Source organism: Lathamus discolor, chromosome 6 (genome assembly GCF_037157495.1).
Source record: "Lathamus discolor isolate bLatDis1 chromosome 6, bLatDis1.hap1, whole genome shotgun sequence".
Taxonomy (NCBI): Eukaryota; Metazoa; Chordata; class Aves; order Psittaciformes; family Psittacidae; genus Lathamus; species Lathamus discolor.
In genome coordinates, this window is record NC_088889.1 from 40966773 (window position 1) to 41038456 (window position 71684).

Sequence of the window (71684 nt, forward strand, 5' to 3'; positions counted from 1 at the left end):
ACTGATTCTTCAGATAAGCCTTAAGGGATTAATGAGATTCAGAATCGTATCTTATTAATTATAACCACACTTTAATGTGAAGTGTGTATCTAAATCGAATGAAGTCCTTTGACAATCTGTATCTCACCGCATATGAATTTATCTGATCGCTTGGCTCTCGACAGAGTTCTCAGGGCGTAACTTTGAAGGACCCCACCTGCGCTCGGTGTTGTGTGCTGGGGGAGATACGCTGCAGAGCCTGAGCAGAACAGACGTGGGATACGTGACCCGCTCCTGCGTGTGTCCGGGTCCGCAGTTCGCAGCTCAAGCAGCATCAGCAACACGGGCTGCGTGCAATCCCGGCGGGTGCGTGGCTGGACGGGGAGAACGCTCAGCGTGGATTCTGGACGGGGTGAAGAGTGCTGGGTTCCAGCTGAGACGCGTGTAACTCCCGCGCCGTGACCGGCCGCTGTGCCGGGACGGGCCGGGCGCTCCCCCCCGCCTGCGACACGGCTCCTACGGGCACGTCCCCCCATGGACAGGCGTGCCCTGTCCCGCTGGGTTTCCAGCCCTGCTCGCCCGCCGACGCCGTCTCTCCGTAACGTGGCTTTGCTGTAGTTTTGGTCTCTGTGGAGACTTGGTTGGTTGGTTGGTTGGTCTGCTTGCTTAGCAAACCCCGGGCGTGTCGGGTGCTGTGAGAGGAGCTGGGCAGTTCTTTAACTTTTCGTGAAGCATTTTGAGCCGAGTGCACGCCGCTCAGTGCGGGGCGGACTGAACAGCGGCAGCGGGATCGTATTCCGTGGTCGGCCGGTGCAGGGACGGTGTTACCGAAAGCCGGTAACGCCGGGCAAAGACGCGTTTTCGCCTGGGAGCGCGGAGTGAAGTTTGTCACTGCATGAAGTCACCGACAGCCCCGGAGGTGCCAGCAGTGGGGAAATAACTCAGGGAACCGTGACTTTATTACACACACGTCTCGAACAGCGCGCTGCTGGCACAGGAGACCTGTACCTGCCGCCTAACGAAACGCCAGGCGCTCAAACCGCCACCGCGGAGCGAGAGGGCGGCGGGAGAGCTCCGGGGCGCGCCGGCAGACCGCGCCTGGCGCGGCCCGGGACCCGGAGGGGGGCGCGGGTGCCCGGCGGGCTGCCGGGCCGACATGCGAGCGGGCAACTCCTCAATGGCGCTGGCCACGCCCACCCCCGGGAGGCGGGGCTCGCGGGACCCCAGGCCCGGCCCCCCGCTCGCACGTGCGTGAAGCCCCGCCGCTCGTTCCCTCCCGCGGGATAGCCACGCCCCCAGGAGCAGCCGATTGGCTGTCCCGGCCGGCCGCGGGCGGGGAGTGGGCGGGGCGTGCCGCGCGGCGCGGTGCCGCGGCGTGCCGTGCGGGCGGGCTCCACCCACGTGCGGCGGCGCGAGCACACATCCCGCACGTAGCCGGCGTATTAATCGGCGCGGGGCCATCTGCCGGCCCGGCCGTGCCGCGGGCGGGGGTCGTCGGGGCCGCTTCCCGAGCGCTGTTCGGGCTCCGGCAGCACCGCCGGGACGGGCGCAGCGCAGCCCAGCCCAGCCCCCGCCGAGGAGAAACTTTCCTCTCGCCTTACTTCGCGTGGCCCCGCACCGCGGCGGAGCTCCCGTCCGGCTCGGGCTGGAGTCCGCGGCGGCCCGGACGGCATCGCCTCCCGACGCGGGCGCCGTCAGGGCAGCGGCGCGCCCGTCCGTCCCCGCCGCGCCATGCCGTTGGGGCACATCATGAGGCTCGACCTGGAGAGAATCGCCCTGGAGTACGTCGTGCCCTGCTTGCACGACATCGGCTTCTGCTACCTGGACAACTTCCTGGGGGAGGTGGTGGGGGACTGTGTGCTGGAGCGGGTGAAGCGGATGCATCGCGACGGGGAGCTCGCTGACGGGCAGCTGGCCGGCCCCAGCCGCGGCGTGGCCAAGCGGCACCTCCGCGGCGACCAGATCAAGTGGATCGGCGGCACGGAGGAGGGTTGCGAGGCCATCAACTTCCTCCTCACGCTGATAGACCGGCTGGTGATGTACTGCGGGAGCCGGCTCGGCAAGTACTACGTGAAGGAGCGATCCAAGGTAAGGGGCCGCGGGGCGCCCGCCCGCAGGCACCGGCACCCGGCCGGATCGACCCGCCTCGCAGGGGGGGAGGCCTGACAGAAAGTTTCCACGGGCGCCCGCCAGTGTGGTGTCCTGGCTGGCCGCGGGTGTCGGCTCAGGCAGCCCGGCTGGGCTGTCCCCGCAGCCCCGCTCCGGATGGCGGAGGCGCTGGCGCTGACCAGCGCGGGACGCCCGCGACGGGTAGCCGAACGCCAGCCGTTGCCGGCGCGTCCGGGTGCGGAGGTCGAGCCGGGGCTGCCCGCGCTGCTCCGGTGCAGCTCGCCGCCCTGCTAGGGCTTGAGTCTGCGCCGGGCTGTTTGGCCGACAGACCCCGGCCGGGCCCTTGACTGTGACACCGGGATCGCTTCTCACCGTCCCGGTGGCTGCAGGCGGACTCCCATTTCCCGGCGGTGGGGCCGGAGCCCTCCTGGCCCCCTCGCTGTCTGCCGCTCTCTCCATCTGCGGAGAGAGGGGACAGGCAACGCGGGGAGCACCCCTCCGGAAAAGTCTAGCCTTGATCATGCCTTTACTCTGGAGCGTTGTTTCAGGTGGACGGAAAAGCACCCGAAGCACCTGCCCGCTCCCTGAGCCTCAGATCCTATTATTTAAGTGGTTGTGCCCATGAGATGCCCAAAGCAGTTTCGATGGTCCAACTCATGCCAGCGTCTTACAGTTCAAGAGGTTATCGTTGCCGCATTGGGTATGTGGTACAAAACAGGGGATGCTCAGTCTGAGCAGAGCGAACTTTTTCTTTTTTTTTTTTTTTTTTCTTTTTCTCATCAGAAACTGAGAGGACACTTGTACTACAGGTTTCCTTCCAGTGAAGTTTATTTGCACTTACATTGTCTTAACTTCAGTTTGGGATAACTTGGCTTTTCTGTGATTCTGTGAAAACAGACAAGGAAAGAATCATAGAATGATTTGGGTTGAAAGTGATCTTGAATACCGTCTAGTTCCAACTCCTGCCATGGGCAGAGCCACCTTCCACTAGACCAGGTTGCTCGAAGCCCCTATCCAGCTTGGCTTTGAACACTTCCTGGGATGGGGCATCCACAGCTTCTCTGGGCAACCTGTTCCAGTGCCTCACCACCCTCACAGTAAATAACTTCTCCCTAATGTCTAGTGTAACTCTACCCTCTCTCAGCTCGAAGCCATTCCTTCTTGTCCTGTCACCACTTGCCCTTGTGAAAAGCCCCTCTTCAGGTTTCTTGTAGGCCCTCTTTAGGTACTGAAAGGCTGCTCTAAAGTCTCCCTGGAGTCTTCTCCAGGCTGAACAAGCCCAGCTCTGTCAGCCTGTCTCCATAGGAGAGGTGCTCCAGCCCTCTGGTCATCTTTCGGGCTCCAGCAGCTCCACAGCCACCTTATATTGGGGGATCCAGAGCTGAATGCAGGACTCCAGCTGGGGTCTCATAAGAGGGGAGTGCATGGGGGAGAAGACACCCCCTTGACCTGCTGGTCAAACTTCTTTGGATGCAGCCCAGGATACTGTTGGCTTTCTGGATATTGCTGGGTCACGCTGAGCTTCTCATCCACCAACACCCCTACTGTTGCTCCTCAGGACTCCTCTCAGTTCTGCTGAGGCGAAAGTGTACTGGCTTGTAGCTAAGTTTGCTTCATTGTCCCAAATGCTGACAATGTCCCTGTTTCTTTGTTTCTCACTTGAACTCTAGAATTTATTGTACATTTTCAAAACACCTGTTTCTTTTAGTGTTATGCCAGAAAGAGAAATGATGAAACTTTTAATACAGAAGTGAAGTCATGATTTCTTTTGGTCATCATTTGCACTGAATAGGGGGATGTGTGAATGCTACTGAGATTCTTTTTTTGTTTTCTTTACAGAAAACAAAGAAAGCAGTATGGTGATGTTTACCAGTGCTTGGGAACACCTTAAAACCTTTGTGCTTGCCCTTGCACACTTGCACAGGGTGGTGGGAATAATAAAAGGTTGAAACATTGCTCCTGTGCTTAGCATCAGTTCAGTTAAAGCTTGTGTAGATTTGGTGTAAAATGTGAGTAGAGTGGATTTCACTTACTCCTGGTGCAAGCCTGGTGTTACTGAGGTATAAATAACCATTCGGCTCTGGCATGCCTTTAAGGTCATCCTAGTTCTTTTTCTCTGAGTGACTTTTTATTTGATTACTGCTGGAAGTGCATTGCTGCATTACACTGCTGATTATATGGGTGTAGGGGAACCAGGGACTTACATTAAAGTTGGACTGGAATGAAAGGAGGTTGTCCAGCATTTTCACAAGGTATTTGGAAAAAAAGTCAACTGGATGCATGAAGGCTGTTGGCACTGGGTGGCGGGGAAAGGTCTTTTGGGGTTGTAGAGATGATTTTAAACCTGAGTTGCAGTGTTCTTGCTGTATTTTTGTTCGGATAGCAGTAACAGACAGGACAGAATGTTTTATGAATAGCTACTTTCTGTAAAGAGAGACTTTTGGCCCTTGTGCTTTAGCGTGGAAGATGTCTTCTCTTCCAGTGTATGGAAGTGCTACACAACAGTCCAGCTTTGAGAGGGGCTCAGTATAACTTGTAAAACTATGAGGAGGAATTTCTGTCAGAAATCAATAGTAACCAATCCCCTGATTATAATAATAAGTAGCATGAATATGTGTGGCCCTGGAATAGCAGCTGCCATCTGTAACTGAGATGTGGGACGCCTTCAGCCAGAAGATTATTCCTGTGACTAACCAACTGACTACTACAGTGCATGCAGATTCCCACGTCACCTACAGACATTTCCCTCCTACCTTTCAGTCTACCCATTCTGCTTGTCTTCTGGTTTTGTGAAGGCATACACAAAAATCCTACATTGAGTGTATTTTTATCTACTAGCTTATACACATAAATGGATGCTCACCAAACTTCCACAGCTTAACATTTGGAAGGTTGTGGGGTGTTTCTGAGCAACTGGACCAGAACTTCTTAGCTGGACAAGTGCTATTATAAATTACTCTTTTGAGGTACAGGTATTAGATGAAGCTAAGAGTCCAGAGCAGTTAAACTGAAATTTAAGCCTTTGGCTACATTTTAACTCCTCTTGTCTTGAAAATGAATCTATGCATCAGTCTTATTATTTAGAGGTTTATGCTTTTAAACCAATAGTATGACCTTAATCTTCAGCCTAAGTGCTAGAAGAGGGGGAGAAGTTTGCTTAGTAAATGAACTTCCATCAGCTTACTGTCTGCCTAGTGTGAAGTGCTTTATATTGTTTTTGTAGCTACACAAACATAAGAAGACAAGAAGGACTTTTGTCCAATAAAGTAAACTTTCCTTGTAGATACATGGGAGAAATGAGTCAGTTAGGATTTTGCTGTTCCCAAATTAATTTCAACAGCATTACAAGAAAGTTAAAATTGCATCAAAGAGAATGGACAGAACTAAAACTTTACAAGGGTACCGGATACTCTTTAAGAGCTGCTGGTTGACATTTGAGGGCTGATAATGAAATGTAACCTTTCATCTGTGCAGACCAGTGATCCAAATCTGTCTTTGGAGTAAGTCGTATTTTGAAATATTAGCTGACATGGTTAAATGATCAAAATAACCAGACAACATTCTTCTAAACCACTCTTTTGCTGACAGACCCAATGTACTGCTTGCTGGCTTTTGCATTCTCCTCGGCTAGAGTTTCTCTTTTATAGTAAAATAAGGCAGTGGTTCCCATTTTCTAATAGGTAAATGGTTAAGGATATCACTGACCTGGGCTCAGGCTTTTCTTCAGAGTGAGAAGATTCATGTGACAGAGGTTGTTCTAGTTTTGAGGACCTGTCTCCATTCTGCTAGAGCTTTGATGCTTGGTAGAGCTTTGGAGCTGGTGGGTAGTGGGGGCCTGGAAGCAAAGCTGCAGCCTGGTCTGTGAGGCCAATCACCTGGAGCACCCCTGCGTTAGGTGATGCTCTGGAAACCGCAGGGGAAAGGGTGATGTGCTGCAGCTTCTTGCTCCTCAGGTGCCAGTGCCCATTTTTGGGGTTAATTGGCATGTGTGGGGGCTTGAGGTGGTGCCCTGTAGAAAAATCCCTGCATTATAAAAATATAATTAAAAGCAACAACATTAAAAAAAAAAAAAGTAAAATATTCCAGAAGAAGCCATCTGAGAAATGTCTCCTTTGAGACCATAGTTTTTTTCCATTTTTTTTTTTTTTTTTTTTCCTAGGAACTGAGTCAGCTGGCTGGTGTGTGGAAATGTTTGTGGCAGGATGGATGGGTATCTCATTGCTGCTGAGAGGCTGTGGCTATTCCCCCTTTCACACTCTGCCTCTGTGGGAGAAGGGGAGCTCTCCCCATGGTCAGGCATTGTCCCAGAGCGATGCTGGCCTTCCTGGCCACCTTGGCTGAGTCGACGCTTGATGTGCTGCCAGCGGGCTGCATTGGTCCTCGTGGGCGAGGGGTGGAAGGTACTTTGAACTGGCGTGGCTGCACCTTGCGTGGACTCTGCACCCTGGTCCTGACGGCAGCATGTCCTGCTGTGAGTCACTGGTACCCTCTCGGGTGCCATTGTGGGTTGAAATCTATGTCAGGGCTGCCCTTGGGGACCTTGAGCTTGTCTTGTCACTTGCTTGACACTAGTGAGTCCTGCTGGTTAGAAAATAAGGCAGAAAGTCATAATACTGAGAGCTGACCTGTATTGAAGGAAGCCCATGACTGATGATTTTATTTCATAACCCAACTGCTTGCATTCAGTGCAAGTATATGGGCCTGAAGAAAAAGAAACACCAATGCATTTTCAATGTGAGATTAGTTGATTTAGCCCCTGTGGGATGTGAACCCTATTGAGCACTTGCTTCAGAGTCTCTGCATGGGCCTTTCACTTTTTGTATGGGATGATTTCTGCATCCTCCACTTAAAGCTGTGACACCTCCCTGCTCACCCTGGTGGCCTCTCTCTGGCTGCCACAGGAGAAGCAGGTCTTTTGTGGTGGCAATTCATGGCCAGTGAGGGCTGAAAACCAGAGCCTTGGGTAGGGTTTTCTGGTAGGGTCCTTCTGCCTGCCACACACGATGGGGTATTCTTAGGTAGTTTGTGAAACGTGGTCTGTTAAGCAGGTTGTTACCAAGATTTCTGTTCCTGAGGGCTGAAGAAATGCATGACATGTCATGGGCTTGGATTGAGTGGTTTTACCAAGTCCCTCGTAACTCGAGTAATGATGTGAGATATTCTTGCATGTATGTATGATGAAAGAGAAGTTCTGTTCTATAGCATTCAAATTGTATCCTTTGCAACTAAAACGGAGTGAAATGCTGAATTTTCTTATTTGAAGTACAGATGTAAAGAGCAGGAAAACAAAACTGGCAATAGAGCTGAAGAGCAATACTGCCTATAGAAATATACTGGTTTATTATACATTACAAAGTATTTTTTGATACTTGTGTAAGCAGCGTGCCTTGCAATTAGTTTACAATGGGAGGTCTGATGAATACCATTATCCAGAAGAAATATGCATAATTTCTCTTTCTTCTAATCAAATGCACATGTTCTGGCATAAAGGGTAAGTTCAAATCTGTTCTTCTGGCTGGCTGCCGGCAGAGTCCAGAGCCACTGGAACTGTAAATACAACAGACAAGTCATTTTATGATATCAGACTGAGGAATTCAGCGTTGGCACAGATCCTAGAGTGGTTGCTTTGGCTCAGTGTCAAAGCTGATGTTTATATCTGTGTTTGTCAAGCAAGATTAGTTAGCCTGGTTAATTATACACAGGAATGTATAATTTTTACTTGACAATTGGAATGTTAGATGAGTATAAACCTGGGCTTATTAGCTATTGTTTTTGTTCCTCATCAAATTATTCTCAATGACTTTTTGAAACTTTCAGGAGATACTTCTCTGAAAGTGGCACCCAAAGAATCTTTCAGATTGGTTCTTCACTCAGCAGGGACGGGGTATTGGGGAAATGGGTCAATATTTTACAGACAGTGATGCGTATACCTGGTTCAGAAACATGGGTAGCCTCAATGGAATGGTGTTTGAGCTCAGAGTCGGGTGTTGAAGTTACAATCAACTTGAGTTTGGTACCTGCTATGTATGATTACTCTTAAGAGCCTGACTGTAGTGCACTGGTAGACTTATCCCATGGCAGGCAGGGGAAAAAAGTGCTGTCTTCGGTGTGTGTGCACTGGAGCCATTGGCAGCAGATGGCTGCTGTTGAACCTACTTTCCCTCTGTTGTGGAGAAATCTGTAACCACTCAGCTGCTTTCCTTGCACTGCATTAGGAGCCTGTCCATGTGCTTTACAGATGTAGCAGTCACAGAGAAAGGCAGAAGGTGGCTAATCCTGCAAGAGAAACAAAATAAGTTGGAGCTCTCAGGTGTCATTAATTGCAGAGTGGTCTGTTTATCCTGAGTTTGTCCATCTGTTTGTGGCATCAGGGCAGTTTACCTGACTTTTCTTATATATTGTGTGTAATTTTGCAGTCAGGCAGTGCTTAATGAGTCTTAGGAGTTAACATGATGATGGAAAAGCAGTGAAATTTGTCTATTCTGGTAGTGTATTTTCCTCAGTACCTTCTTATCCATTGTTGTGACTGTGCTTTTTCAGCACCAGGTCAGCTCTTAAAATCAGAGACTTGCAGTGGTAGCCCTATTGTTGTGTCTGCCAATATGCCCTAAGTAAATATGTGCCTCTCAGTTTGGCTTTGTATGAGGGCTCATTGCTTATTAAATGTCAGTGTAAAGCTCCCACAGCCGTGTGGGGAGGGACACGGTAATACAGGTGGCATAGTGCCTCTGGGTACAGGGATTGTTTGTCCTTTGGACTGGCAGGGGTGTGCACAGCATTACAAGGCACAGTATCCTTGGGAGAGCCACCAGGGAAAAGGCAAGATTCAGAGGTCAGTGCCCTCCTGCTGAGCTTGCATTTTGGAAGGGAGGGGAGCTGGTCCTGGCTATTAATATTTGTATGCAGCCTTTTCCCAGGGTAATTATTAATGAATAATTCAGTTCATTACAGCTCACTGCTAACAACAGTATATGTTTAAATGGAGGAGGATTTGTGCTCATAACACTGATGCAGGGCAGCCTGTACACGGTAAAAGTGAACTTTTTTCTTTGCATTAAGGATTCCAGCTGCCTGTGTTAATACCAGTGTCTTTTTGATTTCACAGTGAACTCTTCTTTCTTTGAGTGAGTTGCAGACTTATCTGGATGGTGTTTCTGTAATGCAGCCTTACCTTGCATGCTGCTTCCTGAGCAAGTGCCTTGACTTGTGTGTGGAAGTGTCTCCCCCTTTTTCTGCTGTGCTAGACAGACTTCTTTATTTATTTATTTTTTTCCCTGGGGTGGTGGGGATGTTCAAGCATGTCTGTATTCCTTCAGCAATTCCATTCCATATGTGGAAGGGTGGGATAGAGGGAGAAGATAAAACCACAATGACCCCAAAATGAATGCTTTTTTAATCGGATGTAGACTTGATGCTTGCTGGACAGACTTGCCACACTTGGGAGAGATCAATACTTTTATGAAATGTTTCAAGATGATGCTCACAAAGTCAAAGTACTTCCTTTTTTTTTTTTTTTTTTTTTTTTTTTTGGTATTCACTTTTAAAGAAGTTTTTTCCTGTATCTGTTTCAATTGGATTGCCTTTTCCCATTGTGTCAGGGGCAAGTGGTCCTTTGGTACCAGCAGGCCACACAGTGCTCATCCATCTTGTGAGGCCTGGCTTGTGAGAATGAGAAGGTCAGGAAGGGAAGCCTGTGAGTAAGTGGTGCTGGTTTTAGATTTATGGAGACGGCGGATGTGTGCATACCAGCTCGAGGGAATTTGAAGCCCTCTTTGGATTTATCATTACTGTAATCCTTCTGTCACAAAGCTGAAGACTGAAACAACATTGTTAGAAAGCTGCCAGCAACACGAGACTCCCTAAGCTTCTGTGAAAAGGTTTTATTGGATCAGTAGAGGAGCTCTGAGGTAGAGGTGTTTTGGGAGCTGCTGCTGGTACCTGTGCCGAGGGCAGCTGATGATCTCTGGGGTGAATAGCATGCATTGGCACAGAATGTGGCAAAGGGAGAGAGGGAGGGCTTGACAAAAGAGTTCGATTGATACATAACATTGCATAACAATTTGTTTTAGACATTTCCTTGCTTTGAAAAAAGATGACAGGGAATTGGTCAGAAAAGCAAAAAAGTCTCTCTAGCTGTTCGGGTAGTGAGGTGGAGGAAGGAAACAGATGAAGGAGGCTCATGTCAAGTAGACTATCTATCTCCTACTGTTTAAACTATTCACAGGCATGTCATCCCATCAGCACACCACTCTTGACCGTTCCTGTGAGTGATTTGGAGAGAGCTGTAAGCCCTATTTCCCTTCCATCACTCACTCTCACATATGCATCTACTATCTCTCAGTGACAGAAAGGAGCTTTTCCCTACAGTCATTTTTTCTCTTGTCATTGTGGTTTGATAAGATTAGTAGACAAAGAAACTTAGTGCCACCATACAAAGCACTTAGTAGAAAGCAGCTGATTAAACAAGCTACTTGTTGCTCTGATTTTTTGCAAATAAAATAAGGCAAGAGATTTTGCTGACCATAATAGTTCCATGGAGGCTTACTACACTACCATACCAAAAGCCACCCTGTTTAAAATGAATAGTATAAATTGCAGGAGTACAGCATAACACATTATCTGCACGGTCTGGAAACAGTTTGTCCGAAGCCTTGTCAGCTGAAAATGTCAGGGAGCCACAACTTTTGCCAAACATGAAGGCATTCCATCCTACTTTGAAGGGAAAAGATAACCATTTTGAGTCTCATATATATCTGGTTCATATGAATTCTTCAATCACAATAGACTCTTTCCTGTGCTTTCTTTTTTGGACCTGAAAATCCAGACAAGATATATGTTTGCATTTTTCTTGTCTGCAAGTCATTATAATAATTAATCATTGCTTATGTCTTCTTGCACTGTAATATTTTTATACAGATCGATAAGCCAAATGTTTTTAAAGTATTGGCCCCAGTTCAGCAATTCACTTAATTAGTTTTTTCTAAAGGCTCTTTTAAATAGTGGGCCTGAAGCACATCCTTTGGTGCTTGGCTTAGGCTATACTAGAATATGTTTAGAAAACTTGAGGAAATGTTGTGGTGATTTCATGTGCTGTTCCCAGTCTTTGCCTACATTTTGTCTGAGATGTGAAATGCAGACTATCTTTTACACGGTGTCTTGCGAGGGAGCAAGGAGCCTTATATGATGGAAGTTATAGATAGCAGGTATGATTTTTATCTGGCCATTGCAGTTGACTGTCTTGTGGCAAACCTGTTTCATACTGTTAACAGTAGTAGTTATTGCAGTAATGCATACAGGGAGATAGGTGCTAGTCAGTGCAGACTGGGGAACACCATCTTTCGTGGTTAAAGTCTAGGGTGCAAGGCACTTTTTGCTGGATAGCAGGCTTCAAGGTGGTGGATGCCAGCATGGAGCTTCCTGACTGCTCTGAGGCTCCAGGGAGTGCTGAAAGTCTCCTACAGTCCCTCGCTTGCGGGACCATGTGAGTAGTACAAGAAGAAGGAAGGGAAAAAAAAAAAAAAAAAGAGGCAGAACAAGAAGAATTTGGGAGAGGAGATATTGGAGGGGGGGGAGAGGGGAGGAAGGTGGGCAGAAGTGTCAATCCTCAACTTGCCTATACCTAGGTTAACAGTCATAGGGTGTTGTGCTTCCTGATGAAGACTATGTGTGCACTGCACCTTCCCCTTCCAATTCTCTGCAGGGAATCTGGTAGAAGTGGTTTGAGAAGTGCAAAAAGGAGAAGCTTTACTGTAAATGCTGTAACATGTCCTGCTGTTAAGATATATAAACCATGGCATGTGACTAGATGTGCACAAAGAGAACAGCGTCCCCAGGGTGCATTGATAACTCTTTACACTGTTCACCAATGTTTCTGTTAAATTAACTTGTCTTCTCTCTTCCATTGACTGTGGAGTATGTGTATCATGTCTCTGAAGCAGGCCAAACAGGAAGGGTCACTGCCTGGTTAACTGTTTCACAGACTTCCTCTTCACAGAGGAGCAATGAGAAGATTTGCAAATGCCGGTCCTCATTGCCAAATTTACTGCAATTCAGCATTTGATGGTGGTCAAAGAATGAAGTGTCAAAGTTATGCATTTTACCATTCTGTTTCTCAGTACATAACCTGATGCCTCACTGGTGACCTGAAGGCTCAGTGCCAGTGTGACACTCACTGTGATAATTTCTTGGCAAGTATAAAATTGTAGTTGACTTGTTTGCTCTTTGTTTCTTTACACTTACCTTAGATGTCTGCAACTGAAATAAATACATATTTTTTTTTTCTTTTAGTTTACTTTGTCTTTTGCTGGCACATGGTAGAAGGCCTGTTTCCATCTATAGAAGCTACTGCTACTAATTATGAGCCATATTAGTACAGTGTCTTGGTTGCAGTTGGAAAAGGCACCAGTTGTGCCAGTGATGACCATAGTTAAGGGCATATATAGTACATACTTCACCCCACTCCTAAATATGCATATACATACCTATAGCTCTGATCTGCCACTATGTATCTGTCCTGCCTCCCCCTCTGTGTTTCCCACTGCAGAGAAGCACTTGCACCCTGCGCCTCTAGCAAAGCCAGCTGCAGGCCCTCACCAGGTTGTTTCTTGCCACCACTATTACCACAGCCAGTCGTGCCTGTGCAGCTACCATCTCTCATCTCCATCCCAAGGAACAGAAGAGACAGGGATGAAGGTTGCTTTCTTTGGCTGCCCAACCAGCTGGCATCCTGGGAGAGCAGCTCCCATCCAACCTCCAGCTTGGCTCACCCGCAGCTGCCCCTGCGGTGGCTCTGAGTACATGCTGCTCTCATCACACTGGCTGCCAGAGAGGAAAGGTTTTGGAGAGGAAAAGGAACAAGGAGGGAACAGAGCCAGAAAGACCACTCCAGGCTTTCTGCATCCTCAGGAAACATCCTGAACCCATACCAGAAAGAACACTTCCCTGTTCAACAGTCGCTGTGCAGCTTCCTGCAGAAACTAGCTTGAATGCCCAAGAACATTGTTATTTTAAGACCCAGTCCTGAAGTGTGTCTTGAGAAACCTCCCGAGGGCCATTTCTTCAGTGACCTGCAGCGGGATCGCCTGGATGAGGTTTCAGAGGGGACTCCGATGGAGCTGAGCAGCCGGCAGGAATGGGCTGGAGGGCAGCTGGGTGGGAACCCTTGAGGCAGGGCTGTGACCCATGGCTGTGCAGGGCCGCTGCCTCGGCCAGCGGGTTGAAGCCTGTGGCAGTAGCCACAGCACAGCCAGCCTGGAGGGTTGGTCTCTTCTGTCAGGTGGTGGCAGCATAAATCCATGGGAGAGGCTTGACCAGTGAAAAAGTGGGAATTCAGCAGCCCATGTTCAGATCTGGAGTCTGATGTTGCCTGCAGTTGAGTTTGGGACCAGGCTTCTTTGTCTATGAGTTGAGAGCTTTTGTGAATAGCTTTAAGATGTGCAAATGTAAAGCTGGAACTCAGTTTGTTGAGTGCATGCATGTCTGTGTTTATGCATGCTTGCTTTGCTCAGAGTTGCCTAGTTTCTGTCTACAGACATCTAACTGGGGCAAGTACAACTGTGTAGATGGTGTGGAGGGAGCCATTACAACCCTTGGGATTTTTTTTCTCACTAACCAACCTTAAAATAGGTGTATAGTTATTACATTATATTGTATTATTACAAAATTGCCTTGATCTGGAAAGCTTATTTCTCTTCTGTGTGGAAAGGTGCTGTCATTGTATACACATTCACTCCTTTTAATTGCACACACACTAGGGAGATTGTGCTGTTGAAATGTACAGTGTAGTCAGAGCAGTACAACTTTACCTGCAGGCAAATCTTTAGAGGTAGAGACTACACGTGGTGTTCAAGCATAGCAGAAATTATCTGATGGTAATCTATTAGATCTAATATAGATTGTGGACAAAATTCATTAAAATAGATAATGTAAATACTCATTTATGCAAAATCTTGTGAAGGAACAGATGTGCTTGTGCAGGCAAGGTCCTCTGACAAGGTGGTGGGGAAGCAAAAATGGGTTGGGGATGTGAGTGAGACTGCTTCCTTCCAAAGTTAACATGGGAGATAACTGGTCTCATCAGTTAGCCTTAATTTGGTGCAACTGCTGTGATAACAAACACTTGAGAACCATTCATCTCTTTATGTTTGTGTAATGCAGTAATGACTTAGCAGCCTCAGAAGCCCAAACAGCTCTGACAGTTTTGGGAGGACCCTTGAAGCATAATTGGGGTACCCGCCAAGTGTGACGGTGTTAGTCTGAACCTTGTCGTCCTCTGGCAGTGGAGACTTGACTGAGCCAAAGGGGACAAAGAAAAACACCTCCCTGGTGTGGTGCTGCCTCCACTGCAGCAGGGGCGTGTGAAGCCATGAGAGGTGTCCCGGGAAGTGGCCCGAAGGAGGGACTGTGCTGTGCAGCTGGGGCCTCCCTGTCCCCATGCACATCTGCTTCGAGGTGGTGGCTCGTCACCTCCTCTGCCTGCACCTTGGCTTGCCCCTGTGAGCCTCCAAAGCAAAACGTTCAGGGGAAGGGTTAGGGGTGCTGTGTACTGTGTGTGAGCTGGTAAGTCTCGTGGGTAGCATTGCTCGCTTGCCCTGGGCCCACAGGCCAAGAATAAAGGAAGAATAGCTAAAAACGGATGTTGTCCAGCTTGGGCAACTCCGACACCAACAGAACAGTTTGCCTGTGTTGTGGCCGTCTTTCCTGACCTTTATTAGCTCACAAGAGCTTCAAAATATGTGCAGTTCTTTAAATGCTGCAGGGGGAATAATAAAAGAAATGTGGTGTGATCCTGTGGGTGCTTAGTAGCAGAACTGAAAAGGATTTAAGGGCTGACAAAGAATGAAAAGCTGGAATATTTAAGGAACTATGAAAATATCTCTACCACCTAGGTGAGGGTATTCCACAGAGGATGTCTGTGCTGGTTACCATGCCTTTATTCCCCACTGAGAACCTGAATGTACAGCGATGGTCCTTACAGATTTCCTTAATAAGCCTGCACTTACTTACAAATTTGCTTGTCTGCTGGGGTGGTGCTTGTCACCTGTCCCCTGGGACTCATTACAGGAGATGCTGTCTCTGCCTGCATTGATTGCTTGAGATGCGTTTTCCTTAGCGCAGCTCATCCAGGTTTGGCTCCTGGGGGAGAGGAGGGGACTGAAGGGGTTTCCTGGGTGATGAAAGAGGGCTTCAAGAGCAGGCAAAAATAATCTTAAAATCTGATTAAACAGTATTATTTTTTCCTTTTCCCAAGTGTGGGAAATGAGCGTGTGTGCAGCAGGAGGGGGAGGGAGACCAGTAAGAACCAGAACAGAGAAGTCTGTGCGCTGCAAGCGTGGGTTTCCCCTCTTCCCTCCGCAGCGTCTGTCAAGTGTACTCTGGAGTAAAGTTTGTGTTTGATCGCGGATGGCCTCACGCTCTGCACGTAGCACTGTCGTTAAGCCATCATCCCGCTGGCCTCGAGCCAGAGCTCAGCGGCACAGGGGCAGGCGGGCTTTCTGCGCTGAAACTGCCTGTATTGATACATTGATGCACTGCGCATGTTTACAGCTGCTAATTGGAGACTTAATCTGAATATCCTTGACTAAACTAATTCACTGGCAATAGCCTTTTAAATTTCAGGTCCTGCGGTGATGGTATGCCTGCTCTTCGCAGCACGCTAACCTCTTCTGAAACTGTATTGTCTCTGTGTGCGTGCAAGGCACAACGACCACAACGAGCAGCGGTGCAGCCTGAAGTGTAGTTTTAGGTCAGAGGAGGATGTTAAGTAAAAATGTTACCTAGAATCATAGGCTGATTTGGGTTGGAAAGGACCTTAATTCTAACTCCTCTGCCGTGGGCAGGGATGCCTCGCACTAGACCATGTCACCCAGGGCTCTGTCCAGCCTGGTCTTGAACACTGCCAGGGATTTTGCCCTTGCAGAAGATGAGAGAAGAACTGGGAAACAGAAGAAAAGTGTTAATTGCCATATCTGCAGAAATATATAGGTCAATTAAACAAACAAACAAGGAGGTTAATCCTTGTAATTACTACAGGAAACAAAGATGCTCCTTGCAAGGACTGGATCCTATGGTGATTTTGGATTTGTTACCATAAGTTTCATTATTCTGTTTTCTCCTGGCCATGCCTGGGAATTTGGTGGTCTGAAAGCAAGACATGTTCTTTTATTTTGCTTTTTCAAAGAGAGAGAGGAAAAAAAAAAAGAAGGGGGTGGGGGCAGTGTAGACACTGTGCAGTGGAAGATGAATGCCCGGGACTCTTTTGCCCAGGAAACCACAGGTCTGATTTCTCTCCTTGGAAGCCTCGAGAACTTCTCTCTTGGCTGGGTCCTTTCATAGTTTCCTGAACTGCCCCTTCACTTCAGGATCCCAGATAATATCCAGCAATGGGGACAGCTCAACAAAACTTGCCACTGTCTCCAAAACTCGGTTTGCAATTACTCCCTATTCTCTTGACAGTCACAGATAGTTGCTGCCGACACAAAATGTGGCTGTTCTGTGGCTTTCCACTTCACAGTAGCACTGCCCTGGCAGCCAGCTTGAACTTGAGGGGCATTCAGATTTATCTCTAAGTGGCTGTTCTGCTAAGGAAAGAAATAAAAAATAGTCACAAGCTGAAGCTGTCCTTCACATTAATGGGTCATGAAGAACTAAATTTTGTTGTCAATCAGAAGAACAGCCTCCTAAGCCCCATCACAGATTCATTTAACAGGGAGCTAATTTTTAAAGCAGCATCAATCTGTGATCTAGCTTCCTTAAAGACAGATTCCATAAGATTTGAAAGCTTAGTGGGTGCTCCTTAAGCTACCACTAGATAGCATGCCTGCCATCAGCAGTTTAGTGGCATGGAGATAATCCATGAACAGAGCTGTCATGGGTAGTTTTTTGTTTCTACCCTTAGTTCTAGAAGAAGATTAATAAGCAGAAGCAGTTTTCCATTTTATGGTAATTAGAATAATGTCAGATAATAATAGCATTCTGGTTGGTAAGCAAAGATAAATCAGTATCTTTGCATGTTTTCCCTGCAGATGAGAGCAGTAGTCTTTCCGACAATTCCGGCTCTCAGGCTGTTTCTCCAAAATTCTCCAAAATGTGCCTCTGCACCTGGAAACAATAATCAGCCTACAACGGTGCGTACAGAAAGACCAAATAGAATAAAAAGTAAGAGATGGGGTTTCCAGTTCTTGGAAGATCTAAGGTGAATGTGTTTTCACTTGTGTGGCTGCATCTCTGGCCATAGGTGCCTTTCCCCTTTTCTCTAAAATTTTCAGGGTTGCTGATATAATACAAGATCAAGGAGCAAAAGTAGTTGTGATCATATCAATCTCTCTAAGATATAATGCACCAGAGATGAGTCACCTGCTGGTACAAGGTCCTATCAGCCTTTTGTGTCTTGTTTGCCATGGCTTGTTTGGCCCTTCAGTAGATACTTGTCACTTGCGTCCAAGGTACCTTCATTGTGTAGGACTATTGCAAGCTAATGAAGGAGGTGTATTCAGGAAACTGTGCTTATAGCTGAGTTTGTAGTTTGATCTGCTTTGCATTTAATGAAAGAAGGTAGCTGCCCTAGGGGTTTTATTGTTGTTTGTGTTGGCTTTTTGTGCTATTTAGATGTTGTCCATATGGCTTTGGTTTAGGCCTCTGTATGAAGATGAAAGTTGAAGTGAAACATTGCAGGTGTCTTGGCCTGCCAAATTCTAGCACTTTCGCCACTGTTTCTCAATTTCTGAAAATAGGCTCCTTCCTCACACAGCTTTTTCCCTCTCTTGCCTCCACTTCTGAGCAAGAAGCTGATCAAAGAGGAGGTTTAGCTCCATAACAGCTATTTGACTGAAGACTGATACTCAAGATATGTGTGAGGAAATGAGGTACTGGTTTCTCATGTAATACTGCCAATGAAGCCCATTTCATGTTTTGACTGAAGCAAGCAGGGTTTCACACTCACGCCCTGCTTGGAATTAGTGATTCCTCGTCCAATGAATCTAATGTCTCTGATTTTTTTCTCGTTTTTCTTTTTTTTTTCTTTAGATGTTTCAACGTGATTTTCTTCTCTCTGTTCCCTCCCATCTCTACAAAGTATTGACTTAGACCAATTTTGCTAGTTCATGTATAGCAGTTGAGTGTGTTAACTTCCATAAATTCAAACAAACTAATATTTAATAATTTTCACAAATAATTTTACACTTAACTACACATAATAAATAAGCTACACAGTAGAAAACACTTGGGTGTAATTGAGTGCAACAAGAAAGTACTCAAGAAGCACCCCATTGTGCCTGTGTGTCAGACAAGCCTCAACTGAGAATCTCTTGTCTTTGATCATGAAATGTCAGACTACTCATGTTCTTTTAATGTAGAACATGCTGTGTGCCTTTCCCTTTCTGGCTGCACAGACTGCGCGTCTACAGACTAAAATCAGGTTGAGTACAATATGCAGTCAGACCCAAGTCAATCAAGTGAATCCTCATAGTCTTAATTTCCTAAAGTCTGATGGAGTAATTTTTGCTTGTGCTAAGGTTGGGACTGAAAACCACATATTGGACTGAAATTTGGGGAACTTGGAAGTGTGCAGCCAAATAAAAATGTATCTGAAAGCTGCAGTGGCTATAGCGTCATTAATTCTTGTTAATACCTTGGTTTTCTAGATAACTATAATAGTGATATTGTAGGTCAGTATTGCTTTGTGTCTGTATAGTACCTTTCATCTAACAGACTTTACAAGTATTTAACTATTTGATGTACAAGCTGTATGCAGAAATAATCTATACCAGGGATCAAAACTAGTAACTGTTCAGCACTATACAAGACAAATCTGGTACAGAAAATGGCAAAACCTTATGGAGTCTTTAGCTTTGTCTGCAAGGGTGGTTGGTGTTGGTAGGATAGTTATGCGGGTCAGAATTTTCTCTGCTGGTTGCAAAGGTCGTACTAGTTCTGAGAAGAAAATACAGGATCAGTATAGGGTTACAATACCACCTATACAGTCTGTGCTAGGAGTGCATGGGGGCCCTTGCTTAGTGCTAGCCGACGAAGGTAGCATCTTCTTCTGCCCTGTCATCACTGCTTCCTATTAAGCAGTGTTCGTTTCTCAGCCTCTTCTAGCTGAGGTATTCTCTGTGGCATTTTGTTCCAAGTATCAGTCCATTCCAGCTCTGCTTATTTTATGAAATGTAGCAGAATGGTGCCTCACAGCATGGTCCTGGCTATCAGCTAAGAGAACTTGTTTTTTTCCCATTTCTAGAAGCACTGGGAGGCAGGGAAAATCCTCGCTGTGGAACTGGGTTTTTTTATCTGCCTCCAAACTTTGCTGGTGATTTGCAGTTTGACTTGCAGATTTCTCTGGCTGACTTGAGTGTGATACTTAAACTGAATGATGAATAACTTATTTTTGCAAGCTTCTGTGCAATGTGGAATTTACCGATGATTCCTGGCTCCTTACTAAAGCTGGTAATTACTGCTTGTTTAGCTGGTGGTTGATTTGCACCCTCTTGGGAAATCTAATATCTCTAAAAATGACAGTGCAGAAACTGCAGTCTTAATGATTTGCTTTTCATTTTCCAAGTTTTGTAGGCTTTAATTTATGACCGTCAACTAGACCACCAGAGCACTGGACTTCAAGCTATGGCATGTGTATGTGCAACAGCAAAGGCGTGCATCTGTATGTGAATTTTAAACAACAGCTGAACAGTTAAAGACAAACTCATGTGTTTTAACTAAGTATTGGGGGGTGAGGAGGGGCAGTGTTGGTGAAACTTGCTTTGAGTTGTCACACAGGGGATTTAAGCCAACTAACAGCCGTTGTAATGGGTAATGGATTGTATTGGAAATAAAGAAGTAGGGTACATTCCTGGTTATCACTGCTGGCTATTGTTCTTTTAGGTTTGGAGATGGTTAATCAAGGGAGATCCTTCCAAAGCCAGAGTGTGCTCTTCTGGACACAATAGCTGAAAGTGTAGGAAATGATTTTTACTGACACTCCACTTTCTCACCTGGTAAATGGTTTGTTTATTATGATCCAGGCTCTGGCTTTTGTAGCTGGCCGGTGCACTAGGCTGGCAAATACCAGTGTTCACCAGCTAACTAAATTAAGTCCGGGACACGTATCTCATCTCCTGTTTCTTGTTTGCTTTGAATGAATCTGAAAGTAGCGCTAACAGCTGGAATCCCTGCTGAGGCCAGTCTGATCTGCTCTGGAGCTGCTCCAGCCAGTGCTCTGATAAAGCTTGATATCATTTCAACAGGCTCTAGGAGAACCAGAATGATTTCCCTTCATTGTTTAAGGTTTCATTCAAATATTCGCCATGCCAGGAAAAAGGATATTTCACTTCTGCTGTTCTCCCTTAGCTGCTGCTACTAGAAAACTTTTTTTCCCCCCTTCTTTTCTTAAAGTTAAGCTAGAGCATGGCCAGTGCTTTTGAATTCTGTGGGAATTGTTCTGCTTCTTCATCCCCAGGGACTCTGTGCACTACAGATGCAAAAGGTGCACACTGTAAATAAATAAATAAATAAAGCATCAATGTCTCAGAGTCAAAGCACATGTTCTGCTAAGAGAACATATTACATGGTGGAGGCCGGGGAAAACTCTGGCATTCTGCCCAGATTTCTATAGTAAGTAAAGCATCTAAATCCCTTTAAGGACCTGGCCTGCAGTCTGTTATTCTTCAGCAGCTTTTTGATTGTCACATTAAAAAATAAGTAATATTGGACTGATTTTTAGGCAGCCCAGTGGTCTTGGAGTAATGTCTAACTTCAAAGAGAGACTTCTCTAAGGCGTCCATGATTTTGTGTTGTACATCAGCTTAAAAGGAGGTATTGTCAGTTGACAAAGTTTTATTCCCACTGTGCACCATCCCTCTGGTATGATTAGCAGAGCCTTGCTGAGCCAGGCCTTGTGCTGGTGGTGTAGGTGTGCAGCATCCTGGCAGCAGCTGTGCTTGCTGCAGAGAAGAGTGCCCCTATTCCCTGTCCCCTGTGCTGCTGTGCAGGGGGGATGTAGAGGAAATTGGGAATAAAGTTTAGTCTGGGAAGAGGGGAGGGGTGGGGAAGGTGGTTTTAGGATTTGGTTTATTTCTCGTTACCATACTCTGGTATTATATTAATATTTTTCCCCAGGTTGAATATGTTGTGCCATTCTGACTTGCAGTTTCCATCCAGTTTATGCCCCTAACAAACCTGTTTCAGCACTAGGCTGTAGGCTGGCCCTTACCACTGTTATCAGGCTGTTAGTGAAATATAAGTAAAGCTGCAGAACAGTTTGTAACAGCAGAATGACAGCAGAGCAGACAGGTCTATGGCAAGGCATCTAGCCAACTGCCAGGCATGATAGAAGAGGGCTTATTACTTAGAATTAAAGGTACTTACTCTTGTTCAGCATAATCTCCTGTCCCTGCAGGCCACCAGCTCTCAAACACCTGTGGCCTCAGGTGTTGGAGTGAGGGAGCAGGCTCTTGTGACTTAGTGCTGCCTGCAGGTACTGTTCTGCTGGTGCTTGTGGGGAGGGCAGAAAGTCAATTCGTACATGACTTGAAATGCAGAACAGTATTTTTGCAGCAGTACAGATACACCTGTCCTAACTGGCCAACTCCTGTGAATAGATTTTGGTTTTGGTAACAGAGGGTCAAAGGGATGCACTGCGCTGGCTGGCAGTAACTTCTATGCAGGTGTTTGTTGGCACAGTAAAATTGCCTCTGTGATTAAATCAGCGTGTGCTATACTCTGGCTGGTCCAGTGCCCTGTGAGAGCAGCATGGGTTTAGCATGTGCTTGGAAGCAGAAAACAAGACCTGGGGTCCCTAAATAAAAATTTCAGTCATTCTTGCCTATACTGTCAGTCTTTGGTGTTATCAACTGTGCTTGGCAGGTTGTGCCAAGGGAGGGCAGGTCATGCAAGTGCTGCACAATTGCATCTTCATTCCTTGGAAAGGCACGTACAATACTCTTGTATCCGAAGTTAGGATGTGATGATCTGGGTGGATGGCAAACTAGATGGGTGAAAAAAAAAGGTTGGATGGTTGGGCTTGGAGGGTGGTGGTTGATCAGTTGTACTATACCCAGAGGTTGGTAACAAATGGAGTGACACAGGGATTTCTTATGGGACCACTATTATCTGGGGATGGCAGAGTGCTCTCTCATCAAGCGTGGAGATGACACCAAACAGGTGGGACCAGTTGATGCCCTTCAGTGGGGCAAGGACCCAAAAGGACCCAGGTGGGCTGGGGGGAGCAGGGCAACAGGAACCTTAGGAAATTCAAGGACAAATGCAAAGCCCTGCCCCTGGGAAGGAATAGCCCCTTGCAGCAGTACAAGCTGGGGGCTGCCAGGCTGGAGAGCAGCTCTACTTCCCAGGGGAGCTGGTGGTCTTGGTGGGCAGTGAGCTGAACATGAGCCTGCAGTGTGTGTCTGCAGAACAGCTTCCGAGACAACAGGCACAGGAGCCAGACTGAGGGGAGTGACCATTGCCCTCAGCCCTGGGGAAACCACATCTGGGTACTGTGTCCAGTTTTCCAACTGAACTTAGACAATATCTCATCACTCTTTCTGCTAATACTGGAAGGCAATCAAAGGAGATGTCAGAGGAGTGGGAACAAGATTTCTGTTATCACAGCTTTGGTAGAGTAAACTCCATGGCAGGTGACTTGTACCACTACTAAGTAGTTCCAGTAGTGAAGAAATGATTCTGAGACAAGGATCTGGATCCCTACCAGTTTCACCTGCTCTTTCATTGCATCCTGCTTAGGTTGCTAATGGTGTCAACTCAAGTTTAATATGTTTTTGCTATAGAAACTCTCTTAAAACCTGTTGAGCATCATGTGGTTTGAAGTAATTAATGGTAGGCTTATCTCATTATTCAAGGTGAAATTTAAACAACCCGTGAATTAAGCGATTGTATCAGCAAGTCTGAAGATGATCAAAGAGAGAAGTATGTGTCTGAAAGCCGTTTGGTTAGTTCTGTGGCTCAGTCCATGAAAGCAAACACGCACTGCCCTGTGCAAACACAGTTCAAAGGAGCTGCAGTTTTTTGCAGACTTTGCTCTATGGACTTTTACCCACACCTTCTGGGGACCCTCATTTTGTGTTGTACCATAGAGATGTATTAGATGGGGACTGAAAATATGTATAGAGAAGTTTGGTGGTAGTAAGGCATGACATCCTGAGATTGCTTTCTATTTTCATTAAGACTTGCAAATCAGTTTTGCAATGACTGCTCATCGTTAGAAACCCAAGCAAACTTTAGCTGAGACTGCCTCAGAGTCACATAGTTTGTAGAGAATAAGCTTGTACCATCCATACCAGTGTTTTAGTGGTTTTCTTTTTCTTTTCCTCCAACTTTAATGATATATGTAGTGAAATATGAAGTGTATTCATTTCCAGTTTGGAGTTTCACACTAGCTTACTCATCCAGTGAAAGAAGCTTGTGCAAAGATACTTTCTGGTGGTGTCTGCTGTAGGTTTTGCATTCATTGTTGAACAATACCAAACCAAGTTGGTAGTGGAAGGATACTTGCCAAAGACAAACTGGAGGTGGGCATCTTGCAGGACTTACTTTTTTTTACAATCTTTATCTTTCATTCAGGCTATGGTCGCTTGCTATCCTGGAAATGGAACTGGGTATGTTCGTCATGTGGACAATCCAAATGGCGATGGGCGCTGCATCACCTGTATTTATTACCTGAATAAGAACTGGGACTCCAAGGTGAGTAAGCCACAGGCAGAAGGAAAAACTGCAGAGCTTTGGTGCTGTCAGTTGCTTCTGTGAACTCTGAACTTTTGAGCAGCTGGTCCATTCTCCATCTCTACATTTATTTTCCTAGTGTTTATGGCAACCCTTTGGAAGTAAGAATCTGAACTGTTGCCTTATCATTCTCTCTCCGATCCCACACACAGTGTTGTTGCTATAGAATAAAGATTCTAAGCATTGGGCTGCTGGCTCTTATGCTTTGTTTAGAGGACAAAGCAATGAAGCACTAGAAAGAAAAACATAATCTGCTAAAGAATAAGTGGATTCTGGGAGCAGAATAAAATGACAGCCCAAATTTGGGACTTCAGCATTTTTGGTACCATTCCTTCAGGCTAACCTGCAGAAGATCTTCAGGCAGTTGCCTTTGTGGTTTTCTTACTTTCTTAGAAGTGATGGAGCTTAGTAAAAGGAACAAGCACCTGGTTTGTCCTCTTCATCTTTGACTCCACCAATGGGTCTCCTGACAGGATGGTGCTCTTAATTCTGACTTAATTACTATAAGCAGTAAAATCAGCCTTGAATTTGCCATACCTTTATGTTAGAAACAAAATAAGGGTTTGTATAACTGCAGGATGTCTTTTTACACTTCTGTTGTCATAATGTGGCACAAACCATTCACATGGGTTATCTACTGAAATTTGCCAAATGTTTTTTCTCTCTAGCCTGTCTTGGCCACTTTAGCCTCCACATCGAGGCTCTTTAAGCACCCATAAATACTGTGAACCCCCAAAAGTGAGGTTCAGATTCAGAGGCAATGCCACTAGAAAATACATTTTTTGAAAAACACATTCCTTTACTGAGAGTATGACAATAAAACATCTCAATATAATAAAATGAAAGAGGAGATGTGGGAGGAAATGTAAATATCCAGTTTATTTTATGCACTGCTCTTATTCTAACATTGAGAAAGCACCCAAGTGGATACTAAGAAGTCTAAACTGAAATCCAGGATGCTGGTGAAGAGTATTTTATGGATATGAGGGCAATTTTATGCAAATGAATGGTGGAGGAGATGCATACTGGCCTTTGAAAGTAACCATGTTGCCTTATATAGAGAAGGGCCACAAAGACGATTGGTGGGCTGAAGCAGCTCTTCTATGAAGACAGACTGAGAGAGCTGGTCTTGGTCAGATCAGCCTGGAGAGGAGAAGGCTCTAGAAGACATTATAGCAGCCTTCCAGTAGCTAAAGGGGGCCTACAAGAAATCAGAAGAGAGACTTTTTGCAAGGACATGTAGTGATAGGGCAAGGAGTAATGGCTTTAAGCTGATAGAGGGTAGATTTAGATTAGACATTAGGAAAAAAATCTTCACTGTGAGCAGGGTGAGACATTTGAAAGATTGCCCAGAGGAGTTGTGAATGCCCCATCCCTATAAGTGTTCAAGGCCAGGATGGATGGGGCTTTTGACAACCTGTTCTAGTGAAAGGTGTCCCCTGCCCACGACAGGGGGTTGGAACGAGATGATTTTTAAAGTCTCTTCCAACCCAAACCATTCTATGATTCTATGAAACCTGATGTAATAGTTTCTTGTTGAGGTTTGTGTGCCATATGGAGGTATGAAGTTAGTTTGGTACTGTGTGACAGCATCTTCCCTGCGCTATGTGGTGCAGCATAAAAGCCTACAAAGCCTCTCCCAGCAGCAGGAAGGAGGCAGAGTTCATCTGCGTCTTTTGAAGTTTCTGCAGTGTGTGCAAATCACCAGACTTCTCTGAAAACTCATGGCACATGGAAAGAGAAATTAGATGGTAGAGAAACCAGGCTACGTCACAAGTAGGGAAAACACTGTCTGGCAGATATAAAACATTTATGAGAAATTTATTACAAATCCACCAATAGAACAGACTTCACTCTTCCCAGGGTGTTAAACTTAACTCCTACATGATCAGATGCAGGCACTGAAATATGCTAAGCAGTAGCTAGCAGTAGCTGGGAGGAGAGTGATCTCAGTCTGGTCAGGTGGAACAGCCTTACCTGCCTTGTGGTGTTCACTGGTTATGGAGATGTGACTGGGAGCTCCAAGGTTTCTCAGTGCTTGTTACAGAGCCAGTGTTGTCTTTTATCTTGGTTCATTTACTTTAGCCAGATGTTTACGCTGAAACATTACAAACTGTTTGGGAAATCAAGGTGGCCAAGAGATTCAGTGTACAGTTTTCCAGTGTTGTCACGTAGCTGTCTTGGTTATCATTAGATGTTTATTCCCCATTTGCTGGATGCTGAGGAAGAAGAAACAAGTCATTGTTCACATGAATATGTATAAAAAGCAACCTTTCCTTTTCTTTCAGCTTCATGGTGGAATTCTCCGGATATTCCCAGAAGGAAAGTCCTATGTAGCAGATGTTGAGCCGATTTTTGACCGATTACTTTTTTTTTGGTCAGATCGAAGGAACCCACATGAAGTTCAGCCTTCTTATGCAACTAGGTAACTAGTATATTTAGTATTGACATTTGGCCAGGGAAAAACAAAGCATCTGTTCTACCAGTATCTGTATCTAGAATTATGGCCATGGTGGTTATTTTTTTTTTCTATACACATGTGTTAGAAATAGTTGGCTAGATTTTGAGTGGCTTTTCTGCTTTTGAGTCACTGGGAATTCTCTCTTCAAATGAGGAAGAACAAGCTTGAATGATAAGTTTCCTTGTGTGATGGGAAAAAAAGCCCTTTTACTGTTGACAGGAGAAATCTTCCAAGCCAGGCATAGCTATTTAGCTGGGAGATGCTGGGTTATACTTTTGCCCTTGTAACGCTATAGGGATTCTTAAGGCTACCATCTGTCAACAGGCTACGAAAAGCCAGTGTGATGCAGGGCAGCCCCCAAGTTGCCTACAGGCATCCCAGAACAGAAAACCAGGCAAAGGTCTTTAGGCTGCTTTTGTCCTCTGTTACCACAAGTTGTGCAATCTTTTGTGCCTCTAAGCAGAAATTCTCACCTATATTTCTATTGTACTTGATGATAAAATTGCTTTTAAAATGCTTTCTATATTTATCTATAAAGATTCTCCATTTGCATCCTATTTTTTATCTACTAATACAGGTTTGTTCTTTGCTTTCTTCATAAGCATAAAACTATTTTAATAGCAAAAGTTGAAACAAACACAAGATCTCTTTCTTTTATAGATATGCCATGACTGTGTGGTATTTTGATGCCGAAGAAAGAGCAGAAGCCAAAAAGAAGTTCAGGAACTTAACCGGTATGGTCCTTTTACAAGTGTTCACCAGAGAGACTTTAATGCATTTTGATATTTTCGAAGTCGGAGACAGACTAGGAATAACTCTGTAGCTAGATGAGTTATGACATTCGTTTTTAGAAAGCTTTTTCATCTCTAACCACTAGTCAGTTATTTTATGCGACGTGGAGAAGTTGTGACAGAAGAAGAGTCAGCCCTAACCTCAGTATTCCTCGTGAATATGGTGGGGGAGAAAACAGGAGAGGCAGTTTCCAATTCCTCTCCCAAATGGCTGCTGAGATTTTGTCCCACCCTATGTGGCTGTTGCAGTCACTGAGAGGACCTAAGCAAATCTTGTTATTTGGGAAGTATATTTTGTCTCCTCCAAAATTAGTTTAGCACAAAGTCATGAGACTTACACAAACAGTTTCAGCATCATGTTCTCTAAATATTCTGGCTGAGTAGGGCCTATCTGCGATATGCTTAAATGAACGGCATTTGGGGCCTGCAGTAATGCAAAAGTGATTTAATTTACAAGTAATTTTCTGAGTGGAGATATTCATAATGACCTGGGAATGTATAGATTATGAATTGGGAAGAAACTGAGTTTAGAGATAAGTGCATCTTTTGGCAGGCAATTGCTAGAGTAGCTGTGATTATGATGCACTTCAGAAGCTACATACATTTGACTGGGTCTCACAGGTAGCTGAAAGTCAGCCCAGAGACACTTCTGCAGAAGCCCTGGAAAGAGGTGACCCTAGCTTTCCTAATGGCACCAATACTGCCTGCTGCTATAGCAATGGTGTATGAGTAATGGACTAAGTTGTCCGTATGTGTTTCAACACCCTAGTTGGGGCCATCCTCAAAGATTTGATGTTTGAAACAGACTAAGATCAGGGACTGCTTGAGGCAGTTCCAGAAATACAGTGTGGAGAGCACTGGTCTTTTTTAAGGTACGTGCTGTGCAGCTGGGGACCAGCAAAGTTGCGATTAGTCAAATGCTTTTCAGAGCTGGCTGTTGTCATCTCTGTAGCTGCTATGCAAAGCAAATACTGGCTTCACTCTTTTAAAGTGGATCATGAGCAGGGGGCCATGAGTGTGTGTGTGTAAATGTAACAGATCTGGAATCTGAACCTTCCTTAGTCTGCTTAGATACTGCATGAAGTGTCTTCAGTTTCAACAGGGCAAATATACAAAACTTTGGTATGACTGTCTCCTTAACATGCTGTGGATTCATACAGTATTGCACTCCATGTGATGAATTTATATCATGAGTGTGAGACGGAGGGTGCTGTCCACTGAAAACGAACTAACTTTATTCTGAGTTTTCAGATGAATGCTGTCAGAACCCTTGGCTTAACGGCCTCTCCTTTTTGTCTTTTCAATGCAGATGCAAGGAAGAGAGAAGCACCTCTTAATGAAGACAAATAACTGTTCCTGAACTTTGTGAGGAAATAAGATCCCAAAGATGACTTCCATTTCCAGCAAACAAGGGCAAATTCTTGTTATGCACAAGAGCGCACTGGTTGTGTCTAGCATGTGCATCTTACACTGATGGTACTTACAGCAGCCTTCTGTCATGCGTGCATCTGGTAGAAGGAGCACTTACTTTCTATTTGCCTTTTGCTGGAAAAAGTAACCAGGGTTAAAAAGAAAACAGAGTATCAATAAGTAGTGACTCAGCCAACTGGCTTTTGATCACTCTTGTAGCCAAGATAGCGATCATTGGAACTAGTGATAAAATACTGAGTCTTATTTGCACTTTATGTTGGCAGGGGGAGATCTAGCTCAATGGGAAGGAGCTTTACAGGTTTAAAATCTTTGGCAGACTGCTAATGGGCAAGGAGAGATATTGGAAACCTGAAATTAAATTGGATTTTTGTAGAGTGTCATCTTATGGTCTGTCCCCCATGGGCCTGTTGATGTACTGTTCATCACTTTGCTGTGCAGAGCATTGGCTCAGCTTTTTGATAGCATGACTTTCCAAACGAATTTTTGCCTACACAGTCATTGCATTTCCTGGAATTTGTTTGCTTTTCAAGAGTCAAGTTCTAGCTGTGCAGTTGCACTGCCCTTTCTGTCCCAGGATGGAGGGGGACTTAGTTATGCGTCTGTCCACAACTTTGTAAAACCATTTCCTTCCTGTTCTGAGTGGGATGGGTTGTATTTTCATGGTTTGGTAAAGGAGCTGTTTTCTCCCAAAAGTTTGGTGAACTTGGAAGGCTGATGGCACACAACGTGTTAGCACTAAAGGCCAATGATACAGAGTTAAGTGTTATTTTCATGACTTCTCCATCTACTGTGTTTTGTACGGCACAGACATGAATCTGGAAGGAAAAGGACGTCTGGCAGTCTGACAAGTGTATGATAAATAATGGGTAACTTAGACTTTATTTCTGTGCTGCTTATCCTTAGTTAACACACTTGTTTAACTTTGCATGTGTATGTAATTTAAATGAAACAGCAATTCTGTTTCAACAGATCTGTTACACCAGATAACTACTTCTGCTGCACCCAAGCTGTGAGATCAGTTATTCCAATGGCAAAGCACAGGTTTTTGGGTTTTTTTGGGTTTGTTTTTTTTTGTTTGTTTGTTTGTTTTTTCCTCTATTATTTTTTTTCTAACTTATTAGACTCAAAGAGTAACTGGTGAGCTATCTCCAGTCTGCCTAAGCTTCTACGACCAGCATTTACTATGCAGTTCAGAATAGCTTTTAATGAAGCTGGCAGTGGATGTATTTATGACTCACATAATTGTTCTCAACCTAATGCACAAGACAAAACTGAATGCGAGTGTGTGTCAGACCCTACTAAATGTTCCAGACAGACGCCCTCTTCAGTGCCCTGTGTTGCTGTGCTACCAGCCTGCAGTGGGAGAAGTGGTCGGTCTGAGCTGCAGGCCCCTGCACCACTTCAGTGCACAATGCCAGGCTGTTGTGGTAGTGATGGGTCTGCAGGGTAGCTCTGTTGCACTTGAGCTGGGAATGAAAAGGTAGTGTGCAATGGCAACTATTAAACATCAGTAACAGAAGGGTAATAGCTGCTTAGGAGAGAAAAAAGACCCCAAAACTTTCATGACATAAGAAATGTTAATAGAGGTGGAGTTTTTGTAGCAGTTCTGTCTCTAAAGATAAAAAAAAAAAAAAAAAAAAAAAAAGAGCTAAGCATCCTTCAGCCTGTCCTTGAATTTTGAATGTAAGTACAGTAGTGCTAAGAAACCCCTCATTCTCTCTGGCTTCTAGAGATCCAGCTATGGTCTTACGGGCTGGACTTACTTCCACCTAACCATTATGCACCTTAAGAGAGCAATATGAGGGAACATGTGACATATATTCTTACAATTCAAGACTAGAAAAAGGCAAATAATCTGATAAATGTCCTTTAATGTTAGGAAAAACATTATTCTACTACAGTTGCTTCTAAGTAACAATATAGACTTGAACGAAACTTGACAATAACTTGAAATTCTCATTCTGCTATGTTCATGTGGGAGGAGAAGGAATTAAAGCCTCTTCCCTGAGAGTGAGCTAACCCTATGAAAGATGGGAGGTGTTGAAATGGGGGGCTCACAGGATTATTATTTAAAAAATGGGGTGGGTGGGGGAAGCTGACCTGTTCTATTGCTATGCAAAGTTGAAAATGGCATGTAAATTTGACTCTTTTACATGATTTTAAAAGGGGCAAAGACAGCTAAACCAGAGCAGAGCAAGGCTTGCTTTGCTGTTAAAAACTGTAACCTTAAAAAAAATGCACTAGAAAGAGATGTTGGTACGCATCTCCCTGGAGCTTAGAACAGCAGAAGAGCAATGAGGTGGGTTTGAAAGGCTGAAAAAGAAAGGTACTTCAGTTACCACTAGTGCTACCAGCTGGCTTCAGCAGTGGTCAGCAACATGTGTGGTGGGTAGAGCATGGAGCAGTATAGATTCATTTATTGTAAATAAAGTACACATTTTCATTTTTAGCCAATATGTCTGATCTAAGTAGAGGAGAAAGCAATTATTCTGTGGCAGAGAGCAGCCTTTATTAACACATATAATTAAGTACGAAAAAGTTGAGGGCACAGGAGTTTGAAACCAGTTCCTCAGTTCTCTATTCTAGCCCTTTACCCTGTTTCCAGGTCAGCGGGATGATCTCCTTGAAGGCTCTGTAGTTTAATGGGGGCAAAAGGGTGTTGGTCATGTAGGAATCTACAAGCTTGATGTTTTCTACACAGATTTCTCTTGTCTGTCTCTGGAATTGTTGCAAGCTGTTCTGCAAGAATGATTTTTTCTGAGGAACTCTGGGAGAAGCAGGTTGCTGCTCTAGGGAGGGCATTTCAAGGAGCCTTTCCCTTCCTTGTGTTTTGTCTTCGTGGCAAACTGTTTGAAACATGGCTAAACCGCACTTGTCACCCAGTTGTGGTGAAGAGTGGTTTCTCTAAGGCATTTAATTTTTAAACCTCCAAAAGTTTTGCTGTTTGTTTTTTTTTCCTCAACCTTTAGATAATGTGCCTTCATCATTCATATCTGTGGAGATGTTACTTGCCACACGTGTGTGTCATGTAAGATTTTCATGGCTCTATGAGAAATATGGTTGCCTTTCCAAGTGTAATTGCATTGGAAAAATATGCAGAGCCACCAGGCCACAATTTCTTACAGGTGGATTTTGTTGTGCAGGGAATAAAAGGCCAGGAGACAGTGCTGAAAATCAAGAGACTATTTTTTCTTAAACTTATAACCACTGGCCTTTTGAGCAAAGTAGCCTCTAATAAATTTTCCTTTCTCTAGATTACTTCTGCTTCTATGAGGAATGGTCTCTGCAAAGTAGTATCTAAAATGATCCACTCTTTTTTTCTTCTCTTTTTAAAAGTTTTAATCCTTTCCTATTTTTTAAAATGTTGGAATGTATTATATATATTTGTTGTTGTTGCAAAATAGCTGGCTCTAACACCACTTGCATATAGAAGAAAATGTATCTATTTGCAGGCAAATAACTAGTTTTACTTTGACTGTGATGTACTCCCAGCAGATATCTGAGAGTGAGTTATGACTACATCTTCTCTTGTCAGGTTGTATGCTGGTCAACAATGCTGGCACTTTGCATCAGATCGATATAGAACCCCTTAGTAATATTTTACAATGCATCACATTTTGTGTTCATGTTACTATTAAAATCAAACACAAAAACAAAACTGTGGCAGGAGTCAATAAACACTGGGTCATGTTAAATGTCCTGTGCACCTCTATTCAGTCTTTTGTCATTCTGTGGCTAGGGTTGTGGTGGGGGGGTGCAGTACCACACAGCTGGGTGAAGGGTGGTGGCACTGCACAGAGGTGACACTGAAATCTGCTGTTGGGGAGAGTTCTGTTTGCTGCCATCAGCTTGGCACATTTCTGTGGTCATTTCCTGCTATTTTGTAGTTATTTACCTTGCTAGCAACCCTCCTCTTGAAATGCCTATTTGTTTTCACACTCCTGTTGAACCAGATAACATTCTCATGATTCATTTGTTGTCTGATAAGTTTTATTTATAACAACATTCACATCCTCCCTCTGCTACTTTTCCAGACTGAATCCCACAGTTTTCTCCCGCAGCTGTGGGGGAGGCTTCTGCCCACTCCCACTAACATTGCAGCTGAATGAAAGCCGAGACATTTTCAGTCATCTGTTAAAGTGCTGTGGACTTTCTTGATTCTTTTGCAATATTGTGAATAGTGGGAATTTCTCCCCCCCCCACTATGTAAAAGATGCTTTCTGTCATGGAGGGCTTGGATTTGACTTTTTTGTTAAAGTGGGGAGAGAATTCTAGACCATTTGCCACTTCTTTAAGCATTTCTTTTCCACTGAGGAGTGCTTAGAGCATGTGGTGAAGACCTAAGTAAAGCAGAGGAGTTTCTCTTCTAAGCAGGCTACTCCTTGAGTAAAGGTTTGTAGGGACAGCTCAAGAAGCACTTGGTCATTGGCTATCCAGCTGCCAAGAGCTTGTCTTTTCTCTGAACTCTGACTAAACTTTCTCTAAGCATGTATGTTTGCAGTAATTGTTATCATACAGCTATTTAGGGGTCTCTTTCCTCCCCCACCTACCCAAAGGGATATGGCTAAATATACTTGCCCTGACAATTCCCATGACTTTTGAGAATGTATCTGATATTAGAGGTTGCACTGAAAATTACAAAGTAGCATGACAGTGGAAGAGAGGTTAGTAAAAATTGATTCCCCTTTCCCACATAATTTTGTCTCTGTGGAGTACTTCCGACATTTGGTGAAACTCCCATCCTCTTTCACAAAGCGGATAGAAGTGTGTGTTTTTAAATATGTCTTGTAGAAAGAGAGGATGATTTCATTTGCATGTGTGCTTATTTTAAATAATGCCAGACATGCTAAATGAACTACATTAGCCCAACCACTGTCAATAGCAGTTCTCATGTGGTGGCAAACCCACTCAGTGTTAGAGCCGAGGTCTGCTGGAGACCCACAGTGGTAAATCGTCCTGCTAGAGGTGAGAGAGGAGGCAGTTTGCAGTCCCTGCTCTTAGCCAACACCTTGGAGACTGATTTAGCAGGAGTGGAGTCAGTGTGGCTGCCTAGTCCCAAGGTTTGGGAAAGTTGTTAACCTGGCTGGCTCTTGAAAGTGTTGTATTGGGTGGCTGGTGAGAAACAGGGAAAGAAGGACCTTGTGGTCTAAGCTAATAAGGTCTCTGAAGATCACTTGTGATTACATACAGCTGTTCTTGGTTCCTTTAATTTTGACACTTTCTCAGCTCATACCTGCTGAGTGTCTTGTGCTTAAATGCCTCAGAGTAGCAAAATCAGAATGGAGGTTAAAGCTACAGCACTTAGAGGGGAAAGAGATCTCCAAACAGTAGAGCCAACACATTTAAACATAAGTGTTTCTGTATCTGAATGTGTCCCTTTTTTCTTAGCTGTGTCGGTCTGATTAATAAAAAATACTACCTCTCCTTACAAGCCTTGCCTCTCTCATACAGTTATTATTTCAGTGACCTCCAGAACTGTGGACTTAAAGCATTTTCCTCCTCCCTGATGCCTCATGAGCTATGAAGTATTGTTGCTGCATGATCTTTCAGACACTGTAATGCTGTGTGCAGTACAGATTTCTCAATTGAGAAATCGTCCAGTTTAGCAAAGAAGCAATGGGAAGGGATGGCAGTACTCAGAAGAGATCTCCTTTGCCTTGTAGAGCTGGTGCTGTGGTAAGTGCTATTGCTTGACAGCAATAGCTGAGAGCTGACCGGGGCCAGCGCAAGAGCTGGCCACGTGGCAGTGGTATGGGCTCCAAAGTGTGGTGGATGAGTTTGTCCTGCACCCTGGGAACAGCAACTCAGAGCTGGTGCTAAGCTGACCTCTGCCAGTGTATGCTGTGACCAGGCATGTCATCCTGCAGATGGGGAAAAGCCCAGGAACTGGCTGGGGAGTCTGTTGCAGAAAGCTGAGAGTGGAAGCCCAAGCACTTACGCATTTAGGGATTACAACATGAAGCCATGACCACGCAGGCCTTGCCTTTACTTCTGAATTGAAGTCACACCTGTTGGAGCAGAGGGGGCAGAGCCATCCTCCATCCAAGCTTCTCTTTCAGACCAGAACATTGCACAGGTAGGTGTGGGAGCTGTGTGACGCAAGAGCCAGCAGGACAGCAGTAAAAACCCTGCCCTGGGAAATAATTTCAGTTTTCAAGCAGCACCTGTCCAAGAATTGTGTATTGAGCTGGGATTGTGTAAAAAGGGGACATTTTGCCCCATATTCAGCATTAGTGGTGGTCCAGCTGAGGTGTTTGCATGCCTAGGCTGCTGACCAATGTAGCAGTCAGAAGTGCCTGTGTCTCATTTGTGGGGGTTAGGGACAGAGCTTCTCTGGGAACTGGGCTTCCTTTCTGCAGAGACTGTCCCCTCAGCTCCACTGCCGCGGAGGCTTTCATGCTACTTTTTTTTCAGCTACTTTTGAAGTCAAGCTCTAGTTATCCCTAAGGAGAGTCCCCAGAGCCAAGTACACGTGGAAGCCTGTGTAGAGGCTGGCTGCCCCTGCTCTTCAGGCTGGATTGTCCCTTCCCTGGCAGTGGAAATCGAGCTATTAAAGTTTATGAAAGATGACACTACAGTCCCCTCTCACTCCCTATGATACCAGTCCAAGAAACCAGCTACATCACTGCAGTGCCATGGCAGAGACTGGGCAGCCACTGCCTGTGGGAAGATAAAAGCCTCTGAGGCTCTGCTGGTCTTGGCAGGCATGCGTGTGTGCATGTGTGTGTGAGTGTGTGCTTCTGTTCCCCAGTGCAGCCAGAGGGAAGCCTAATTTCCAGGGGGAATTAGTTTGAGAAAACTGTAGGTCGCTCCTCTGCTGCCAGCTAATGTTGGTAATACAAACCAGGGCTTTTTCCTAAAATGGCTGCAAAATGAAACCACGTACTACAGAATAATTTAGACAGCAGTAATTTTACCATCAAGCCTTTGTAAAGGCTCAGCTAACCTCCAGGCTCTTTTGCTACTACTGTTACTGGAGAAAAGATACATTGCGTTTTCCAGTGTACAGAAGGGACTTATTCCCTTTGCCAGGGTTGACATAAGAAGGGATCTATAGTTAAAATATTTACTCTCCCTGAAAGGTGCATCTTTGAAGTTGTCTTTTTTTTTAGCTTTGTGCTCCTAAGTAAACTGGAGGAGAGACAATTAGAAAAACATAGAAGTATAGCATCCACTCGTGATATAACTAAAACCTGCTAGCGCTGGTCTCATGACGGAGCAGGCTTAGGCTGGTCTGCAGCACTGTAGTAAATAAACCACAAACCACAGCAGTCACTAGCTCCCCTGCCCAGTCCCCTGCCAGCTGTTTTGCAACATGGTGTTGCTGCATGTCAGTCAGCAGAACGCAAAGTGGGAAATAAAACGGGTGCTATGGCATTGTTGCTGTCCTTTGATTTGTTTAACTCGGTTGCATCTCATCTCTCATCAAATGCCTCCATGGGGTAAAGCTCAGCCCCTGTCTGGAGCACAAGGAGAAGCACAGATCCAATGCCTGAAGTAAGTACTTAGAAAATAAGGTTTCTCACAGTGTTAGGTTAGGGGGCAATTGGACCGGGTATCCCCTGTAGCACCCAGAGGTTGTCTGTGTCAGGGATGCAGTGCTGATACAGGCAGGCTAGGCAAGGTGGCTGTGCCTGGTAAAGGGCTGGTCAGAACATAACCTAGGAGTGGCATGCAGCAACAGTGGGTTGTTTTTATTTACTAAACACTGTACTTCGTGACATCTCTGACACCTGTCCACCTTTATAGTGGCCCAGTGGGTGCCTTGTGCTGATCACTGTGATGCATGATAGCACACCACCCCATACTCCAAGCAAGGGAGAAAATTCCTGTTGTTAAGAGGTACCTGGGGCTTCTTTCACAACAACAAAAAAAGAAAGGAAGAAAAAAAAAAAAAAGATGTCTGAACAGACATTTAATAGTTGAAGGAAGAGGCTTAACAGACTTAAGCTTGGCTGTCTTCAGAGAGTTTTCAGAAGCTCACTGCAAACACTTCTGTTTCAAAGCTTATGCTCCTTTATCTGAGAAGCTAAACACTGACTAATTCTTTAATTAGTTCCCAAGAAGATGCTTTTCTCTGTAGTCAAGGCTTGCAACGGGGTAATTACGTCTTTAGTTTAAAAACAAGTGTCAATAGAGAAAGTTGTTTTCATTTCTCTTTTCTCAAATGTTTTATTTCCCCTTCTACTTAACTCCCACTCTGTTAGTCCTCACCTGCAATATCTTTCCTCAGTTTGGGAAAGACTCATTATTTTAACTCACTGTGCTGCAATCCCAATGCATGGACATGGCAGGACTAGAGCCAAGCTGGTGCCATTATCTGCTGTGCAATTGTACTAATACGGTGCTTGGGGTGTGAATCCCTCCCATGGCCAAGGATGTGGAGGACTCAACCACCATCAGTTGAGCAGCTCAGCTTATTAAACTGTAATAACTACTTTACATGGCTTTGGGTGCCGAAGTGCTATACTGCATGCCAGGGATTTGGAACTTCCTGACCTCCTGCCTGCCACCACAGTCATGTACATTTATTCTAGCAAAGTTCTCAGAGCACCAGCAGATCTCCTTCTAGTTGGTCTAGAGCTGCCTCAGTCTTGACAGTGCTGAGCAGACATGAATCTTCTGGGCCTGGGTTCCATGTGGACCACTGCAGAAGAGAGAAGAGCTACTCCTTTGCCCTTGTCTCCATACCCAGCTGACCAGAGTAGATGACATGTCTGGTGTCAGGGTAATGTAATTGTGATTTTGGAGATGAAGTGGTTGAGGTACTCCATGGAAAGGAAGAGATTTAGGGGTGTCCTACTGTGGGGACCACTAACCCTTACTGATACAGGACTAGCCCAGGGCTGCCCTTCCCAAAGAGTGGAATTCAGCCCAACACTGCTGTGAACAATTGTTCTCCCTTGCCCTCTTCTCTCTGGCCTGATACACTTGTAGGTTCCCATGGTGTACGTACTGCACAGCAGGTCAGGCATGGTGAGCACAAACCTCAGGAGGACCCTGCAGCCTGGCCCTGCTCTGTGCTGAGCATCATCTCTCATCTTTCCGCACAGCAAAGAGCTGAACCCAGGTTTTCCACAGCCAGGAAGTGTTAGTAGCAACTTGTGTACTGTTCGGTATCAGTTCATGCTGGTTACACTTACCCTACCATTTAATGCTCAAGCCTTTTGATCTAGTGCATAAGGCTGTGGATTCTCATCCTCTTTTTCCTGTCTCAAATTCAGGAATTTAATTTCTAAGCCTGATGCCCCTTTGGATCTATCCTTAAGGGAGAGCAGAGAACTGATTAAGAGCAGTGAGCACATCCTGCTCTACCTCCCATCCAGAGCAGCTGTGCAGCTGGTTGGGCTCTCTGTTTTCTAGGAAATGTTGAGTTATAGGTCATCTTCAATCATTTATTAAAAATGGAAATAATTTAGAAGGTGAGTGAATGATGAAGAAATATACAGTGAGGTATCAGAAGTTAGCATTTGGGAGCATATAGGGTTTTGAAGTCAGGAACCTCTGCACCCTCCCCAGTTCATGTCCTGATTAAAGAGAATGTGCGTATGTCCATCCGAAAGTCAGCACTTGCTACCTCTGTTGAACATTTTCCCCCCTTTACAAAACTGTGTTGATTTCCAAGTATATTGTAAGTAAGTTCTCAGTTGAGTCATTAATTCTTTCAACATATCTGAAAGAACTTAAGTTGACTAATGTGATCATAAATTCAAACACTTGGAATATCAGTTCTTGAGGCTAGATGAATTTAATTTTAAATACCCTTGGTAACAATGTTTAACTTTTCTTTCATTTTTAAAACTGGCATTCCATCAAAATTTTATATAAGGTTGGGACCTATAGTATTCTTGTTGCTATAAATATGTTAATATCAGAAGCCAAACATTTCCCCCTTATTGTTAGTGTATTTCCTTTGCTTAGTCTCTGTGAATGTGCCCAGGAGCAGATGAAAATTATTGCAAGTCTCAGCTTCCTTTCATTCCCCTTGTCAGCAAATCATGGTCAGATGTCAATGAAGCCATTTTGGAGGAGCGGGGGTTTTCCTCAGCCCCTGCAGATGGCATGTTCTCTCCCAGCTGGCTCAACGCTTTGGAGGGGATAGACCCCACTGCCACCCTGTCTGGATAGAGCACCTGTGACAGCATCCTGGCCAGCATCACCCCATGCAGCAGGCATAAAGGGCATGGGAATATCTAGAAGACTTCTCCCTTGTGGCCTTAAGACTCAAACAATGTCTCCATTTGCTGTGTCAGCTGCTGCTCTTAAGGACTTTGTGTTATTACGTTTGTGCTCTGTCTCCTGAGAGGTGAGGAATAGGTAAATGCAGGTGACTTTTGCATTGTCTCTTTTGCATTGTTCTGCTACAGTGTCAGGGCTGCATAGCACTCCTGAAGGCTACTGCAGCGCACAAACCTCATCTGGTTGTCTGTGGACTGCTTTGCTACTCAGAATTTGCCCATGCCAGTGAAGAGAGATGCAGGAGTATCCCCATTGTCAGTATCACCCCTGGGCTACTGTGAGACTTTGGGCTGTTTTTCCTAGAGATATCCCCTTGATAGCTTTGGAGTGACATGTGCCAGAGACAGGACATCACAGACTGCAGGTATGGGCCCAACACCAGTGAGTTTGTGCATCCTGCAATTCAGAAAATTGTTGACATTTATGACATTATTTGTCAGGTTTAACAGGGGGCCCAGGCTGAGCAAGTGAGAACACTGAGGGATCTTTGCTTGAAGAATGAGTCTTGCAGATCAAACTCAAACTGCAAGAAAGAGCCATGGCACAGCTGTTGTTTGGCACCATGCAAGACTACAGCTTGAATGGCTTTCGGATGTGTACCTGCAGTCTTAAAACACTTGAAATGGAGAACCTTACCCAGTCATAGCCACTGACACTGTCTTTCCAGAGCACCTGGTGCTCTGCAAGCAGCTAGTCAATGCTTTCTTTTGTGGCCCTGGTTGCCCATTGGAAGAAATTGTTTTCTGGCAGTATTTAAGATGAGATTGCTGTACAAGGCTGCTCAGTGATGTCTGTGGCATGTGAATTTCCTGTTAGAAATGTCTCAGCACTTGAAGCAACATGTTCTTGTAAGCTATTTAGTTGGCTCCTGGACAGAAAGCAGTAGTAAAGCCATTCAAAACTCTAATTTTTTTTCTCTGCAGTAATTAATTGCACGTATCAGGGCCTACGCTTGTCCTTTCAAGTATCAGAAGAAAGATTACAAGAAAGGTTCAATAAATCAAACATGGAAGTGTTGCCACCAAGTGGTACAAACTGTGTTAGGCAATGGCTCATAATTTATAGATCTCTTATGTATCAGAGACGCCCTGATGTATTTATAAGAGGATTCTTTCTTGCTTTGTTTACCTATCTTTTTCTTTTTGTGATACATTTTACGTCCCATGGTGCTAAATGATCATACTATTACCCAGCTCTATGCAGCCATGGCGTGTATTCCACACCCCTTTCAGCTTCTTATGGAGCTGCAGGCAGGGGAAGGGCAAATATGAAGAGTCTTTTAGGTGTATGGGATTATTCAGCCTGTCTTTGACTCAGTCTTCTGTCTTGTTGGGATGTGGCATATCCCTCCCTCTGTAACCTCACATGTGAGCGAAGAGAGTGGCCCTGAAAGGGAACGTGCCCCCCAGGCCCCGATGACTGGCTGATGAATGCCCCAGCACACCTCTGTCATTTCCAGCACAACCCCTCCTGAGTGACTTGAAATCATCTGCAAATTTATAAGTTTTTTGATGGCACTTATGTGTGTGCTAAGTAAGGTGTTCTCTTTTTCAGCCAAAGTACTAAGTATGCTCCACTTCAGCCACGTTTTTCTTTACTGTGAAGGAGCTGAATAATGCCCTTTGCTTCCCTGTTGTTTAGAAAGCCTAGGTTAAACAAAACAAAATGAAAGGAGAACTTTTGTGTAGAGAAGACTGGGGAGCTTCTTTATTATTTGTATTGTGAGGCATACAGTATTATTCTTGAGAGGTGCCTCTCCCATGGGGACCGGGCCAGAGCAGCTTGGTGTACAAGGCAGCAGCAGGCAAAGTGAGGGATATAGAGACTTGTGCACACAGAATTATAGAATCACGGAATACCAGGTTGGAAGGGACCTCAAGGATCATCTGGTCCAACCTTTCTTCGCAAAGCATGACCTGGACTAGGTGTCCCAGTGCCCTGGCCAGCCGAGTCTTAGAAATGTCCAACACTGGGGCATCCACCACTTCCCTGGGGAGATCATTCCAATGCGCATGTGTGCACAAACACACACACAGATGCTACCTCTGATCATGCTCATCTGAATCCCAGCACACGCTGGAGATGCGGAGGATCTGCAGGTCTCGTATCCCTCTGCCTCCCATGTTGTGTGGCCATGGCACTGGGAAAACCACCAGCTGAAGGGTCCTGTTCCTGTGGGGGGTGGGAAGGTGTGGGTGGTGGTGGGCCCTGGAGAACTGAAAGTTACCGTGGGCCCTCGCATAGCAGTGGCAATGCAGTGCTGCATTGGCCACATGGGTGAGTTGAACACATGGAATAAGAGCCCAACAGGAAAGATTAGGCCAAAAAGATGCTTTTTCTAAGCTGACATCTTGTCTCAGCAGACACCATTTCTTAGCAATCTTTCAGCAGCCTCCCCCTTTCTCTCCATCTTTGGATAATTGCCTTTTGTTTCTTGGAGTGAAAGCCTGAAGTACTCATTTCTTTTATTTCCTTTTTTTTTTTTTTTTAACATTGTCAGCGCTGCCGCTGCTATCTTCAGACCAAGCAAATGATGGCAAAAGGCAGAAGTGGTCACCAGGCTCCTTTTATCCCAGGTTTAGTCTCTGTTAACTACAAATCACAGTAGAGAAGTTAAATTAATACAGCTGATCTCCTGAAAGGAAGCACTAGGAGGCAACTGGCAAATATATGCGTTAATGAAACCTGATGGGAGAAAAGGTCTCAAAAAATCTTGCCATATAAGTTCCGAGGCTCTTACAAGTGTGAGCATGAATAAATTTCAATTTTGGGGGGCTTTTTGGTTGTGGGGTTTTTTTTTTTGTTTGTGGAGTTTTGGTTTTGCTTTTTTTTTTTTTTTTTTACATTATAAAAAGAAAGAAAATAAATGTAAAGTGAGATGTTAACCTGAGTAGCACTTAACATTGTTACCCAGAGGGAAAAGATTACAATTAAGATATCAGATCTGTTTAAAATATGTCTTATCAGGAGCAAGTGAGCTTGTCTAAAATGGCTTGTTTTAGTCTATTATGCAGAGCAAGTTTAACTTGACTGTTTATGAACAGCCAATTCTTTTCCAACATGATGACTGCTCTTTAGAAATAACATTCTTCTACTTCTTATTTTTACCACTACTCCTTTAAAAAATAATTAACACAGATAAATCAAGCAGATGATTTGATTTAATAAATTCACTAGCAGATGAAGTAATTATTTTGGAAATTATTATAGCAAAATTAAGCTTTCTTTATTTTCCCGTGAGGTTTTGCAGGTGGAAGAGGCCAAATTTTTATGACGCAGTTGTTTGTATATGGCTATATCTGGTGCATATCTGTATATCTGTCACACCTACATATGTAAGCAGAATATATACTTTTTTCCTCTCTATTAAGTTCTTCCTCTTACTGAAGAGGTAGAAACATAAATAGAAAATGTCATATAAAACCATATGAAAATGAAACATAAAGAAGTCACTGGATAGCTTTCTATGACTTGAACTAAAACTCTGTCCATTGACAAAGAACAGTTTTAAGAAAGGTATTTAGCAACTATGTAGAAACATGGGTATTGAAACTTTACAAGGCCCAGGAAGCATTCAGTCCATTGCGGATGATGTGGTGGATTTGCCACTGCTGACTTATGTGGTAACTGAATTAGCTAAATAGTCTTCCAGTCTGGAGATGGATGCCTCTAGAGCACAACCCATGTCTTGCCTGGCGTGAATCACCTCTGGTGGTGCCAACTAGGGAGGGTGCCCACCTAGAGTGCTAACACACAGCCCCATGACCTATTCTATCACTGCCTGTGGTTTGTTTGTCTTACAGAACGGCAAGTTAGGATTAAACCCTGGTAATGACTTCTGGGTAGCAGAGAGAAATAGTTTCTGGCACTTTCATTGCACTTTATTTGTTTTGCAGCCTTTTTTGAAGGTAGGGGAAAAATTATCATGACATTAAAGCTGAAATACCTAAATTCTCCTCTTTTTCTGTACGTTAGGAAGGGGTTAAACATTTAAATAATTGAGCTATATGGCTAATCTACTGGCAGCCCTGAACTGTAAATTAGTTAAAAATATATTAAAGGATTTTAAAATAATTGTCATATCAGCATTGCATGGCATGAACATCAGCACAAAGAGACCTTTTCATATGCTACTCATGCATACTCAGTGGACACGTGCGTTGGGAAACCTCCTTTCCACACACTTATTTTCACTGCTGTGGCACCTTCCCGTCTCAATCATGTCTACAAGACAGCACATAGCAGGAAAGGATGCAGCCATACAGAGCAGCTGCTAGTTTTTGAAGCTATAGCATGCACTTGTATCTGGAGGAGGAAATGGCTGACATTCATACATTCCTGAACTTTTTGGTTTTTTCCTCCCCTGTATTAAATGATTTAGGAAATGTCCTGGCTTGATGTCCTCTATCCAGAAATCTTTCTCTTACTTTCTCCACTGTCTCTCTGTGTTGTGATCTAAGGAACACCTTCAGGGTGTTCCTTAAGCTGGGGCAGTGTCCTGGTTAATGGTGTCACAGGGCTGCTTCTCCAGCAACAGCTACTGACATGAGCTGACCCTGTAATTTTCCAGATACATTTCCTTGGTTTGTGCAGAAAAACCCCAGGAAAACAAAACAGCACCTGCAAAGAACAAATATAACTGCAGTGCACTGTAGTCTTTCCATACAGAGCTGCAAACCCCTTCCTAAACCATGTGTAACACTCCACTACAAACTGAGGCCTTTCACTTGCTGTTTGTCACTGCTGCCATCACCATCTTTCGCCCTCCCTGTACACCTTGTCTGTGCCAACACAGCCTGGGACTGGCAGGCACCCAGAAAGGCCGAGGCTCTCATTTAAGCACATTTCAGCGGCTCATCCATCACAGGAAGAAGGGGGCTTGTAATGGACTCCAGGTGTATCCACTGCAGCTGGGTCGGGCTTTGAAACACTTGTTCTGCAGTGCAGGGACTCGCTGGAGGATTGATTTCAGTGCGATTGCTTCTGGGAATAACTGCTCTGCAAGGAATAGAGGCATTTTGTCTTCCTCCAGGACAATACAGGCCTTTTTCTAAACAAAAAAGAAAGGCTGGGTGCAGACCCACTTTGGTGCAGTTGGGGAGCAGGGGATGGAGCTGGCAGGGCATGACCAGGTGGTACATTTTCCTCCTTGCCCCATCCCCAAGGAGCAACAAAATCTCACTGGCTTCAACCGGGCGCTGTGGCCAAGGAGGCAGAAGGACAGTGGTCGTGCAGTGAAGATGCTGCTTCCTTGCTCTTTCTGCCCAGCCTCTGGGGCAGTGAGGCCTGGTGCCTCACATAGTTCGTGTATACAACCTTTCGTTTTGTCTCTGGGACACAGCTCTAGGTTGTAACCAGGACACATAGGCTGTGACCAGGATACGGCACTCACCTGTACACAGGGATACAACATATGTGGCAGCCCAACAAGTAATGCAGTGGGAGACTGGGTCTATGCAACATGTGCAGTGAGACAAGAACTTCAGTATGGGGATAAATTAGATGCAGATAAAACGCTTAAATGTAGACAAATCAGTATGTAAATAAATTAGAAGAAATGTTTCCTCCGTTTAAAGGACAAATGAGGTGCAAAGATGCTGGACTGGGCAATGGAACTGGATCATTTATGCTGCCTTATGTATATGAGTGAGTCTCTGGTTTTCCTCAGAGATAATTTTGATATTATGAAGACTATAAATAGAGCATCCAGATCAGAAAAGCACAGGAAGGAAGAGGAAACCTCTAAATTATATATCTTAAGAGGGAGGAAAGATGTAGCTCCAACAACAGGAAAGTTTAAAAGAAGCTTGTACTGCATATTATAAATTCACAAGAGAAAAAAGGTTTTCACTTCTCTCAGTGTTGGAAGGCACAAAGGTTTCAGTACTTTATGCTTAAGTGGGGAAAAGGTTGAGACTGCTTTTGCTGTATCATGATTAAAAAATCATGCTGTTAAAATTGTATTAAATGGGACTCCTGCTTTCTTGCAGCCAGGGATTACAGAGCAATTTCTTCTCATTCAGCTTGTCAAAAGGCTTGTCTACCAAGAACCTGGCAGTAAGCTAAACAAAAAATATTATTTAACTTGTAACAAAATACAGAAGTCTTGCCCCAAATGCCTACTGCTGTGAGCTGCAGACAAATCAGGGACAGCAGCTCCAATTTTGTATGTGGGTGGCTGGGGGATGTTTTAGCTATCAATCAGCATGATTTGGCTTGCAGTGAGTTGTTGTGGCAATTCAGATTACTCATATGCGATGCCAGATATGACAAATGCACCCCAAGAGAGCTAAGTTTTTGGGTTGTCACTTGCTGGGACCAGGGGGTGTTCTGCAGGGAGTGCCCACAGGGTCCTCCCCAGGCAGCCACTGTTGGAAAAGCGGCCTGTGACTATCCGATGGCTCTGCACATGGGCTGTGAGAGAAAGCTGCTTGCCTGGCAGTATTGCTGGTGGACTGTGGAGAAAGGGACCCAAATTTGAATGGAAGGTGAAGCAGCATGAAGATGAAATTGAGTTTTCCAGCCTGAATCGCAGTGCTTCAGAATTCTCCTGCTTTCCTTTTTAGTAAACACAAAGAAAAAAAGACATGCAATATAAATTCACATGCACACAGAGTGAAGGATCATGCAGTTTTTACAGTCAAATTTGAAGATGAATTAGTCTTTGAGATACCGTCTGTTTAAGGATTATGTTGTTAATAACCCAAATTTGACACACATTTTTTCCCCCTTCAGTCACTACCTGCAAAGCCTCTCTGAAATTTATCTCTTATGAAGCTATGTCATTAATGGCTTCCTGCGAGGTTTCTTTTGGAAGTGGCAGAAAGGTAAATAAAAATGAATTAATATAGCATTTTGGGTTTGTAGGCAAAATATGCAAATATCTTACTGACAAAGCCTTAGTAGCATTAAAGGCTTTCAGATCCTATCCTCAGAGGCTCTGCTTGTGGAATCAGAAGCCTTTAGGCAACCTGTAACTTACTTGTAATATACATACACACGTGCATTTTCTCTCTCTCTCTTTCCCCCTAATGTCCTCTTGGACCAATTCTCTATGGTGCAGTTTTCAGCTTCACAGTTCATGAATTTTATTTTCAATCAATAAATAAACGTATTATCAAGTTCTGTATTCTCATCATATATCGTCATTTCTCATAAACTATTTCACTATATGGGTCAGCTTCACTGAGCACGAGCTGCTCACATTTATGTCTCAGCAGAGGGCTGTCAGGTATACAGATGAGATGTGTATGAAGACCTGATCAGATTTCAGTTCTAACTAATTATTGTGAAGAAACCAGTGTAACTATTATTATTACTATTTATTATTATTATTATTAGTAAGCATTTTGGCAGACTTTGAGCCCTTGTCTGTGACATCTTCTTATAGTATGGAGCAGAGGATTATCTTTCAATTCCCCAGCCCCACTCCGTATTGCCAAAGAAAATGTTATTTGTAACATATAGCATCATATAGCATTTATCAGTCATGATAGATAACTAAAGAAAAGCTTCTTGCATGCCCATTATAAAGATGTCAAGTTCCCCTGTGGCAAACTATAAAGGGAATAACTTTAAGAACTGGTGGCCCACCCTAATGAACCTCTCCTAGTTGTTCATGTAGGTTGCTTTAGGCAGTATTACTTTGGGCATCATGTAGAAAGGCAGGCCACCTTCATGGTGATCAGATCCTTGGACAGTTACTGATTTCTGCCTTGAATTTTATCTATCAGCCCACACAGAGTATTAAAGGCTGGTGTCATATGCAGTTGTGAAATGATAGTATTACAAGGTCAGCTGACAAATAATATTCCAAAATGAAGCCTCCAAATTGCCTACTTTGCTAACCTCTGACAGTGTATAATCTTGTACAAAAATGAAAAAATGACTCTATCAGTGACCAGAAAGAGCAGAAGCAAGCACAGGGTCAAGGAAGCTGGAAGTAAACATTCCCAGTTAAGTACACTTCCATAAGCATAGGAGAATCCTGCAGTACTTTGAACTTATCCTGATAACACCTCGACTATTTGATCTTCACTACTATCATTGCTGCGGGATAGTAGATGTGATACTGGTACTACAATACACCATCACTGATGGCAATACAACTACTGCTGCTGATAGTAGCAGTGTAATTGCAAAGTAGTACTACTTAGTAGTATCACCACACACTTCTTGTTAATTAGAACTGATGTTTTTCTTTTAGATCCATTTACTTATCACTCTTTGCATTGTTTTTAATTCTTTTGGACCTGGCCAAAAGAGTAGGGGAGAAGGTATTTTGAGCCCAAGCAAGAATCTCTCCAAGGAGGCATTTGGGATTTCCCACTTTTAAGGGGGACATGTGGACTCCAGGGATATACCTTTCCATCTGCAGCAGTGGCTTAGTTGCAGAGAATGCCTAAGAGGAAGAAAGGTTTGTGTTCATAGTCTAAGCAAGGGTCTGGAATATTGTAGTGACTTAATTTATTTTGGGAAAAGACACTTGTGTGAATTGGAAGATGAATTTAAGTAACAGGAATAAATGCATAGCTAGATGACAGAGCCTGTGTCTCATTGAAGCACCTCAAAGCCAACATGGAGCATGTCTGGGATGATGTACACCTCAGCACCGTGCCATTAAAGCAATGTAATGGTTTATGAGCTTCGTATTTCTTGAGCCTTATACTAAGCCACTGGTGAAGTTAATATTTGTGGTTTGGGAAAATTGCTGTCATGGTTGATTTCCAGTCACATGAATTCTAATTTTCTAAGCAACTTGATTTTAATTTAGACAGCTCCTAGTATCTAGAAGTTCTGTGCCCACCTGAGCCAGTACGTCCCTGAAACTGTTGACCAGGAATGGTGAACACGAGGGACAGCAAGCAGAGCTGATGGCTGTCAGCAAGGCAGGCCTGCCGTGGAGTGCTGCACCCCAAGCTGCCCTACTGTGACTCTGCCACACAGAGCCCGAGCTGTCTGGCTGGTGTGAGTCCCTGCACACACTTAATGCTGAAAATAAAGGATATCTCCTATCATCTCAAATGTCAGTTCCCATCCTCTCCTCCCACGGATGCTTTCTCTGAAGTGCGCTGACGAGTCCTGTCAGAACAACTCACCTGCTGCAGGAGAACATGAAGCCAACGTAATAATGAGAAGATACTTCTGATCCTTCACAAAACTTCACTATTTGCTCAAAAAAAATAAATGGAAATCAAAGGCAGCAACTTATAGTCACGATAAATAATTTTGCTGCTAGTTTTGTGTCACATTTTCTGTTCACTTTTTATTCCTAAATTGTCTAATCCTTAACTCTACAAATTGTACACTTATAGAGTAGATTTCTTATTAGCATCAGCAAGGTCACTGTTTCAACACGGTCTTGTGGTGAGAAGGGATGTTTACCATCACGTGATCTGTCGCCCACGATCAGATTTGTTCAGAAAACTACTTACACAGTTTCTGCTTGAAGGGTACTGTATATATCTTGCTGTCTGATGGAACTTTCTAGAGTGGTGCCTATCCAACAGCTGATTCCTTAAAGATGTCTGGTAACTTTTATGTCTAGCTTTATATCATGCACATGATATTAAACCATGTTTGTAGAATGGTTGAATAGTTAGGGTTGGAAAGGACCTTAAGATCATCTAGTTCCAACCCCTCTGCTTCTTTGACTGTGGGATTCTGTACAGTTGTGGTGTATCTTTATGCCAATGAAAAGACTACACGTTTTAGCTGCAGATACTGGAGATGCGGTAACTGTAGCAACTTGTTTTGGTTCTTGGTTGTGGGTTTGTTCCCCCCCCCCCTTACTTTTCTGCTTTTTATTTACCTAAGAAATAAATGATGGCTTTACTTCCTTTTCAGAACTCTTTATCATTAAGTATGTGAGCAATCTTTTAATCCAAACAGGGAAGACATGCTTCAGCTATTTTTTAATACCCTTATAACCCTTATCTTTAAGTTATGCTTCTCTCTATTGACCTACTGCTTTTGCAAGTTATTTTTCTGAGCATGTCTGTACTGGCTGTTACAGGGTCAAGGCCTTGAAAGCAAGCCAAACTGATTTGGGGGCCTATTTCCTTTGTTTCGGTGGATGTTTGTCAGAATACCAAGTCCTGCAGCAGCACTGACTGTGCTGAACCCTCACAGAACAACACCGAGAGTCCACCGTACGTGGACTACAGCATTTCTGATTTGAAGGCACAAGGGAACAGTACATGTGTATATATATATAGGATAGAAGCAATAAGCAGGGTGTAGAAAGCTCCCCATGTGCACCTTGGATGTCCTATGAGGCAGGAGGCCAAAGGTTAGTTTCCCAAGGGATGTCTCTGAACTCTTCTGGAACTCAGCATACTTGCTGTGTATGTTGTCAAACAAATTCAAGACAGATTGTTGGGATCAATTTTTTTTTTTTGACCCCACAGAAACTAAAGAGACCTTAATTATGCTTATGGCATTGAGCGAGTTATTTCCAGTCACAGAGCTAGAAAAGCTAGCAAAATATACCTAATTTATACCTAGACTGCTGCCAGGATTCACTGCTGAGAGACTCTTCACTCGACTTGTGAAGGCCACCATCTACAGACGTGATTCACTCAGCTGTATCTTGCAGTCCCCAAGCCCACACCTCTCACTGTTAATCTTCATGGAAAAAGTTGCTTTTCTGGCATCAGTCAGTAGTGACACACACTCAGAGGAGGCACCTGCTTCAGGGAAGCAAGACCCCAAATGTCTTAGTGGGATATTGGAAAAATCGTTGCAGTTGACATAGCACCCGTTCTCTCCAGCACCTTAGCCAAGGTGGGAGACTTTCTTGGTTATTCTTAGGCTGAGCTTGCATAAGAAGCGAATGTCCATGCTGCCTTTTGACATGCGCCTTAGGCAATGCAGATAGAGCTCTTCTCAGAAGCTGTATGACAATGTTCTTTGAAAATTAGGGTTTTTGCAATGTCTTTGTGATTTTGACTTGAATGATTAAAAGCAGAACTTCGTTCTCATCCTCAGTGATCACATTCACTGCTGCAATAGAGACAAGCTAGGCAGATACAGATAAAAGCTTTTGTTTTCTCTTGGGGAGTTCTGGTTGCAACCCCGGGGAGGGATGTGGCTACTAAAAAGTTATTGGCAAACCATCAGAACTGGTACCGTCAACTTCAGTGTGTCAGTGATTCCCATCTCTCATCTCTATATGAAGCAACCTTCGGTTGCATTTATATATAGCAGGCCCCTTTTGAGTCTGTGTCCTGATTTAATATCAATCTAGTATAGATTGGTTAGAGATAGTCAGCACGGATTTATAAAAGGGAGGTCATGCTTAACAATCTTGATTCATTTCTCTGAGGAAGTGACAATGAGAGTGGACAGGGGTGAAGAAGGAGACATAATTTACTTGGATTTGAAAAGGCTCTCAATGCAGTGCCACATAACAGATTAATTTATAAGGTTAGCAAGTATGGGACTGATGGTAAAATACTCGATTGGATATAAAATTGGCTTGGTAACAAGGGCCAGGGAGTGGCAGTAACAGCTATAGAATGCGCTGGGGAAGTGCTGTGCACCCATGGATGTGTGTTTGAAGACACTGTGAAGCAGAAAAGGATGGGCAAAGCCAAAACCAAAGGTGGTATGGCCTCATGGGGAGCAAATGATCCTGTCCACATGCAATTGGTAAATTCAGGTAATGTCCAGTGAAGAAAATTATCTAGGAACTGAAAGGGGCCAGGCCAGGCCCATCAGCTGCAAGTCTTGCAGGAGAGGCGGAATTATACAGAGCAGCAAGGACCTTTGCTTTTAAGTGGGAAAGAGAGCAAAAATCAGAGCTTGTTCAAAATGCCAATGAGCAGTAAGTGGGAGGCATGCTCTCAGAAGCCTGAGAAGTCTAAGATCCACGTGCCCTTGCTAGCGGGATGAATCACAGCATTTAGGGCGTGTTTTCAGCTCAGAGTAAATCTTTGGAGAATCTTGAGGGATTTCCATTTGCTATAACCTAAGGAGACTGTACTTTCTGAACTGAAATCAGCTTTTGTCACTACCCTGCAAGACATTATCTTACATGCTATAATAAAGCAGATAACTGGCTAGAAGAAAGAAAGGAATTTTCAACTGAGATACTCGTGAGACCACAGATGATGCTAAGAGGCCTCAGAGATTCACAGTAAGGAAAAGAAACTGGAAACTGGTTTCAGTGAGTACTCACCTCCTTACAATGTGCTGAACTTTCCCATCTCCTGGATGGGATTAGAAGAGAATCTGGGAAAGATGTACTGGTGACATTGGTGCTGCCATCAGGTAGCACTGCTGGTAGTTCAAGAAAACACAAGCTTTGATGTCCACCAGAATTTCCACTTCAGAGTCCTCTGATTTCGTATTAAAGACCCAGGCAGCCAAGCCCATTCCCAGGGAGCACGCGTGTGAAGGCAGAGTCCTCCCAGTCCTATCTGCTCCTCTGCCTCACACCCCACCCGTTTCAAAGGCAGGATTCTCTGGAAGGATGAGACCATGCAGTTTGGTAAGACTGAGAAAGACATTTTTAATTAAACAAAAAAGAGCTGCTCTCTTAGAGTGGTGTCGTACAGGATTAGAAAGGAAACTTGATGCACTGTACCAATTAGCCTGGCACCATTTGTCTGCAGTTCATGCTATAGGCTCTGTTTTGTTATTCACTTATAAGTATTGGCTCAAAACTTTGGTCCTATTCCTGAAGCTATTAAAGTCATTAGTCAAGCTCTCATTGATGTGAGCAGGACCAAGACTTGACCCTTTGTGGCTATTCAGAGGACACAGATAAACTTTTAAATCAATCAAGAGTGTAGACTCATTCTGCAGAGGTCATATGGTTAATACATCCTGTTCCTGTCATTTCCGCTATAAATCTGTGAATGCTTTTAAAGCAAGAGGAAAACCTGATTCCCTTCCTTTTGTAAGAAAATATTACATTCCCTTTTATTACAAACAAGACAGCGGTCCTTTTACTCGGGAAAACTTGTAATGGAAAAGGTAATCTCAATACTTTCCATGTCTCTAGAGCCAGTGAAAGGTAATTTGAGACAAAGTACTCAGTAATAAAGTCTCCTATCTGCAAACCAATGTAAACCTTCCACTGACTTCCCATAAGCCTTTATTGGATCCCTATGATTTTTTTTTTGCCTGGGCATTAAGTCAGTACTCCTTGTACTGTTGGTGTCTGTTAAAAGATCCCTTATTTTCTGCATTGCATCTAGTCTACACAACTCCTACAAGGTGGGAAAGGCTTTTAACTTCCTTCAAATGTAATCAAACTCAGAATTATTTACTTCATTTGCATGGCTTTGGACCTGAGTCACTAAGCTCTCTGGCTTTACTTCTAGAAAAGGACGCTTCTAGAAATATGGTTATTTATACGAAGTAATTCTGAAGTACTCTGGCTTTTGTTTTGCTCAAAGACCCACCTAATGATAATTATGGAAATAAAAGCTGTTCTTTCACTCTCTCCTGCTGAATTTAGGATTCTGAACAAAATCCATCCTGATTTGGGTCAATTAAAAGCAGAACTCTGCATCCTTGGCTTATCTTATCTTGAATACTATTCTTTCAGAAAGATCCTGTTTGATTTGGTGAAAAGAAGTATGGACGTGACTGGATGTTTGATGAAAACAGTTTCCAGTACTCACTCTTTCTGAAGAAAAGATGAAGGAATAGGTGGAAGAAGGGAAGAAAGGACCTTCATTAGGCATATAGGTACTACCCTCCCCAGTCTGAAAGCCCAGCTGGCTTTCAGAGGTAGCAGACCTGTGCGTCTGTATGCATGCATGCGCATGTTTTGTAAATGGTTCGATCTTACCTGAGCATCTGTGGCTCTGGGGACATCCCATTTGTTTACATTTCTGTAGGCTCCTCATTAAACTTGCTGGATAGGTGACAATTAATTAAATTAGTTGACAATGCACATCCAACCTTTCCACCCTCCTCCCCAGCCCTAAAATGAAAATAATTACAATGGAAAGAAGGAAAATACTACGCAAATAGCTCTTAAAGCATGGACACATTTAAACTAATGCAGTTCCTAGAATCATAACAATAAATGTGCTGTCAGAGGCATCACAGTTACTACCATGACATGACCACCTTACGATATCACCAGTAAAGTGCAAGCTGCCAGAGCTGGTTATCTAAGCAATCCCAAAACATTTTTTGTCACTGTACCTTTTCTGAGTCATGATGCTTCAAAAGATCCCCTTTTCCCTTGCAGCTCTTCAGGTGGCTTTTAGATACCTGTATGTATGACCTTGCAAAACAAGTGGTCCTGGAACAAACTTTCCAGAGATGGCAGCTACTGAGATCGGTTGTTTTAGGAAATGTTCTTGGATGAAATTACTTGACAAAGCTTGGCCAACTTTTTCATGGCAAACAATTTTCCCTCAAATATTATAAAAATAGCAACTGGCTCAGCCCCAAAGAACTCTTTCCAAAGGGTTCAACCTTTTCAAGCAATTGTTTTTGTTTCTTAAAGTTATTACAAATAATATTTACGACATCCATTCCTAAGAGCTAAACCAGTGCAACAGCATAGCTATAACAAAAACCCCATGTAACAGCCTTTCCATCATTTTCTTTAATACACCAACTTCCCTCTTCAACTGGGAGTCTTAGAGCAATCTATGCATTCTGACCATTACCTCTGTGCTCTGATGCACTGCATAGGTAGTATAGCTGAGACTGAAAAAGCCTTTATAACAACTCAGAAATGCTCCCCCTTCCCCTTCAAGCTCCTTCTTGGAATTAGTAGCTTTAGTTAATATTGGTTAACACTTATTTGGAACAGGCATGTTATTCTTCCATTATGCTTTATTCTGGTCATTCTTCCAATCTCCATTTGAATTCTGTTTTCCTCTCAGCTGGCATCTGTACCCTTAGCTACCTCATAAACAAGACGTATTGCCAACTGGAACATGAGAGTAGAGCTGAAAGCAGCACTGCTAACCTCTGCTCCTTTCTACCCCCTGCAAGTTGGAGATGTATCAAACTCAATGCTTGGAGCCTGGGAAGTGGGAATCCTGAACTGCTCGGAAACTCAAGAGAGCCAGACTTCAGGCTATTAAGCTATTGGGCTGGCTCACTGAGGTACAACTGTGCATACATTTTTAATGATTTTTTTTTTTTTGCTGATTTATCAGCCCAGCAAGCCAGATGATTCACATGTTTCTACTTCAGCCAAGTGTCTTTTGCTGCAAAGAGAAGTGCTGAAAACTGTGCAACTGATTAGGCAGTTTCAATCAGCATTAATAAGACAACCAAAATCTGATCCAGAATTGACTAGCCCAGTAGTTTTAACTTCTAAGTCAACATAGAGGGGAAAAGATCTGGGCATTCAAAGTTGCTTACGGATTTTGGCTATGGGCAGCCCTGTCTTGATTTTACACGGCCCAGATTTGTGTTCTTAGAGACCACATGCTCAGCAATAACAAAATAAAGTATGTAATCTGGAAATCACTGCCACAGGTGGGAGAGGCACTGTACAGAACCAATGAATGAAGGAGAAATGCAGCGACTGTGTCAGCGGTGGGTGAGAAAGGTCCCGCTCCCCTCCCATGAGAGGACCCATCCCCGCAGAGCCGGCACACCCTGGTGGGATGTCACCTCCTGCAGTGTGGCTTCTCCCCACTTTTCACAGCACAGGTCAAGCTCGCTTGCTCTGGGCCTTCCTTCGGAACTTACACAGGTGTAATCACTGATGGCTGTTCCCTGCCAAGGTCAGCCACTGTGTGTGGGTGTTTGTGTGATCAAAACTGTGTCTGACACACTCTTTCCCTTCGGTTGTGAGGTCAAGGCTTTTTACCTCTTCCTTCTTACATTGGTGAATGTTTCTGTCCTCTGTAAGTCTAACCACACAACACCAACAACTTGCATGTTGCCAGTCTGGGGAAAGAAAGTACACATTCAAAGGAATCAGCAGCTTAGGCAGGATATAATGTTACTGAAGAGTTTCGCCGTAACATTGTAGAGTACAAAAATGAAAATATAAAGTGCATTTTAAATGATTAATGTACCAAAGCTGACCTCTTCCAGTGTGCATTAATCAAGAAAAAATGCACACTTTCTATAGTGGTTAATGTTGCATATCTATTATTCAGCTTTGATAATGTGCATAAAAATGCTCAATATGACAATGAGTTGGGGTAGCTGAAAATTTAGGATGGTGGCAAGTTTGTTGTAGTATTTGGATTAGCATTCTTAACCTACATCTTGACAGCTTCTTTTCTTCATTTTGCAATAAAATAATATCTAGCTTTATCCTCTTTGATTTTTGGTTATTTTTTCTTGTTTTGTTTTGTTTTTGTTTTGTTTTTTCTTTTTTTCTTTCTTTTTTTTTTTTTTTTTGTTAAACCAAAACAATTAAAAAATACCTGCTCAAACAAATACTACCAGCACTCATTAGTCAGGATGGTTATATGTAAAAGAAATGATGCCAGATAGTAACAAATCCAAGAGAAGTTTATTATGAAAATGGCACCTGCGGGATGAAAAAAATTAAGTTACATAAAGACAACCATGTATGACATGTATGAGAATCTACAAAAGTATAAAAAGAACCCTGTTGTAAATGAAGTATGTACATTTCTGATTTGCAGCATTATCAATGATCAATGAAAAAAATGTTTCAAATAAGCCAGGCACTCAAGAAGTTAGATTCGGTTAGCTTAACACAAAATAAATGTACCATAGCTGTCACTTTTTAACATTTTAATTCTTTTTTATATTGTAGAGTTGGTAACACTGCTAAGATTTATACGAACAGAATCCCTTTCCCCGTTATTCAGCTACTTGGCACCAGTCTCCTCATAAAAGATTTCATATATTTGTACAAGAAATAGTTAAAAACACAGACACAGTCTTCACAGGTAATGAAATTTTTTTTTCATTTTGTAATTTTAAACACTATGGATTTAGACAGCAGCTGTGATTATCTGTTAGTTTAAATCACCAGAAATCATTTTGACACAACACAGAAACATTTATAAAAAAAAACCCAAAACAACAACAGCTGTCTAGCTGTTCTTTGTAGCTGATAGGTGCACTCCTTTGATTGTCCCATAGCTAGAGTAGAGCTTCCAAAATTAAACTTTGAATTTCCCAATCAACTTTCTCACCTTTTTTAGACCTACTTAAATCCCTCCAATGGAACCTTTAATAGTTCATTAATTAAATTTGTGGCGTCCAATTCCTTTTTCGCTATTACTTCGATGTGGCTTGGACCTGCTTCTCAAATTCAAAGCTACCGCCGGAATTGACTCAACACAGTGAGTGATCAAAAATTCAAAGGACAGCTGAGTTAATAGATTAGCATTGCACACACAAGCAAATATATATGACAGTTCTAAGCTCGGTTTCCTTTTTAAACAATGCTGGTCGACCTTTGAAAGCATTTCCTATCTCACTGGTAATTGCTCTACGTATTACTCTGCCAGCCCACCTGGGAGAAAACCAAAGAAATGCACCCTCTGCTTACAGTTCGAGCACAAGGGACTCTGGGAATGTTAACAACTGAGGCTATATGGCGTCAATTTACTTAATATATCTGAGCATTACTCCGTAGTGCATTGTGGGGTACACTGGAAGAGTAAGTCATACCCAGAATTCCTCTGTGGGAAAAATGGCTCCATTAACCTTGAGCTAGTTAAGAGTCTTTTATCTCTGAGAGTGAAGAAGAGAGAACGAGAGAGCGAGAGAAAGAGATAGGGGAGAAGTGTGGAGGGTGGGGGAGAAAGGAAGGGGCAAGAGAGGTTTGAGAATACACAACAGCAAAGCAACAGCAGAAATGAAAATGTATACAGACAGTGGAAGCAGCATAAGGTGACATTACAGAGGAAGGCCACCACACAAAAACCACTAACCCCCAAGAATCACTGGTTCACTAGGACTGCAGGAATGGGACTTTACCACTCCAGACTAGAGATAAAGCACAGAGAAGACAAAGGACAAAACAACTACATTAGCTTAGTATATACTGCATATAGTAACACACATTGAAACTGCAATGGGACTGACAGCCAAGGACACTTACACATTGTACACATTACAGTTCTCACATCTGTTATTAGATGCCTTAACAAACAGCTGCCAAAGATGGAGTGGAAGAAGAATTTATATTTGACAGTCATTTGGAGTGTTTGACACTACACTGTGATTTCTGGCAACAAAGACAAAATAGGAGATTTCTTTCCTTTTACTTCATGTGCAGTTTTCAGTTGTAGTTATCTATTTCAAGCTTATTAACCCATTCTTTAGTTTTAGAACATATTGGTTTCAATACTAGAAATAAGGAAAAAAACAACAACAAAAAAAACCCAAACAACCCCAAATTACAGAACAAAAATAAATTTACAACCTTCCCTCTATAATATTAAATGAAAACCAAAACAAAACATGTTAAATAGTTCTTCTGGTTGGTTTTTTTTTTTTCCTTTTTACTCTGAAGTGTTATTTGATGTTGTAAAATTAGCCTCAGTTACACTGAGAAAAAAATAAAGCGAAACAATATGCACCTAAGAAACTGCTCCTCGCGTCAATTAAATTGAGTTTTTTGTCTTTAAGCACTTTTTGAAAAAGGCTTCCTGACCCATTTAAATTTGATGTGAGGCTATGTTTGTTAGTTTGGAGGTAAAAAAAATTTAAGTCCTGCAGCAAATGTTAATGAGGGCTTTTGTCTTAACTAACCAAGGAGACTGCAGCACCCGACTATAAACCAGTACGGAACACATTCTTTCCAAAAAACCCAGCCCACAAGCTGCATATTTTATGAAGACATTGCAGATTAATAAATGATAGCACCATGGTTTTAGAAATTAAGTTAAAGTTTCAGTAATTAACATTTAGTCCAACTTTTTAACATTCTAGTCACAGGCCAGAAATTAACTTTTTAAGAACCCAAATTATTTTATGTGCAAGTAAGAAAATCTTAACCATAAAAAGAGAATTAAACTCTGCATAAAATTCTAAAATACTATCCCCTATTTTAAAGGAATTAGGAACAAAAACCCCCTTTCATTTGACTTAGTCAAACAGGGCACATTGTTTATGCTTGTCTCTTTTAATCTTGATCATATCAAGATCATTTTGAAGTAAAACCAATGGTTGTCACTTTAAAATCTCTTTACCACAACACTGAGTATTCTATGGCAGAGGCATACACATATTAAAGGCATCTTAATAAAGATGCAAAGGAAAAACACACATCTTAGAAGAAGACAAAATGGCAGGCAACTGGTACTTCGACTCTCTGAAGGCAAAAATAAAAAAATATCTTTACATTAAAGAATAAGTCAAGTTAAAGAGAAAGGGAAGGAAACGGGGACCATCATATTGAGAGAATAAGCTGACCTGCTCAAATTCAAAGTGCTAGAATTAAAGGTCTAAATTAAAACATAGTCTTATGCCTCAGAGTATAACACTGAACACAGTATGTGGTCATATTTCAATCCTCTTTCCGTTCCAGAGTCTGTGTAGTGTGAATGCCATTGCTGTACACAGGAAATGGAAGAGTGGAAAAAAGTCCTTCGGCAGTTGTGAACACATTCCCTGCAGGCATTTGGGTCAGACTGGCCCCGCTCACAGCACTTCCAAACGGTCCCGACATATTGAGTCGGTGAACGTGGTGGTAGAGCATTTCCATCGGTGTTTTAGGATCCAGCCCAAAGCTGGGGCTGTTAACATCAACAAAGTTAACAGCATGGGTGTTGGGGAGGAGGTTGCCCTGCATGGCTAAAGTAACTTCAGCTGGAGCATACCGAATAGTGCCAGTGGTGTAGACCCTCTGAGCAGCAGTGCTGGTCGCGGCAAGGGTTCCTGTTACCCTGTGAACCAAAGGAAGCACCACATTGCCTGCTTGTAACCTCTGAAGGGCTTCCAGATCCCCAGTGTACAACAAAGAGTTGGAAGCTGTGGGACCTCCTGGATGTTTGTCCCGTGGAGATGCTGAAAGTGGGGGTGACAAAGGGTCAGAGGACACAGGAGCCAAGGCCGAGTTGGATGAGGTGCTGAACTGAGTTTTACGGCTGGCAGTATTTTCAGTCCCTGGCGGGGTGAGAACGGAGTCTGGAATGGAGACATGTAAACTACTGCTGGCTTGGGGGGAAGGGAAGTGCTCGGAGCTGGGGGGCTTGGTCATACTGTAGGGTGATTCATTCCTTGAGATTTCCCTGTTAGGTGGGTAATTCCAAATACTGCTATCGTTATCAAAATTGATAGGTTCTGAGATTTCTGTTTTAATTTTGAGCACTGAGGCACTGTTTGGTGACGAGAGCAGCTGGGGCTGGTCCACCAAAGCTGGGTCAAGTCCATTTGGACTTGAGGTGCTTGACAGCCTTCTCCGGGTCATGCTGCCTCCCTTTTGCTTTTTTCTCCTTTTCTTCCTCTTTTGATGTTTGCTGGAAGACTGGGCATTTACTTCCCCTGCACTGTCTGAGTCCTTGGCACTGTCCGAGGTCAGTGACTCACAGTTCTGCAACCGCAAGTCTGACTCACTCTCAACATAGCGCTCCACCTTGATCTGCATAGAGCCAAGAGTGCCAAAACTATCCTCAGGGGCCTTTTGATTTTCGAAGTCAGAGTTTTCAAAGCTGTCATCACTGTCCCTGCTGTCCTGGTTGCTGGAGCTGTTCCCATCATCATTACAGTTCATTTCATTATCTGACTGATTTCCTGACTTTTTCCTGTCGGATTCAGGGTCTTCACTGTTTTCTGACTGGTTTCCTTTCTCATCTGACTTTGAGTTCTCATTGTCCTCTGGAGCAAAAGAAAAGTGAAACAAACCATTAGCAACCGGAAGAGAATATTATAACACAAGCCCAGATTTCTACCTACCCATGAGATATGATTGTTGTATTTTTTTTTCTTTTTTTGGCAAAAGGCATGATCTCTTGTAGAGCCACAGTTTTTTGCAATGTTGTGTTGGGAGAGTTCTGATCACCATGAATCTCTCTGACTCAGGACTGTTAATGCGCCAAAAGCCTATGCTGTATGTCCTGTACCTTGACTGAAGGGGGCCTTTTCATCTGTTTGCGGGACAAGAATCATTTTGACAAGTGTGAGCACAATGGCATTGTCGCTGTGTCACCCAAAGAGGAGGCAGTGAACAATCCCATTATGATCATTATGTTCTGTGATTGTTCTTCTACATCCATGTTCTCCTACTGTGGGCAGGCATCCAGGTGTAGCACTATTCACTAATGAAGATTCTAGTCCTCTCGTCTTGTTTTCCCTTCAGTGTTGCCGCTTTTGAAGTGGCATAGTGTCTCTGACTTGAGCAGAATTACTGCTGATTTCCTCACGTGTGAGAGCAGGTCATACGTGTATAAATCTCAGTGAATAAACCAGTTAAAACAATGCTGTTACCTTGCTAGGCTGCCTTCTCATATTTCCCCTCAAGGGCATCAAATAAATAAAATACCCCACACAAACCTTCCCCCATACCAGGAAAAGAAAAAATCAGGCAGTGATTTAAATTCTTGATTGATCCGAATCTAAGGGCCATTGAAAATAGCCCAACTACAGCACTGAGAAGCTGTCACTCTTCTTGCCTGAATTCATTTAGTTGTGTTTTAGATTTTCACCTCATTCTAATATGGATGAGATAAACACTCTAGCCCACTGGACTCAGACAGCCAAAGCAGTCTTTAAACTGAATACGCTCCATTATCATACTGTGTTTGAAAGGGTCATGAAAGGCTTCAGGAGACCCTGTGTTTTACAGGCCAGCCAGAAATCTTTTGTTGGGAAATAAAAGATGTTTTTTTCACTCCTCAGAGCCAAGTACTACCCTTTTCAATATACTTGTTTTAGGGGGAGAGGGGAAGGGCCAGTTTTCCTCTAAAGATCGGTTATTCCTGGAGCCTTGTCAATACCAGTTTCCCAGAAGTGCTGGAGAAGGTTGGCTTGGCAGGGAGCTGCCTGAGGATTCAGGGCAGTGAACTTCACAAGTCACTTTGTGTGACTTTTAGTTGAGTTGCCAGCAGCAGAGACCCTCTGTTTTGAAAAATAAAACCCACAGAAACAAAGTAACAGCCATAAATCCCTACATCTCATCCAGCTTTTTGTTCCACCTATGGCTCAATTTCTCCTACATTTTGTTTAATGCTTTTTGAAGATGCTTTCTTTTAAGGCCATGGTTTCTAGCTGGTCAATAGTGGGCTTAAGGTGATGTAGTCTAAAGCAGCACAAAATTTGCCTGGGATTTTATCAGAGCTTGAACTGAACTTGTCGGTTTCATGTAGGACCTGCTGTTTCAGGTCCTTTGGCAGTTCTAGTTAATTCTTCTGTAAGAAACAAACAACCCACTGCCTTTGCTGTCTGCCAAGACTCACAGACATCTTCTGATATGTAGACATCTGTGCACCTTTAAAGAATGCTCTCTTGCTCTGTATCAGCCTTAGGAATCATGAATGAATGTGCACTTCTCACCTGGAGAAACTTACAGCGCATACAGAAAATGCAAACCATTCTCCACATGTGTGTTATCTGGCTATTTAGGAACAGGATAGCATAAAGGAAGCACTGGGAATAGGTGAAGAGATTCCCAAGAATGGTGGGCAACAAGCCCGTATGCGTGCCTGATGTTGACTTAAACCATCAAACCAAGCTGTCAAAGGAGAACAAACAAAGGCAAAAGATGAAAGAGAACAGCCACATGATATAACATTAAGGCCTGATCCTCTTCTTGCTTTTGCTTGATTTGTGTCACTGTGATTAATTTTCTCCAGATTTTTTTGGGGGTGTTATTTTAGACATGAGAGACAAATCAGATCTACATATATTGCGTACTACAGCAGAGTAACCTCCTTAGTTCTTGGATCACAGGAAACCATGCTTCTTTCAAAGCCAAATCTGTACCTGTGCCTAGGTAACCACTTTCAAAACTAATGGGGAATGTGTGAACCATCTGTGCACTGGACCATCTGTAGAACTAATTTACACATTGAGTTCGACAAGTACAATTAGCTTTTGAAAAACAGTCGAAGTCCCAGACTTAAGGAGCTTAGAAACAAGTGCTTGAACCCGTACCTTCCAATCAGATACAGTTCTTTTAACCCAAGAAACCCCTCAACTTTTGCAATCTTCACTGCCCCCTAGCGAGACTCTTCAAAAGCGTATTTATACAGGAAGGCATCATGAAGATTGATAGCAGACACTTATCTTCGGAATGTGGAAAGGTAAGAACTAGAACTACATTCAACAGTTACAATTCCAGGTCCTCTGTATGAGGCACAACACTTGTTCATGAAGCTTAGCTGGGAAATCAAATATTTAGTTTAGTGCAATGTAGGCAAGGATGCATCCACAGAGTTAAGAGAAATACTGAGGAAATGGAGATGCTGTAGAAATGCTGAGGTCATTAAAAGGTTTTGCCAGTGTTTTTCAACTTAATTTTACAGGATTTTTTTGTTTGTTTTTGTTATAATGCAACAATCTTCTGTAAAAGCAACTGGAAACCTGACTGTGGCTCACATGGTATGAACCGTTGTGGATGTGAAGGCAAACCACGTGTGTTACCTGAGTTGTCCTTTGAGTCCGATTCAGAGTCAGAGGTCTCCGAGGATTCTGAGGTTTTCTCTGGCAGATGAGGGAGTTGTGCAATATCCATTGGAGTGTCCTTGTACTCTGGGTTACTGAAGAGAAAACAGCAAATACAAGCACAATTGGATGATTTGCAGTTTCATGCTTTTTCCCTCTTTTCATATCAAAGTTCAGGAACAAAGAACATAAATAGGAAGAATAGCAGAGCAAACAGAGACACATCCATTTTTTTGGCTTCTCAGAGCTTCACAGCAGGGATTTTATGAAGGTTTATTTTAATACTGCTGTCAAATACTTATATTGACCAGGTACTAAAACTCATTTGATTCTAGTGAAGTTTTAGAGCTATCAAAGCATTCTTACTGAAGTGGAGCACCACGGCTTGTGTGATATCTAACAGTAAAGCTACACTGTGTAATCATCCAACAACAAAATATCTCGATTTCGATCCCATTACTGTGCCTGGAAGGACAGAGAGGGTGTTTTAACTTTTCCAATCTGTTTCTCTCCCACCGGCAATGTCTATTAGAGTTATCTCTGTAACAGTGTTCTCTATCAACCTTGCCAGAGCCCTTTCAATACCTGTTTTTCTGAACGCTCCTGTTTTCCACACTTTAATCAAGCAGACCATACATAAAGTTAGTAAGAAGATGCTCGGCATGGGCTAAAGAAAATGGCCACTGCTTAAAAGAATTTGGCCAAAAAATAGATAAAAAAGGTTAAGTATTTCTTAAACACTGCACACATGCATCCACATCACCAAGAAACCAAAAGCAACCACTCTAACTATACGACAGATGCACATGTGCATGTTAAGATGCATATGTTAGGGATAAAGAACTGTCAACACACCCATTATAATCATATCTTCATCTGCTCATGTGGTGCTCACCTGTGACTTGTTAGCAATGAACATGACTGCAATGTAAAAAAGCTACACTACCAGAGAAACTAAAAAACCCCCAACCCAACCTTACGCTTTTTCTTGGTTTGCACCCTTTAAAATGTGTTCCTTTCCCAAATCCATGCAAAGGCAGGGGAACAGACACAGCCAGACACAAGTGGCACAGGAATGTTGAAAATAAACAAAGTCTTTAATCATTTTTGAATAGGTGAACATTTCTATGCAGTTCAAATTCCAGCCTGGTGATAGAGCAGAAAATCCGCAGTCCTGAGCAGGACAATACGAGGCAGCACTGGGGGTGACTGACACACTATCACAATGACAGTCTGCCCATATTCAGCCTGTTACAGCGCACTGTGAAAATTCAGAGTTCACACAGTTCACACTGAAATGCCATTCTTACGATTATCATCTTTATGGTTTTGTCCTGACAAAGTGACTTTATTCTGTTGCATCCCAGGGCAGTCCCCAAATTTGCTCCCTCCCAGCAGAAGATGTTTGAGGGCTTTCACACTGTGAATAACAAGTTGCTAGAACAAGAACAGCATTAATCCTCCCTGTCACCATAATTAGTCTATCCTTTTACAGACAGCTGAATCATACTTTCTAATGCATGGAAATGTATACAGACCAGTACTCCTGCTAAGAGTAGACCTAATTATGCCTTGATCTGTCATTAAAATATTATTTGGACATTTGGATCTTTCACAGATTCCAGTACTAGGAGAAATCTAAATTAAAAATACAAATTCAGTGCAGGAGTTAATCTTGCTTTAACGGACCAGTGGAGGGAATGCAGCAGAAAAATCAAGTTCTGGGAGAGGACCTGGGGAAGACCACATTGCTTTGTTGCTTTTTGTTGTTGTTTTTTTTTGTTTTTTGGGTTTTTTTAGGTATATTCTGTTGGTAGAAAAAACAATTTTGTAGGATGTTTGCGGAACAGGTTCACTGGAAAGCAGCAAAGGGGATAGAAACAACTCCTCATAATTCTTATGTACCACTTTTCCAGCTGAATATGAGCACATTTCTGGGCATTTTAAAGCCCCGCTAGGACTGGGGCAGTGAAGCTGTACTTCCAGTTTGGAACTGGCAGGCTTAAGCTTTCTTGAAATGCTGCATTCTGCCTCATTCTTGAAAAAAGAGACCAAAAAGTAGCAGCATAAGGATGTATTAAAAAATGCCCATGATCAATCATAGCAAGACAGAAATGTGTAAGCCCCAATGAACACTCCACTGCTGCAGAATGTTTCCTACAGTATCTCCCAATGCTCTCCTGCCACGGGTCGCTTCCTGTTCTTCCCCAAAAGGGGAATCGAAAGTACTTCAACATGCAAGTTTAGGCAGGCGCAGACTCTTCAGGGCTTGCTGGACTTGGCATAATAAGTCACAATCCAACCTCTAGACATCACTTTGAACTCTCATGGCATCAAAGGGAACGTAACAAACCATGACAAGCAACTTAAAAGGAGAACAGGCCAGAAAATGACAATCGCATTTCATGACAATCTCAAGGTTTCAAATTTTATTTGTTTGTTTGTTCTGCTCTGGAATGAAACAGAAAATCCCCTGATCTTATTGAACATTTTCACAAAACAGAATGTGTTGAAAGGTATTTTCAGATGAGAAAGGTCAGGTTTATAATTCACTGTCTCTCAGTGACTGTTGGTCTTCTCCTGAGCTCAGAAAATACTTGAGCCTTGGTAAAATGGAGTATCTCAGGGAAGAGCATCACATTCAACATATTGCCACTATTTCTGTCTAAAATAGTTCCAATAGTTTAAAACAGTTTTAATTTCTACTTCTATTTTTAAATCCTACTTTGCATTTTTCAGTGTGAATACTGTCTGATGATTACAGGAGCAATATATTGATTCAAGACTTCTCTCCTGCGAAAATTCCTCTCTCTGGAATGAACTGGAAAACACCTTTCAGAGAGACCTTTTTGTACAATTCCAGAAGTTTGCTTCCATGCTTTTCCAATAACCAAATAAATAAGTCCCCAACACTTCACACCAGATTTTATAACACAGCTTCTGAAAGTTGGTGTGGATCATTTTTATCTTTGAGCTCAGGTAGAGTAGATTTCAGGGCAGCAGAGTCATGCAATAAAAGGGTGGCGAGTTTATTTGAAGACTAAAGCAGCATAATAATTCAAGAATATTCCAATGTACTGAGACATGACAGATGTCTCAATAAAGATAACCAAATGGCATTGTTTTTGAGGTGGACCATATTAAAACTTCTTCTTAGCTTTCCCCAGTAGGCAATTGTTTGCTCCCTAAAACTCTCACCAACAGAGATAAGCAACAGTGGCATCAGTTCAAGTGAGAGAAGTGACTGAAAGACCTACCTAAGAAGGTAATTGACCCAGATGATATTCTTCTCACTTGCGTTCTTGGCATTGACAGCTATGGTTGCGCTAGACTGTATCCAGATGTAACCTCCGTTCTTCTGCATCCAGCGGTAATACTTTGTTACACATTGACCTTTATTCAGCACTGGCAAAAAAGCACAAAACAGAAGCAAGATACAGTGCATGTCAGAACTACAGTAAAAATGGTCATTGTACAACGTGCTACAAGTATAAGCAGACGATCTTTGGCTTCCTTCAGGTTTGATGCAGCATGCCAGTGAGATGACAGACAGGATCTTAAGTTCAGTATAACTAGCTGTGTGTTTTACAAGTTTGTAAAGCATAATCTTAATCTGTTTTTGGAAACTCTGGTGAAAGTAGAAAAGTAAAAAGCACTACGAATCTCCTTGGTTCACAGAATAGTTATTGCTGTGTGGACATTTTCAATGCACTCAATGTCAAACTGTAAAAAAGAAAAAGGGAAAAAAAAGAGGCAAATTTATATGTGATTTATTCATAGCTCCTAGGTAGACCTCTTTGAGATTCTGGATATTTGAAAGGTTTGGGAAGATACGCTACCCCTGCTGCTTTGATCATTTCTCCTTATCGCAGGCGATATCAACCACTGAACTTATACATCTGTTTCTTTGATCTTGTCAAACAGAATTTACAGTTCTCAGATGAACCAAATCTCCACCGGTCAGTGGGGGGAAAGTCTTGGGAGAATTTACTTTCTACCGGAGCAAAGTAAATCCACCAGCAGACTGAGATAGAGGCCTAAGGGAGGCACAGAATGGCTTCGTCAGAGCCAAAGAGTAATAGCTCTCTCCGATGTTTAAAATATGCTAGGAAACAGAGAAACAATTAAAAGTGATCAATAATGCCAAACGGCATTATTAAATGCTCACAGCAAGAAGGCTTAAAAATACAGATGTTTAAAGTGATATTTCAGCCAAAATACTGCTAAGTTGAAACAGAGTTGGTTTGTGTCTGATGCTTCAGTGTCAGGAAAAGGGGATGAAATGCAAATCTTCATTGGAAAAGAGCAGCAGGGTTTTACAGAAAACCTACACTATACAAAATCTGGGTATTATTGTTACTGGAGCACTTACTCTTTTCCGCGTTTCTCACTAATCCCATCAAGCTGTGTGCACTAGAGGGCAGTGTGCATTCATATACACCACCTGCTTTTGTCATGTCCTTGTCTCCGTCTGCTAAAATGAAAAACCTCTAACTGCTGTAATAAATTTGGCTAAATTAGCTGCTAAATGGTTATCTCAAGTAATATGTATTTGCATTAATCATCTTGCTCTAAACCAGAACAAGCCAGAGTCCTAAAGACGTAGTAAATTCATATTGTCCATTTAATTATGGCTAATAAGTGCTTCATATACAATAGTTTCATGAAGTACATTTTCTTTCTTTTTTTTTTTTTTTTTTGAGAAGGATAGAAAAAAGTCACTTTAGAAAAGAATAAGTATTTAAGCAGTTAAAGTTCCCATCATAAATGTGACAAACGACACTTTGAAGCTTTCAAGTTAACCAAATGTCTATACCCCTAATTACATATATGAATGTGTCTGTATCTAAATCCATGTACAACAGATATCTACAGAAAAAGATATTTACAAAGGCAGCCATACAAACACAGATACTTTCTTACCTTGGACAGATCCCCCAGTGCCCACTCCAATTTTTCAACTACTGAATAAAAAATGCATGTGAAAAAATTCAATGTGAAGTGAATGCAAAGCACAAGTTAGGTTCAGCTGTAACAGGAAAAATTATTTTTGATCTGGATCCTGTTGTTTTTCAGCTACCTCTAGCTAAGTAGGTTTGTTTCTGGCAGAGATCCGTGAGTTTCCTTAAATTTTTAGCTCTGTATTCCAAGCTCTAAATACCCTGCTATGATAATTCACTGGCTTCAAAACCTCATTATATAGCAGAATAAAGATAAAATATGAACCACTGACTACCCAGCAATTTTGTGAAGCCAATGTTGTACGCCACTTTGGAAAACAATCTCACATAAATTAGCCCAACTTCATCAGTTATGAAAAGTACTGCTGTAAGTTTTGATTGTGGTAGACATCTCCATTTCAGTAAAATAGGACATTCAAAATACTCTGCTTACAGTTGACAGTAAAACTGATCTGCCTGGAAGTCTGGAGTGATATTGTCTCTGCAAATGTGGACGAACTAGTAAAATCTATCTGCACTTTTGTCTACTACTTATACTGTTGTCTTCTTTATAGCAGTTTCTATCTGAGGAGTTTACCATGCTATATAAATACTAAAGGATGAATCCTCACAACTGCCCAAATGCACATTAGAAAGTCAAGGTGCCAGGTGAGTCACTGGCCAGTGACTCAAAAGCACATTGCAATTCTGCATAGTGATAGCTATCTGGATGCAGATCCTCCAGCTCTTTCAGTCCATTTCATCCTAGAAAAGTCATTCCTCCTTCAGTACCTTTTATATTGGTTGTCACACCACTGAAAAGTCTGTATCATAAGCTGAACAGAGCATTCATTTCAGAACTATAGAAAAAAAAGGGGAAAATTAAAACCTTGTAAGTTATTTCTGAAGGAAAAGAGGCTTGTTTATCCAAGAAAGAGAATTCAGTGCATCAGAGTTGTATACAAACCACTTGCAGTCAGAGTTCAGGATCCCAAATTACTATACATCCAAAGAATATCTGAAATACTGTCTTGAAAATGAGTTTTCCATGAAGTTCACCTACCTGCAAATTCCCACTCTCTATTTGGCCAGCTCAGATATATTACCACATACACTGGATTTTCCTCCCTGCATCTGTCTAAAGCACGTTTCATAAGAGAGATTTGTGGACCATGCTCTGAAGGAAGTCCCACGATTCAATATAAAAATTCTCTCTGTAAAGAGATTCTCTGGCAGGTCAGCTGTGCCGTGCTGCTAAATCTGGTGCTTAAATCCTTTGAGAGTGCACTAGGCACCCCCAAGCCAGTTCTGAAAGCTCATACTATAGCTCGGGAAGAAATTTCTCAATGTGACAAAAGGGAAGGAGTGAAAAAACACTGTAATGTTTTCGAATTTATGGTATTTTTTAACTGTTAGCATCTCCCACCTGAAACTTAGAAATTGCATGAGAATTTTGAGAAAACATGCAACTGGAAGGACACTTACAAAGGACACTATTAAGTCCTTTAATAAAGTTACTGATTTTGAGAAGAGATGAAAGTGAAGAGTTAGTCCACCCTAGGGGCTGCTTGTGAAGTTGCTCTGCTACTAGCAACAGACCACATATTTCAGCCTAGCATGAATTTCTGAAAACGTAATGCCACGTGGACCATATCCTGAACTTATTCATACTGCACTTTGTAAGGCAAATTCCTTACAGAGAATCAGGGTTCAGCTGTGCATTTTTGAACACTGGGAAATGAGTTTTAAATTTCTATTCGTATTACATATGGAGAACCCAGTCTGGCAGACAATGTGGGATGGGGTAAGATGGGACTTAGGACCACAGCGGTGGGATGGTTCATGTGACTGAAGTTTCATGGGTTTATGCAGGATTGGGTTATATAATTGTATGCATATACTTATATATAAACACTCTTTAATCAAAGGGAATAACTGAGGGTTAATGTTTTTAGACTCGTGACCTTTATGTTAGCTGCACAGCTATATTCCCTAAAACGGTCGATGATGAACTTGACTAAAATTTGCTCAAATGTTACCTAGTTAATTTGAATTCAGTGCTTAACATCAAGAAATACACAGTATGTCATGTTAAGACCTAAAAAAAATCTCACTTATTTCTTGAAGCATGAATATATTGCTATATACACAGTTCCCAACAGAGGGATTTCAGTTTTCCTCGGTAGCTTTGCGCACAGCAATATTCTTGTAGCAGAGGAGTGAAGGAGGGGAGGAAAGAAGAAACAGTCAGTGTTCTTTGCAGGAACCTATTTCTGTTAGAAAATCAAAATAAATCAGTACAAGTTTGTCTTCAGAAATATGGTTACAAAAAGAAAAAGAACATAGTTTCTTCCTGTAAGGCTGTTCTGAGAAATCAAAGCCAAAGCTTCTAAATAGTGAGTTGTGTTTTAAAAGAAGGAAGTAGCTTAATTCAGTTTGAAGAGGAGATGAAGAAATTCTGTATCAAAAGCAGTCTTTTAGCGAAGCCTCTTACAAAAGGACATTTTACTCATGTGCATATGCATTTAAAAGCTACACTATATTGCGTATTCAGGTAAGTATTGAGTAAATAGGAAATGATGAGATCATCTTACATATTCACACAGCTTCACAAAGAGGCTCTTTATAATTGGTGAAAATATTGAGGTTACATCTGCTGTGCTATTCACCCTTCTCCTTGAAATTCCTTTATCAATGACTGGATGGTATTGATACTGAATTCCTCTTGTGGTAAACTTATAAGGATATTTTTAATTTACTGCATGAGGATGAAAATGCCATACTTAATATCATAGTCGGATACTTAGCTGCAGCCACAAGTACTCTTTCTACATTCACAAAACTGGCAGATGAAACATGAAAAGGAATACTGACTCTTTAATCTCCACTTCTCCACCTAAGGCCCAAGGCAAGCTGACAGGGTAACTTCGTTCTGGAAACAGAGGGGTTTTTCTTTTTTTTAATTCTGGATTACTTTTTCTTCTGCTTTTGAAAACTGTGGGCTATAGGGGAATGAACCTGGCAGAGACTTAAAACAAGAACAAGTTTCTTTATCTGAAAAGTTACAGTCCTTGATGCTTACAGGAAGGTCATTTTCAAAACCCACAGGAAAAATAGCATCACAGCCAGAAAGAGCGTATTAAGTGCCTTATTTGCTTGCAACGGAGAGAGTTTTTTATTCGTAACAGCTCCAAGGATCAAGTAAGCCTTTGATGTTGTAAGGACTTTTCTATAGGTTTTGTAATTAGCGAGTTAGATGTTTTAAATAGCAGGTATCCACAAATTGGATTTTATCAATGAAAAATATTTAGCAATGTTAAATGATGTTTGTTACTTAAACAGAATTATGAGCTAGATGATAGGAGACTTGTAGACATTTGGTGAGCAAATGTGTGCCTTCTGTATAATTCTCCACAAACACTTCGATTTCAGACCTACTACATAGGGTGAAGTGAGGATGAGGGTACGTAAGCCAGGACAGCGTGCAAATGTGTTCTTTACCCACCAGGCCAGAAGTGTGGCCTCTATAGCATATTGCTTGGGGAAAAAAATGCCATCTTCCCATCACAAAAGTCCCCATGAGCCACATTGCTCTACCTCCCCTCATTGCAGAGATTGCTTACCAGCCCTTTGTGACTTACTGTATCTCAACAGAGTTCTCGTAAGAAAAATAGAAAGATAATAGATGTTTAGAAAAACATTGGTTCTGTGAGGCTTTAGAAAGGTGCATTTTACTCACACCATATGACGGGAGAAAGCCCTGAGTACTGGACTGAGAATGCAGTGTATTGTGTCAATACCACTGACTGAGATTTGGCTGCTAGCACGATATGAATATTAGGCAGTAATAATTGTAGACTTCCAAAAGTAAATTCATCTTTTCTGATGTCAAGCAGGAAGTAGCAGGTCAGATTCATAAAAGAAAACTGTACCCCACTGGTATCCAGACTTCCACCTAACTACTTCATTCACCTGGGATAATCCTTTAAAGCATATACAGTCACTCTAAAAATGCCAAGAGTGGCAATTAATTCATTACTTACTTCTGCAATATGGAATACTGTTTAAACTTCCAGCGTAGGGATGATACCTATATAAATACTTGACAAATTAGGCAAAAATAAGTACCAACAACCTTGCAGAAGAAAAAAGAAGCTTTAATCAACCATTTAGAAAAATTGGAAAGCTTAAGAATCTTTAAAAACTGAGCAAGATTTTTCCTGCCTCACCCTGCAGAAAATCAAATTTTAAATGTTGTCTGAGTCAAAATGTTAAAAAAATGTGGGTTCATACTAGGATTGAAGTTTGTAGCTCGAGCTCATCACTTGCTAAACACAGTGAGAAAAGTCTTGCATGCTACATGTCTAGCCAGGAAAGAAAAGTAACTCTAAACAGTGAAAAGAGTTTGTAAAAGCATTCCTGGATTTTTTAATTTATCTTAATCCCAGGACAGTGGTACTCCAGCCCTTGAAAATTCCT

The 71684-nt window shown here is 42.9% G+C and overlaps 2 protein-coding genes across 10 annotated transcripts in view; one reads left to right on the plus strand and one right to left on the minus strand.

Moving 5' to 3' along the window:
• The first annotated feature begins 254 nt into the window (after positions 1-254).
• EGLN3 (egl-9 family hypoxia inducible factor 3) lies at positions 255-32192 on the plus strand. Its single transcript, XM_065686316.1, has 5 exons — positions 255-2067; positions 23656-23775; positions 26103-26239; positions 26936-27009; positions 28376-32192. The coding sequence occupies exons 1-5, from the start codon at positions 1711-1713 to the stop codon at positions 28414-28416; spliced, it is 729 nt and encodes a 242-aa protein (XP_065542388.1). The 5' UTR covers positions 255-1710; the 3' UTR covers positions 28417-32192.
• Positions 32193-55170: 22978 nt separating this feature from the next.
• Positions 55171-71684, minus strand: part of NPAS3 (neuronal PAS domain protein 3) — a 617231-nt gene continuing 600717 nt past the window's right edge. For all 9 annotated transcript variants that reach the window (XM_065686336.1, XM_065686335.1, XM_065686334.1 and 6 more), the window contains 3 exons: positions 65523-65670; positions 62245-62360; positions 55171-59481 (listed from right to left, as the gene is read on the minus strand). In XM_065686336.1, coding sequence (XP_065542408.1) covers positions 58172-59481; positions 62245-62360; positions 65523-65670 — 1574 coding nt within the window. In that variant the 3' untranslated portion in view covers positions 55171-58171. The remainder of the gene's footprint in view (positions 59482-62244; positions 62361-65522; positions 65671-71684) is intronic.

Excerpts from the sequence above, each read along its gene's own strand:
- EGLN3 (XM_065686316.1), top strand. The coding sequence starts at position 1,711 with ATGCCGTTGGGGCACATCATGAGGCTCGACCTGGAGAGAATCGCCCTG. Across the intron at positions 26,240-26,935 it reads CAGCCTTCTTATGCAACTAG|ATATGCCATGACTGTGTGGT; the intron begins GTAACTAGTATA and ends TTTCTTTTATAG. Across the intron at positions 27,010-28,375 it reads GAAGTTCAGGAACTTAACCG|ATGCAAGGAAGAGAGAAGCA; the intron begins GTATGGTCCTTT and ends TTTTCAATGCAG.